At 49.6% G+C, this 69,458-nt stretch overlaps 3 protein-coding genes across 5 annotated transcripts; 2 read left to right on the top strand and 1 right to left on the bottom strand.

Annotated features, from left to right (window-relative positions):
* The first annotated feature begins 12,680 nt into the window (after window positions 1–12,680).
* Window positions 12,681–14,952, top strand: lingo3a (leucine rich repeat and Ig domain containing 3a). Its single transcript, XM_084692828.1, has 4 exons — window positions 12,681–13,273; window positions 13,348–13,729; window positions 13,856–14,173; window positions 14,389–14,952. The coding sequence occupies exons 1-4, from the start codon at window positions 12,681–12,683 to the stop codon at window positions 14,950–14,952; spliced, it is 1,857 nt and encodes a 618-aa protein (XP_084548954.1).
* Window positions 14,953–35,208: 20,256 nt separating this feature from the next.
* On the top strand, window positions 35,209–45,056 carry atp8b3 (ATPase phospholipid transporting 8B3). The gene is made up of 28 exons (XM_084692308.1): window positions 35,209–35,242; window positions 35,675–35,769; window positions 35,931–36,044; window positions 36,169–36,267; window positions 36,532–36,593; window positions 37,141–37,213; window positions 37,436–37,506; window positions 37,647–37,738; window positions 38,260–38,418; window positions 38,542–38,630; window positions 38,813–39,003; window positions 39,256–39,313; window positions 39,383–39,530; window positions 39,642–39,673; window positions 40,016–40,172; window positions 40,382–40,570; window positions 40,722–40,834; window positions 41,396–41,560; window positions 41,686–41,797; window positions 42,043–42,118; window positions 42,206–42,329; window positions 42,473–42,659; window positions 42,765–42,988; window positions 43,116–43,199; window positions 43,444–43,668; window positions 43,801–43,939; window positions 44,034–44,164; window positions 44,374–45,056. Exons 1-28 carry the CDS (start codon window positions 35,209–35,211, stop codon window positions 44,575–44,577), a joined length of 3,447 nt encoding a protein of 1,148 aa, XP_084548434.1. The 3' UTR covers window positions 44,578–45,056.
* Window positions 45,057–51,272: 6,216 nt separating this feature from the next.
* onecut3a (one cut homeobox 3a) lies at window positions 51,273–65,968 on the bottom strand. 3 transcript variants are annotated; one of them, XM_084692880.1, is made up of 5 exons: window positions 64,936–65,956; window positions 63,843–63,867; window positions 61,947–61,977; window positions 51,837–51,858; window positions 51,273–51,565 (listed from the first exon to the last, which is right to left on the bottom strand). In XM_084692880.1, exons 1-5 carry the CDS (start codon window positions 65,954–65,956, stop codon window positions 51,273–51,275), a joined length of 1,392 nt encoding a protein of 463 aa, XP_084549006.1. The 3 variants fall into 3 exon arrangements, with proteins under 3 accessions (XP_084549006.1, XP_084549007.1, XP_084549008.1); XM_084692881.1 differs by lacking the exons at window positions 51,837–51,858; window positions 61,947–61,977; window positions 63,843–63,867 and having other exon boundaries at window positions 64,936–65,968; XM_084692882.1 differs by lacking the exons at window positions 51,837–51,858; window positions 61,947–61,977; window positions 63,843–63,867 and having other exon boundaries at window positions 64,924–65,959.
* Between the last annotated feature and the right edge of the window lie 3,490 nt (window positions 65,969–69,458).

Genomic DNA, 69,458 nt, shown 5'->3' with positions numbered 1-69,458 from the left:
CCTTCCTTGCTGCCTTTCTCCCTCCCTCCCTCCCCTCTCCGCCCTCTCCTCTCTCTCCTTCCTTGCTGCCTTTCTCCCTCCCTCCCTCCCCTCTCTGCCCTCTCCTCTCTCTCCTTCCTTGCTGCCTTTCTCCCTCCCTCCCTCCCTCCCTCCCCTCTCCGCCCTCTCCTCTCTCTCCTTCCTTGCTGCCTTTCTCCCTCCCTCCCTCCCCTCTCCGCCCTCTCCTCTCTCTCCTTCCTTGCTGCCTTTCTCCCTCCCTCCCTCCCTCCCTCCCTCCCTCCCTCCCTCCCTCCCTCCCTCCCTCCCTCCCTCCCTCCCTCCCTCCCTCCCTCCCTCCCTCCCTCCCTCCCTCCCTCCCTCCCTCCCTCCCTCCCTCCCTCCCTCCCTCCCTCCCTCCCTCCCTCCCCTTCTTCTCCTATCCATCTCTTGTTTTGCTGTCGATATCCAAGTTGCTCAAGGCCTTTGAATCCCAGTGAAGACAAGAGTGGGCATTCTGTAAACGTGGGAGGGAGAGAGAGAGATGGAGAGTGAAATGGAAAGAGAGAGATAAAGAGAGAAAGAGATGGAGGGAGAGATGGAAGGAGACAGAGAGATGGAGGGAGAGACAGAGAAACCTGAACCAGGATCATAGAGACTAGTTACCCTGCAGAACATTCACACACACACACACACACATCAATCAGACAATATGATGACGTGTCCCTTGGGAGCCAGCTGCTATTGCTTCTCAATATAAATAGAGACAAAGAGAGAGAGAGATGAGATAAAGAGATAGACAAATAGCAGAGTGAGAGAGCGTTAGAAAGAGAGAGAGAAATGACGAGACAGAGAGAGAGAGAGAGAGAGAGAGAGAGAGAGAGAGAGGGATGGATGGAAAGAAGGAGGATGAGGAGGTGAAACTCGATACCAGCAGTCTCACCTGAGCATGACTCCTCTCCAACCCTCCTCTCACCCTCTTCCTTCCGCTCCAGGCTTGGTACTACCGAACTGTAGGAAGAGAACATTAGAGATGCATGAGACATGCCTGGAGGGCGGAGAGGAGAGGAACGAGAGGAAAGGCGAGGCGAAGAGGGGAGGGGGAGATGAGAGGACATGCTTGAACATATTTCAGGTACACTTGTTTGGTGTTTTGCCTGAGTTTGAGAGAAGGCCCCCTAACTGAGATGAGATGGATATGTGTGTGCGTGTGGGGGTGTATATGTGTATCCTTGAGTAGCATGCATGTGCTCGTTGGCAGACTGAGTTTTGAGAGGAACCCTGACTGAGGCTTGTGTGGGTGGGGGGGGGAGTTTTGAGAGGATCCCTGGGCTGGCAGAGGGAGATGGAAGCCAGAGCAGGGAAATGGTAGCAGTAGTAGTAGTAGACCGTCTCACAGCAGCTTACGAGAGCAGCACAGAACCTCCTCCCCCCTTCTCTCTCTCTCTCTCTCTCTCTCTCTCTCTCTCTCTCTCTCTCTCTCTCTCTCTCTCTCTCTCTCTCTCTCTCTCTCTCTCTCTCTCTCTCTCTCTCTCTCTCTCTCTCTCTCTCTCTCTCTCTCTCCCAGTCCCTTACTCCCTCTCCCACTCGCGCCCTCTCAGTCTCTCAGACATGCGTGTGCTTGCTGTCACACACACTCTCACTCAGGCATAAGCTTGCTCTCTCTCCATCACGCACACACACACACCCCCTCTCTCTTCCTCACACACACACACACACACACACTTGCTTCCGATCTCCCACACATACTCTCACACACCGACACGGAAACACACTTTCTCTTGCTTCCTCTCTCTCTTACACACACACACACTCTCTCTCTCGCTCACACACTCCTCCTCTCAGAGTGGCGGCGGGTGACTCTGAGCCTGTCAGAGCGTGCTCACACAAAAGCTGCTCTCCGCTGGCGACCGCACGCCCGCCACACAAAGACGAAGAGAGGGAGACACAGAGGGAAAGAGGGAACGCAGAGAGAAGCGGCGAGAGAGAACCATTTCCCTTCCGCGGGAAGAGGCTGGGGCAGCGGAGGCTTTTCATCCGAGCGGAGGAGAGGGGGGACGAACGGGGCGTACGGAAGGGAGAGAGAGATATAGAGAGAGAGAGACGGGGGATGGAGAGACGGCGGTCACACAGGGCTCTTACTCTTCGCTGCTCGTGCCCCATGCTGCACGCTCAGGAGGAGTCCTAGGACCTCCGGTAACACACACACACACCGTCCGGACCACCGAGCGACGAGCGAGACCTGGGGTTGCAGATGTGGAGGAGAAACCGGCTGAGCTCCTGTTCTGGGTAAGACGAGGAACTTCTGTTTGGTACACACACACACACACACACACATACGGATACATGCTCACCCCCCCCCCCCCCCCCCACACACACACCTACACTATCTACCTTACCACACAGACATACCTACACTATCTACCTTACCACACACACACACACATACGTATACATGCTCACCCCCCCCCACACACTATCTACCTTACCACACACACACACCTACACTATCTACCTTACCACACACACACACCTACACTATCTACCTTACCACACACACACACACCTACACTATCTACCTTACCACACACACACACACCTGTGACAGTACTAGGGTAGTGTTGGTGTTGTGTCGTTCCTGCTGGATTGCTCTGTTGAGTAACTACACTAGCTGCTGTGGTTGTTGTGGATGTTGTTGTTGATGAGGTCACTGTTGTTGTTGATTTCAGAACCGTTATGGTAAGCGCAAATGTCAGCCAGATACCCTCACCCATCACCCATCGCCCCTCACTCTCACCTCAACCTCACCCCTCCCCCCTCAGATGAGGAGTAAGGAGAGAAAGGGGTGAGGGAGGGAGTGGCAGAGGGAGAAAGGGAGGGAGGGCTCCTGTTGAAACATGGTCTGTCCCTCTGACATCTGAGCTGAAGGCTTTTGTATGAGTGACCCCTTCCTCCCACCCACACTACCTGGCGGAGGTGGGGAGGAGAGGATGGAGGAGGAGGGGGGAGCGGGGAAGGAGGAGAGGAGGATGCAGGGAGGGAGGGATGGATGGAGGGAGAGAGGAGGATGACTGAAGGCTGAGTGAGGCTATACGGTATACTTGTTTCCACCTCATTTCATTTGATGTGTTGGCTGCAGGCCTGACACACAGCTCTTTCCCAGAGCAGCGGAGCTCTGCTGTGAGGAGCCTGTCTCTCTGCTGCCTCACACACAGACAGGCTGTGAGCAGACAGACGGGCCATGACAAGACAGACAGACAGACAGGTCATGAGAAGACAGGCAGACAGACAGACAGACAGACAGACAGACAGAGAGACAGACAGACAGACAGACAGACAGGCCATGAGAAAACAGACAGACAGACAGACAGACCAAGAGAAGCCCAAGCTCTCATGTTACACCCTCAGTGGTCCGTTGAGCACTCCTAACACTCACAAATGATGCAGCTTGTGTGTGTGTGCGTGTGTCCCTGTGTGTGTCCTTGTGACTGTGTGCGTGTCTATATGTCCAAGTGCGTCCTTGTGTATGTCCTTGTGAGTGTGTGTCTATGTGTGTCTCTGTGAGTGTGTGTGTGGGTGAGTATGTGTGTGTGTCATGTAGCAGCTGTCCCTTCAGCCAGGCGGGATGGCTGTGTTCTTGGGTTACAGGCCTGCTCTGGTGGGCCAGCTCGTTAATTATGAAACTCAATTAACGAGCTCCTGTTAACGAGCTCCTCGTCTTGTGGCCCTGGCTGGTTATGCCTGTGTGGTGTTGTGTGATTGATGACAAGGACAAGGTATATGATTACTCAGAAGCCCCCCCTGTAACCACCCTGAACCCGACCCTGCCCTGGCCCCTCACCCCTTTCTATCCCCAGCCTCTCTCCCCCCTAGCCTCTCCCTCCTCCAGCCTCTCTCCCCCCAGCCTCTCTCCCCCCAGCCTCTCTCTTCCCCCAGCCTCTCTCCCCCTAGCCTTTCTCCCTCCCAGCCTCCCTCCCCCAACCTCTCTCTCCCCCAGTCTCTCTCCCTCCCAGCCTCTCTCTCCCCCAGCCTCTTTCCCTCCCAGCCTCCCTCCCCCCAGCCTCTCTCCCCCAGCCTCTCTCTTCCCCCAGCCTCCCTCCCAGCCTCTCTCCCCCCAGCCTCTCTCTTCCCCCAGCCTCCCTCCCAGCCTCTCTCTTTACCCTCCCAGCCTCTCTCTTTCCCCCCAGCCTCTCTCTTCCCCCAGCCTCTCTCCCCCAGCCTGTCTCTCTTAGCTTGGCTGACTCCTCCACCTCTCAGTAGGTACACACTAATGTGATTAACTTGATTGCTTTTTAAATGTTACCCCAAATATAGCTTTCCTTTTCTGTGCCTTGTATTTGGAAAGGATATGCGAGTGTGTGAGAGAGAGAGGTGTATTGTGTGGGTAAGTGACCGGATCTCCCAGGGAAAGTGGTTGGGGTTGTGTGTAAGGGGTGTGTTTGTGTGCGTGTGTGTGAAAGAGGTGTGTGTGTAAGATCGAATGTTTATGTGGCAGGATGATGGAGTCTCTTTTCTAAATGACCCTACTGAGCAGTCCATCATCAGGGTGTTAACACACACACACACGCGCGCGCGCACACACACACAGCCTCCAGGGTAAGGGCTGTGGGAAGGTCATCTACAGAGGATCTTAGCTGATGATGCAGGTGTGTGTGTGTATGTGTGTGTGTGTAGATATACAGCAATACATATACATGTTTATGTACAGATCTCAGTTTTTGACATCCACAGTGCATAGTTTCATGTGTGTGTGAGGAGCTTCAGACTGGAAATGGGATGCAGCTGAGTTTAGGCAGATCTGGTTTTGTGTCGGTGTGTGTCTGTCTCTGTGCAGAAGTGTGTGTGTGTGTGTGTGTGTGTCTGTCTCTGTGCAGAAGTGTGTGTGTGTGTGTGTGTGTGTCTGTCTCTGTGCAGAAGTGTGTGTGTGTGTGTGTCTGTCTCTGTGCAGAAGTGTGTGTGTGTCTGTCTCTGTGCAGAAGTGTGTGTGTGTGTGTGTCTGTCTCTGTGCAGAAGTGTGTGTGTGTCTGTCTCTGTGCAGAAGTGTGTGTGTGTGTCTCAACAAGAAAGAAGCAGTCTCATCTCTATGCATCCCGGGAGTTGGGGTAGATTATATTTTTAACTGGTTCAGCCTGTGTATCCTTTTAAAGAATGGCAAAGATAGACCCTCTCCTTCTGCCTCCTAAAGCCCAACTCGTTTTCTACGGACAATTTGAATTGACAACACTGTGTGTGTAATGCGTGTCATGCATGTGTGTCCCTGTGTGTAATTGTGTCATAAGCGTGTAATGTGTGTGTGTATGTGTCTAAATGTGTGTGTGTGTGTGAGACACAGAGACAGATGGATGGTGAGATCACTCTGAATGGGCTTCATCCTCCCTGTCCACTTTCTCCTTCTCCATTTTCCCCATTTCCTCCCTCCTTCTGCACTCCTCTCCTTCCTTCCCCTCTCCCTTCCCCCCCTCTCCTCCCATCCTCCTCTCCTCCTTCTCCTTCTCCTCCCTCCCTCCCTCCCTCCCTCCCTCCCTCCCTCCCTCCCTCCCTCCCTCCCTCCCTCCCTCCCTCCCTCCCTCCCTCCCTCCCTCCCTCCCTCCCTCCCTCCCTCCCTCCCTCCCTCCCTCCCTCCCCTCTCTCTCTCTCTCTCTCTCTCTCCCTCTCTCTCTCTGTCTCTCTCTCTCTCTCTCTCTATCTCTCACTCTCGCTGTCTTTCCCTCCAACTCCCTCCCCTCCTCCTCAGGGAACATCCGGTTCCTTCTCTCCAGTTGGAGGGAGCCTGTCTATTTGATCTGACTGGAGCTGCTCTCTGAGGCTCTGACAGCTATACAACTGTGTATGTGTGTAAGTGTGTGTGCGTGTGTGTATGTGTGTTTGATAGCAAAGAGACCAAGGGCTTGGAGGGAGGGGGAGGCAGGAGACTGAAGGGGTTATGAAGTAGGGGGAGAGGGAGGGGAGGAGGGGGAGAGCTAGGAAGGAGGAAGAGTGACGAGGGTGGGGCAGCAGTGAGACATTGGAGGGGTTAGGTTGTGTGTGTGTGTAAGGGAGGGAGCAGGCATCGCACTTCTATGCCAGGACCAACATGAATTATTTATGGTTCTTAGAAACACAGTGATCACCCAGTCACAGGTCAGCAGGATGGACAACAACAACCTGTCACATTCTTTTCTCTGTATCCCTCCCTCATCCCTCCTTCATCCCTCCCTCATCCCTCCCTCATCCCTCCCTCATCCCTCCTCCATTCCTCCTTCCAATCCACTCTCCATCCGCCTCTGTCCCTCCCTCCCTCCCTTCATCCATCCCTCTCTTCTCCATCCCTGTATCTGGTGTCTGTATCTGGCAGGAGATTCTGGTTCAACACAGTCCTTCAGAAAGACAGATGAATACAGCAGAATGTGATTATAATTACGCAATGGTATTAATTATGATCTAATTATCAGAGATGAGTTGAGAGATCCAGTCCCTTTGAGAGAGAGAGAGACAGAGAGAGACAGAGAGAGACAGAAAATGAGAAACACAGAGGGAGAGAGAAAGAGGACATAGCAAGAGATGTGGAGAGAGAGGGAGAGAGGGATGGGGGAGAGAGAGAGACAGAGAGACAAGAGCCCATGTTTCTCAGGATCTCTTTATTGTATTAGCTGCAGCTGTAATTAATGCTATCTCACCAAATTAGCTCCCAGACCTTAGAAACGTGCTCTCTCTGCAAGCACTCTGAAACTGTGGCTCACAGAACACAATTCACAGACACACACACACAAACACTCAAACCTACACACAAACACACACTCACATTCAAACAAACACAATCAGACACAATGCTATGATGGGGATGAGGAAGATGATGATGAAGATAGTGTGGATGAATCTATCAGACGAAGTGTGTGTGTGTGTGTGTGTGTGTGTGCGTGCGTAGTATGTGTGTACGTGTATGTATTTGTGAGCCAGATTACCAGATTTCTGAATCTCCTGTTGCCGACATCTCTGAGGCTGAAAAGAGATCAGATCGGATGTTTAACTTGGTGGTCTCCCTCTGGTCTCCTGGAGACCAGCTGGTGGTCTGTCTGTGTGTGTGTGTCTATATGTTTGTGTGAGTGTGTATGTCTGTGTGTGTGTGTGTCTTGGAAGATTAAGGGGTGGCAGGATAGAACAGTAGAGGATTATGGGACAGGACAGGGAACTAGGTCACCACACATACACACAGACCTGGACGTAGGCCACACACACACACACACCTAAGATGAAATATGTGCTGCCAGCTCAGTTTGGAATATTTCATCAACACACAGTATCATTATATCATCATAATAATCCTAGTGCCAACAGCTTGTGTGTGTATGTTTGTGTGTGTGGGGTGTGTATGTGTTTGTGTGTGGCCTCTGTCCAGGTCTTTGTGTGTGTTTATGTGTGTGTGTGTCTGTGCGTTTGAGTTTGTAGGTGGTTGTGTGTGTGTGTGAGAAAGCAATGAGTCATCGTAGAATCCCCCCCCTCCCCCTCGCCCGGTCGCCCCTGACAACTAACGTCAGCCTCCCAGTGTAAGATAGACACAGTTTTACCTTCCCAGTACACTCCCTCCCGAACCCCAGGCAACACTACACATCCAGGTTCCATCAACTACCATGTAACCACACAGCAACACCCATGGTAACAACACTGTAGTTACACTGCTTCTGTGTGACTCCATCCTACTCTGTGTCTCCATGGGGACACTCAAGTTTGACCTTTACTCGGAAATACAGCCGCCCATACACACACACACACACACACACACACTGCATCTCTCTCTCTCATACCCACACACGGTTCAGCTGAGTGTATTATTGACTTTGACTCATTGTGTGTGTGTGGGGGGTGCATGCACTCAAGAGAACATTTGAGCATTTGTATGATAATGAGTGTGGCTTTGTGTGAGACAGTGTGTGTGTCTGTGTGTGTAATATTGTGAGAGTGATATAGAGGGAGCGAGAGTCTGTGTGTGAGTCTGTGTGTTTGCATGCATAACCACGTGTGTGTGTGTGTGTGTTTAGATGCAGATCCGTGGATGTGTGAGCAGCATCTCTGCTGGCAGCCACAGCTGATTGGCTGACCTCCTCAGCCTGTCACCAGAGATCAGCTCACTGAGGGCTGGCGGCAGGTCTGAGACACACACACACACACACACTTCCCAGGGCTCTGGGACACAGTAGAGGACAAGAAAAAGTTTACACAAAGCCAGCGGAACACTGATGAGCACACACACACACAACAAAACTGTGTGAATGTGACAGAGTGAGAGTGTTTATGCATTACCCAGCCCTGTGTCCTTACACCTGCTCCCTGCCTGCCTGCCTGCCTGGCTGGCTACCTGGTTGTCAGGCTACCTGGTTGACTGGCTGGCAAGTTGACTGGCTTTTTGACTGGATACCTAGTTGTCAGGCTGGCTTTTTGACTGGCTGGCTGACTAGGCTAATCTACTCGGCGAAAGGAACCAGGTCTATGCCAACATCCTGAGAGAGCAAACACATCGCTTCCCACCTGAAGCCTCATCAGGCTGAGTGGTGCAGGAACAGGAGTGACCCCCAGAGACATAACAAGCACCAATCAGTGCAACAGTGCCGCTGTGGCGGAGGCAGATGTGACACCGTCGGGAGCGTTTGTTTTATCAGCCCACGCCTGGCTGCGCTGAGCGTGTGGATCCGGGGGAGGATGTGTTGCCATGTGTTCGTTGAACAGAGCACGGGTCAGCGCACACGCACATTTGACTTTGTGTTGAGCGGAAGTGGAGCACGCAGATGCTAACTGAAGAAGACTGGACTGAGAGGGGGCCAGAGTCTGAATGTGTGTGTGTGTGTGTGTGTGTGATGTGTTTGTGTGAGGGAAGTGCATGTATGTGTGTATGTGTGGAAGTGTGTGGGATAAAACCTTCCGCCCGGGGGCCCCGGGTGTGGAAGTGTGTCTATGTGTGTGTTTGCAAAAGAGAGATGTATGTGTATGAAGTAACAGCTGTTATTAACAATTCCAGGTACTGAAAGTACTGATGTCACCCTTTACTTGCTGCATGTCTTTAGGTCAGTATTGCGTGTACATGTGTGTGTGAGATACAGACAGTGGAGTCTGACCGCTTTAATTATTCATCCGTCTTCTAGAATGTTCCTCTCCTGTGGTCCTCAGTGACAACTCAGCATCATTGTCCTTTGTACGTCGGACAGACAATCTCTGTCTCCAGATCTATCACCTGGTAGAGACAAAGACAGAGACAGGAGGTAGCACTCTTCCAGGAACTATTAATTAACACCACCGTTACACACACACACACACACACACACACAGTGTGGTTATACGTAGGAGATGTATTAATGTCAGCAAGGTCCTCTGACAGATCTGTTCCTATTCTCTGTGGTGCTTGAACAAGTGGAAACTTCAAACCACACACACACACACACACACACACACACACACTCTCACACTCATTGAAAGGCAAGCTTTTGGTAAACAGCCAGTACATATTTTCTCTCTAATAGCTGTTACACAACCCCACAGGTGAAAGAGAGAGACAGGGGAGGAGGAGAGACGGGGGGAGGAGGAGGAGGGAGAGAGAGAGAGAGAGAGAGAAGGACAGAAGCAAAACTGAGGTAGCCAGCTTAATTATAGAAGGATGGAGACATGAGGAGATGGAGGGATGGAGAGATGCAGAGATTGGGGATGGAGGGATAAAGAGATATGGAAGCCATATCCAGACCCTGTACATCACAGCCCACTCCCCAGTATGAATATGGCTCCGTTGCTAACTTGAGCTTGCTCCTGTTGTCCCCCTCTTGTCCTCACCCCCTGCCTCTCCAAACCCCCCACATAACCTCAGGGTGTTACCGTGGTAATTGGACTGCTGTCGGAGGGAGGTCAGGGTCACCGTGACGACAGTCCACCCACTCTGCGGTCTGTGGGTACAAGGGAACGCTCTCCCTCCCACTGTCTATTTGTCTTCGTCTTTCAACTCGGTCTCTCTTTTTCCCTTCTTGATCTGCCTCTGTCTCTCTACCTTCTTCTCGCTTTCTCTCTTTCTCGCTCGCCATCGCCCTCCCCTCTCTCCCCCCTCTCTCATTTTCTCTCCTTCTCTTTCTCTCGCTCTTTTCCTTTTTTCCCCCTCCCTCATTCTTCAACTCTCTCTCTCTGTCTTCATCTCCACCTCCACCCCCCACCCCCCACCCCCCACCTCCCACTCCTCTCTCCCTTCCTCGGTCTAGGGGAGGGGGGATCTGGTTTGCGTTTCTGCCTGTCTGCCCCCCCTTGTCCTGTAATGCCATCCATCCACTCTGTGTTGGAGACATCTGACACGCGACCCTCTGTGTCCCCTCTGCAGACATATTCATATTCTATTGAGCGGCCCGTGCAGCTGTAACAGGAGAGGGGACCGAGGTCCCCTCTCATGTGGGATCATTTACAGCAGGGGCTTAAGGAATCAACGTACAGTATGGAACAGACAAGCTAGCAACAGACTGGTTAGCTACAGACTGGTTAACTACAGACTGGTTTGCTACAGACTGGTTAATTACAGACTGGTTAGCTACAGACTGGTTAGCTACAGACTGGTTTTGTATGGACAGGACTAAGCAGCATGCTCAGACAGGGGCTGTGTTCTTGACAGGCTGAACGACAGAAAATGTTGCTGTGTGGACAGCTGGAAGTAGATTCATTAATCAGCTCTGTTAGGCTGCTAGCTCCAACACCCCTCGCCCCAGACGAACAAAAACACAATTAGTACCGACGCACACAGAAACACACACACACAGACATTCCCACTGTCAACATCTGCTATGCAGGAGTTACTTTGATGCTGTCTTAATGTATGTGAGTGTGTGTGTGGACTAATTGTCACCTTTTTGTTGACCTGGCATCTGTGCTGACAGCTTGGTGCGGTTTGGACGGCACTGTAAGGGCTTGTTAGACAGCTCTGGCCAGATTTGAAAGGGAGGGGAAGGAGGGGCAATCATGCGACATTAAGACATTTCGGGTGACAGTTTGGGCCGGGGTCAGGCGGAGGAGTGTGGATGCTCCAGTTACAGAACTCAGGAACCCAGGAACCAGAGAATTCCAGAGTGTCGCTGCCTAGCAACAGCGGAGTGTTGCTGCCTAGCAACGGCGGAGTGTTGCCAGGTTCTGCCCGCTAGGAGAAACTTCTGGAAGAGATTATGGGTTGTTTAGGACAGCCGGGATTTCAACCCTGTTTAGCGCAGACTCTTCCAGACTGAAGACAATACTGGTCAATCTTTCTCATTAAATCGTCAAATGTTTATGACCTCGAGATGCTGGGTTGTGAGGTCAGGGCAGGGGACCTGCTCAGGTTGAAAGGGAAGGAAGAAGAGAGGTCTGATCTGGAACAGCCGCAAGAGAGATGGACAGCCAACAGACCTCCTATTGGCTGCCTCTCTAATGTGTTTGTGTGTGTGTGTGTGTGCGGGGGGGGGGGGGGGGGGCGCTGTATGATAATGGGCTGTGTGTGGGCTGTATAATGATGGTCTGTATGTGTGGGCAGTGTAATGACAGTGTGAGTAGGCTGTATAATTATGGTGTGTCTAACACATATTCATACTTCCCAGAACTCGCCTTTTCAGCATTCCTATTTCCTCTAGTTTACTGCTCTGCCCACTGATGTTCATGTGTGCGTGTTACATCATTGTGTGTGTGTGTGTGTTACATCAATGCATATGTGTGTGTGTGTGTGTGTTACATAATTATTTATGTGTGTTTGCATGCTGTCCATGTGTGTTTATGTGCATGCTTGACTGTGTGTAGTGTGGAGGGGCAGTGCTATGGGCTGTGTTTAGGCTGTATGATGTTGTGGTGGTGTGTGTGTGTGTGTGTGTGCTCACACCCAGGTAACACCAGCAGCACACTGATGGGAGTGACTTGCAGGATTTAATACCTCTCTCTGCCCTGCACGACCGCATTCAATTAATATGATGTTTAATATGATTCATATGATGTTAGGCAACAGGTTCCTGGAGGCTCAGAGCCTGACAGGACACAGAGAGGAGGAGGAATTAGTGAGGGGATTACTGCTTCTCACCATCATCCTCTTCACCCCCAAGCCTCAGTCTCAGCCCCAGCCTCAGCTTCCTGGTGTTTCTGTAAGGCCTCCTGGGGTTGGTTCCCACCTCCAGGTTGTTCTGTTAGGCCTCCTGGGGTTGGTTCCCACCTCCAGGTTGTTCTGTTAGGCCTCCTGGGGTTGGTTCCCACCTCCAGGTTGTTCTGTTAGGCCTCTTGGGATTGATTCCCACCTCCAGGTTGTTCTGTTAGGCCTCCTGGGATTGATTCCCACCTCCAAGGTGTTTTGTAAGGCCTTTGAGGATTGGCTCGCATCTTTAGATTGTTCTGTACGGCCCTGTGTCTGCCTAATTACGGTGTGTGATGCTCGGTCAGCTTACTTAGCCTGCGAGAACACATCAGTCAGGGAACACAGATATGCTAATGAACATTGGTATGCTAATGAACACACAGTAGATGTGCTCATTTGGGTCTCTCGCTCTTTTTTTTCCCTCTCTTTCTTTCGTTCCCGTTCTCTCTCCTCGAACCCTATTCTATCTCTCCTCTACTATCTCTCTCCCACCTCTCCCCCTCATTCGACCGCCTCTTTCCCCCCCTTCTCCCATTCCTCCCCTCCGTCCGTCCTCTCCTTCTCTCCAGGTGTGGCCGAGTAATCCAGCCCTAGAGAGGTGGTGGTGGTGGTGGTAGAGGGGGTCATGGTGTCCAGACGTGCCCAGCACTGGGGCCTGGGGCTGGGGCTGGGGTTTCCCCTCCCCAGCCTCCTCCTGCTCCTCCTGGCTTTGAACCCCACCCAGGGCCAGGGAGGCCAGGGCTGTCCCCAGAGGTGCGAGTGCCTGGCCCGCATCCGCTCCGTGTCCTGCCGGGGGAAGCGCTTCTCCGCCCTGCCCGAGGGCATCCCGTCCGACACGCGTCTCCTGGACTTGAGTGGGAACAGGCTGCGCTGGGTGGAGCACGGGGACCTCCTCCCTTACTCCCGCCTGGAGGAACTGGACCTGAGCAACAACAGCATCAGCGTCCTGGAGCCCAACGCCTTCGCCAGCCTGGCGCGGCTCCGCGTGCTCTCCCTCAGGGCCAACCAGCTCAAGCTGGTGCCCATGGGCGTCTTCTCACGCCTGGGGAACCTCACGAGTCTGGACCTCAGCGGAAATAAGATGGTGGTGCTTCTGGACTACACCTTCCAGGACCTGCGCAGTCTGAAGCAGCTTGAGGTCGGCGATAACGACCTGGTCTACATCTCCAACAAGGCCTTCCTGGGGCTGGTGGGCCTGAAGGAGTTGACCATCGAGAGGTGAGTTTGGAAAGAAAAATGTGTCTTAATCCTGGTCCTGGTCCTGGTCCTGAAATCCTTGCTTTGTCCCCCAGGTGCAATCTGACCTCCATCTCCTCCCAGTCCTTATCCTACCTGCGTGGCTTGGTGACCCTACGCTTGCGGCACCTCAGCATCTCTGCCCTGGAGGAGCAAAACTTCCGGAAGCTGGGTGCCCTGAAGGGTCTGGAGATCTCCCACTGGCCCCTCTTGGAGCACATCTCCCCCCACAGCCTCCAAGGGCTCAACCTGTCCTGGCTCTCCATCACCCACACCAACATCACCAGCGTGCCCAGCAGCGCCCTCCGCAGCCTGGCCCACCTCACCAGCCTCGACCTCTCCCACAACCCCATCACGGTCCTCGAATCCTGGGCGCTGCGCGACCTGGTCCGCCTGAAGGAGCTCCACCTGGTGGGCACCAGCCTGGTGACTGTGCAGGTGCGGTAGAAGCTGAGCTGTTATCATCATGCCTGGGGGTCTTTAAGGCTCCTATAAAGGGGCAGCAGATGCGTTGAGTAGATAGGCTGTCTTTGTAACCCTAACCCTGCTGCTGCCCCACGACAGGCCTTCGCCATGGGGGGTCTAAGGCAGATCCGGCTGCTCAACGTGTCGGGGAACGTCCTGGTGACTCTGGAGGAGGGCGCCTTCCACTCGGTCAACACCCTGGAAACGCTGCGCGTGGACGGGAACCCGCTGGCCTGCGACTGCCGCCTGCTGTGGATCCTCCAGCGCAGGAAGACGCTGAACTTCGACGGGCGCTCGCCCGTCTGCGCCGGCCCCGTGGAGGTGCAGGGACACGCCCTCACCTCCTTCTCCGACTCTGCCCTCTTCGACCACTTCACCTGCCAGAAGCCCAGGATCAGGAACAGGAAGCTGCAACAGGTGGGCGGGGCTTGTCCACAGTGGGCGGGGATCGCAGGCAGTGGGAGGGGGGTTTGTTCTTGTCCTGGTCTCTGAGTCCTTTCGGATCTATCTAGATCCCAACCATCGCTCTCTCTCTCTGTCGCCCTCTCTCTTTCGGTTTCCTTTTCTCCCTCTCTTAGTACTTCCACATGTCCCTCGATCCACATTTAGTCTCTCTCCGTCTCTCTCCGCAGGTGTCGGCGCGGGAGGGTCAGGTGGTCTCCTTCTCGTGCCACGCCGAGGGAGAGCCCACCCCCGTCATCTTCTGGATCTCTCCGCAGCGGCGCCGCATCACCACCCGCAGCGGGGGGCGCGTCACCGTGCTCGCCGAGGGCACGCTGGAGATCCGCTACGCCCAGGTGACGGACACGGGCACGTACATCTGCATCGCCAGCAACGCCGGCGGCAACGACACCTACTTCGCCACGCTGACGGTGAGCGGCCTCCCTCCGGACGCCGCCATGCTGGCCAACCGCACGTTCTACACGGGCGACCTCAACGAGACCAACCTCAACGACACGCGGGTCTTCCTCAAGTTCACCCTCGACCTCAAGACCATCCTGATCTCCACGGCGATGGGATGCATCATGTTCCTGGGTGTGGTCGTCTTCTGCTTCCTGTTGTTGTTTGTGTGGAGCAGGGGGCGGGGCCAGCACAAAAACAACTTCTCGGTGGAGTATTCCTTCCGGAAGGTGGACGGGCCGTCAGCGGGAGGAGGGCAGGGGGGGGCACGCAAGTTCAACATGAAGATGATCTAGAAAAGGACCAGGACCAGGACTGGGCCTCTTGTTGTCATTTTCCTGCTTTGATTTGTTTATTAAGATAAAAAAAACTAGATTCTCTGTTTACAAGGAAAGTCGAGGAGAGGTGGAGAGGAGGAGAGAAAAAATATTTCAGTGATCCTCATTAAGTCCGGAATTTAAAAATCCCATTGATATTTTGCACAGTCCGTTTTATATCCTGGACAGGATTAGAAGAGTCACTGTAAGATACCACACGGTAATGGAATCGGTTCCTTAAGTTCAGCATTCCTTCTTCCTATTTGTTGTTACTGCATTACTGTTATCTAGAACAACAGAGGAAAGTCATAGATGTCAGCCCCTCCCGCCCAGGCCCAGCCCCTCCCGCCCCCAGCTGAAGAGAGGACATCCAGGGTCTGAGGAGTCTGTGACCCCCCCCATCTGTGCCTCCCCCCCCCCCCTCTCCCCATGCATACACAATGACAGGGTTCTCTCTCAGTAAGCCAAGGACTCGCCATAACTCATCTGAGAAGATGCCATGCCCACTTTTGACCCCCTCAGCCGCAATGACTCCCACACTCTATAAGGTTATAATTTGATACAAATACGTGTGTATCTGTATGTGTGTTTGTCGTTATGGGAGTGTCTGTTTGTGTGTCACAGTTACATCCCCGCAGTAGCGATGCATTATGGGACAGGATCTCTCTCATAGCACCGTATAGTAGAGCACAGTACTGTATAGTGCAGCACAGTACCAAATAATATAATATTGTGCGGTGCCAGGCGCCAGGCTGAACTATTTGACCTTTCTACACACACACACAAACCAATAGGAAACACAAGCTTGCAATCAAGCTGCTGTTCTGCTCCAGGATGCCTTCCACACACAGGAACAACCCTTAAATATAGTGTGTTTTTGTACGTCAGTATGTGTGTGTGCGTGTAAAGCGGTGGTCTCATTTTGAACAGCAGTTGTACTTAGAAACAGTAGAAACCACTGCACAGATACTGTTTATCAGATGATAATCCTTGACTTGGTGGTGTTCATAACGCGACCGTGCTGTTCATAAGGCAGATAAAGATGCTCAAATCTGCCCAGAGCTACTGAGATGTTTAAGGATTTAACATGTCATTCTGATAAAGGGGTTACATTCCCTGTGAGACAAGCTGTCGTGTGTGTGTGTGTGTGTGTGTGTGTGTGTGTGTGTGTGTGTGTGTGTGTGTCAAATAGAGAGTGCTTGGGATGGAGTTAGAGATTTGTAAATTCCCGGATGTAGTATTTAGAAGAGTCAGGACTACTGTAGGTCACCTTGGTGTATATTCTGGTGAATGTACAGAGATCCAGATCCATATCTCTTCTTCCTCCACAAACCGACATTTGTAAACCCGACAGTGGTGCTCAGGCGACAGCTAGTGGTCATATTTGGAACTACAACTCCCCGGCAGTTTGTGGCGCCGGTCACATACGCAAAATTGAATCCGAGGGTCCGATATGTGAAGGCCAGTCAATCGGCTTACTGCTTCCATCTAAACATGTAACGATTCATGTGACGTGATATACTGTTAATTTACCAAGTTCTTTGTCCCGTTGTTTAGTATGCAGGAAACACCAGACGGTTTTATATTGTACTGTATGTTTTATAAAAACCAATCCAGATGAATTAAGCACACTGTTTATAAAGCATGTGACGGAAACCCCTGTGTACGTGTTTCTGTGTCTGGAAATGGTAAGTCAAGTCTTGGGAGGAGGAGGAGGAGGGGGGGGGGGGTGACAACCGCAGACAGGACTGGCGCTATACACGATGACACATTTCAATTCGACATTAAGAATAAACAAATGTCTTTCCCACATTAGAGAACCACACACGCCTACACTGCAGCTGAGTAGAGGAAGTCAGAGATGGAACCAGAAGATGTGAGAGGATGTGCTCTCTGACTTAGTGCAATTCTGAGCCAAGTTTTTTTTGTGCACAGAAACCACAGTCTTCTCTGTTCATTGTTCATAAACTGATCAGTGTAAATATTATATATACAAACAACAATAAGTGTGTGTGTTCACCCCCCCTCCCCTGCCAACCTCCTCCCAAAAAACAAACAGTATTAATAATCCATTAGTTTATTTATTCATTGATGAATTTACTCCTTATGTCAAGAAAGCATTTCTCTCAGCAGGAATAATATAACCATGATACAAAACTAATGTATTGCATAGAAAAAGATGATAAAACAGTCCTTATATAGTACAGTAGATTCCGAAGTCATAGAATGGCACATTTAAGCTAATCAGCAAGTCAGGTAACCAGCCAAACAGCCAGCCAGTCAGTCAGTCAGTCAGTCAGACACATAGAAGTGCAGCACAGGTGAGTGCGGCCCCGCCCCCTCCTTGCGGGGGGGGGCGGTCTTGTGGGTCTTCAGACGCAGCTTGTGTGGCAGGGCTGAGGAAGAAGAGGTTGAAGGAGCTCCAGGTACCTGTTGCTCCCCCTCCTCCTCTGAGCCCCCCCTGTGGCCTCCAGATCTGAGCACGGCCCCCCAGGGTGGCCTGGGGGCCCGGGGGGCCGAGGGCACCGCCCCTTGTAGGTCCAGCAGGGGTAGGTAGGATCTTATGGGGAGCAAGGTGGTGTGGGGCAGGAAGAACCCCGGGCCAGCCAGGGGGGGCAGGGGGGCCAAGGGGGGGTGCGAGGTAGGCAGATTAGGCAGGGTAACCAGGGGAGGTAGCCCATAGTGGTCCCTGATGCCCCCCCAGTAAACATCTCTCTCCGGGTGCTGCGTGTTGGCGCCGGTGGGGGACGGGGCGTGGCGCTGGGGGGTCGGGCGGAGTGGGGGTGCATAAGGGGCGTGGCACAGCTGACTCAGGTGCACCTTCAGGGCCGTCAGCTCGGCCTGCAACCGCGTGTTCTCCTCGCTCAGCGCCACCAGGCGGCTCTCCAGGACGTAGTCGCCGACGCGCCGCTTCTCCCGCGAGCGCTTCGCCGCCTCGTTGTTCTTGCGGCGTTTCTCCCAGTAGGTGGCGTCCTTCTTCTCCTCGGGGGTGAACATTCTCTTCCTCCGGACCCCCCAGCCGCCCAGAGGCCCCCTCAGTCTGGCCAGCCCCCGCCCCAAGCCCCCCCTAGCCTCTTCCTCCTCCTCCTCCTCCTCCTCCTCCTGGCCCCGGTGCAGAGACAGCGCCTCCATACCAGGTCAGAGTTGAGGAGGGTCAAAGGTTAAGTCTGGTTATTAGTGGGGAGGACGATGAAGAGAATGAGGTCTTTTTCCTCGCTCTTCTCTTGGTTCTTTCCTCTCCTCCCTCTGTCTTGTCAGCCACAGTGATGGTGTGGTCACCTGGGAGGGAGGGGGGTCCAGACAAGGAAAGTTAGTTAGTGTGAGGTGGGGGGGAGGAGGGGGAGGGGACAAAAGCACAGAGAAATTGAATGCACATTTGATACCGGAAATCTATTCAACTAGACAAATCAGAAAACACACTGGCACAATACTACCCTCAACACCTTCAACCTCCAAGCCTCCACTCCTTCCATCCATCTCCACCCCTCCTAACCACATCCTCCCACCTTTCATCCTCTGACCCTCGCTCCACTCGAGAGCACAGGCTGCGTGTGTGTTTGTGTGGGGGGGGGGGGGGGGGGGGGGAGGAAGTTGGGGTTAGGAGTGCGAGAGAGTGTGATATAGTGCCAAACTCGACGGGCCACAAGACCTGACATGAACAAACAGACAAACAGGGGCCTGCTGTACGAGGCTTGAAAAGCACCAGGGAGAAAAGTAGACTACAGTAGTAAGAAGCAGAGCACAGCAGAGAAAAGTAGAATAGAGCACAGCAGAGCGGAACAGAACAGAAACTGAGTAGAATAAAGTAGAGCAGAACAGAACAAAGTAGAATAGACTAGAGTAGAACAGAACAGAACATAATAGTAGAGTAAAGTAGAATAGAGCAGAACATGATACACTAGTGCACCCTGCACGCCCTCCTGCCCAGGGTATAGACCACAACCTTAAACCTTAAAATATCTTGGTAGCATGCAGCTCTGTTTGGTATGTGCAGGAGGGTAAAAGTGGACCAGAATTGTGACTAGTATGCTTGCATGCAACTACAGCCACACACGCACACCAGCAAAGACTATTTATATCTATAGAGAGGAGTGTGTTGGTGTGTGTGTGTCCCACCACGCATCTCAGGCCTCTATCTTCAGTCTGGCTGATACTTCAAAGCACAGCCAGCATTTACATGCTGCAGAGACAGTGTGTGTTCGTGTGTTCGTGTGTGTGTGTGTGTGTGTGTGTAGGCAGTAGTGGGTATAAGTTGTTAGTAGGAGAGTTTTTATATGAGGTGTGTGTATGTGTGTGGAGAATAGTGGGCCTTCAGGTCCACAGTGCGTGTAGTGTGTGTGTGTGTGTGTGTGTGAGGTGTGTGTCTAGGGAGTAGTGGGTCTGTAGTGTGAGTCAGAGAGTCTGCATGAGATGCTTGTCGGGGTGTGTGTCAGGCATGAGTGCGTAGAGAGTGGAGGTACTATAGTGTGAGATGGAGTGTGAGGCGGCTGCACGAGGCTACAGAAGTGTCACATCTGATTGGGCATCATGGTAACATAAGGTCCACAGCGCATGTGCGTCTGTGTGTTCTTTTTTGTGTGCGTGTTTTACATGTGTGTGTGTGTGGGCTTGCAAGCCACCTACATCCCATCTTGGTATGAAGATTGTGTCTGTACATCCATGTTTGTGTGCGCGCATGTGAGCGGGCATCCGCGTTTGTGTGTGTGTTCGTCGAAGGAACCTTCGGGTGTGAAAATCCGTCAGTCAAAGATGACGATCTAGTCCTCGAGTCTAACTCTGTCCTCATTCTTCAAACTGGTTTTGTATAAATCATTCTTTTAAAATAGGCTATTTCAAGCAGTCTTCCTGTTTTACATCAAGCCCCTGAAATTCGGAGGTGCGCGTAAATGTCAGTTCCAGATAATTCAAAGCTGAAGTTATGACATTGTTTTGCTGTTGTGGTGGAGATATTATTACAGCTGCACCTTACGTGGTAGCTGAAGTCATAGAGTTCACATGTCAAGGTAAGGATTAAGGGTTAAGGATTGTAAATGGGACTGAATCCTCAGTCCCTAAGGATAGATGTACCCTTTGTGTGTGTGTGTGTGTGTGTGTTATTTACCAAGCATGGTGCAAAGTTATCACATCTCACATAATAGGCATTGTGCAACAACCAGAGGTCAACAACAGCATCACGACTATGACATGGAGCAAATACAATGCAGCAAAAACACGCAGCGTGACTTTGAATGCTCTGCAGACATCTGAAACTTGGGAGTCATTTTTTTCTGCAGTTACGTGAACATAAATGAAGCTACTCTTTCATCCCTCTCCACCACCATCACACTAGCTATCACGGAGGTCGAGATTGAGTCATTTGACGCTTTTCAGTAGCCGACTTTTGACTGTGTCTTCTGTCTTGCCGCTGCTTTGCTGGCTGGTTCAGAGAGGTCCTATCCCATAATGCACTGCAGCGGCCCGGTGGTGCGTCTCCAGGGTGTCTCTGCACCTGACTCTGGCTGACTCTCTAGTCCACTGCTCTTCAGGAAGGATGTGCTTCACTTCCTCTTTCAGACCCTCTGTCCTCTGCTTATGGACACCTGCAGCCCCCCCCCCCACCTCTCTCTCTCTCTCTCTCTCTGTTTCTGTCTGTCTTTGTCCCTCTCTCACACGTTCTCTTTCTCGCACTCCCTCTCCCCCTCTCTCTCTTTTCTATCCCTTACTGTCTCTCTCCCACTCTGTCTCTCCCCAGGCCTGTAGAAAGTTGCACTGTAGTGGCAACTGGTAGGAAATCATGTTTGGTTGGATGGTTCAACTCTCGAAGCACCCTGGGCTGTTTACCAGGATGGCAAACTGTTGTTTGTGGTGTCTATAGAGGAAGGTTTCATTGGCCAGCCCACAAAGAAAGTTCCCTAGAGAAGGTTCCCTCAAGTTCCATCTTTGGACTAGTTTCCCCCCAGCAGAACAGCCCCACTGGGATTGCCCCCCCACCCCCCCCCCCCACCCCCCACCCCGTGGGACTAAGGCATTCACTTTTCAGTTAACGTATGATTTCCTTGACAGACAAAACCAAACAGCAGATATCTGAAAGCTTCCAGCAGGCTTTAGAACAGATATACCTCCCCCCCTCTCCCCCTTGTACCAGCTTCCAATACCAGAGCATTGATTCTACATTCACCCTCTCCCACACCCTGAAAAGTTGCTTTCATCCAGTGAAATTCTGCCCAATGACAACCAACTATGTCGACAAAAATCCCCTCACATAAGTATTTAGCTAATCTTGCCATCCATCGTGTAATGCATGATGCAAAGGGCTCTCACCGGTGTTATCACTGGACAAGGTTGCATCATTCATATATTGATCGCAATCATAACCCTGCCCTTAGAATGATCATAATACACCAAATATTTTACAACAAGCTACATTGCACAATAACCCCGCTGATGAAACATCCAACATGATTCGAGCGTGTCTGTATTTTTTACCTTGTGTCAATCGTTGATAATCTTTTGCGAGGTTGCGGAATTTCTTCTTTTCTTTTATACAAAAGGGAAGTTATTCTGGCTATAACATCAACAGATCGAGTTGACCTTGTTCTGAAATAATGAGATTAGAGCATCAGACCTCAAATCAGGAGGACAAAACAGAAGTTCAAATTCCCCTGGCACGGTTTGGATCAAAGCACTGGGTGAACGTTACATGATCATGTTCTACACAGTATGTTGCACTCATCCACCAGATTTGACTGTAAAACTGCCACTGTCATCAAATCTGTCTAAAACTATCCAGCCATCCTTTGTTGCATCTACAGTAGATCTCAAACACCGGAGAGCTGTCAGTACTACTTCACCATTTAACTCACTCTTTATATCAAACACTTACTTTAAAGAGCACTAAGTAATGTCCAAATTGACTTCATGCGTCATCTTTTATATGAAAGGGGAAGTTACACATTTTATATAAGAGACAAATAGACCTCCACTGGGTATAGACAGGAAATATACATATTTCATAAATATATATATATGTTCAATCTAATTTGTTCAATCTAAACAAACATTGTTGCACAATATACAAAGATATGTGTGAAGATATACAGTCTCCACTGCATTTACCAGATGATAAAGTCAAATCTGTGTGCTTTTTCACAGTGTTCTCCTCGGGAACAACATGCTTCTAATGTACATACAACTCCAAATAGAAATCTCCTGAACTAGAAACACACAAACATTTTAGTTCCAAATCCATTGTGTATTCTCTGGTGAACAATCTACAGGATCTCTCTGATAATGTGCCACCCTGATCTTGTGCTGTGTCTTGACTAGCTGGTACACTCGTAACATTACACAACACAACATTTCAAGTAACCGCAAAATGGGTCGCTTACATCATGATACAACAAAAGGGTTTATAGTCTGGATTAGTGTCCGTTTAACAATTATTAATTATTATTATAATTATGACCGAACATTTTAAGACAGACACTGTTTTACTTAATAATTACAAGGATCCTTTTAAGCTTAATTCCCCACGCGTTTAGTTTCGTCCCTTGTACATGTCATAAGGTGAAGACGACGTTATAAGACACGGTTGTCCTCTCAAGGGGGACCCTTCTTAATCTGATGTTTGATCGGAGTTTAAAGGATGATAAGTTTGTTCATGACGGAAATGTCCGGGTGCATTGTCGCTGAACGCTAGTCTCATGCTCTTTCAAGCCCTGGGTGGCACAAATCTAGACATCAAAACAACCAGGACAGCTAGCAAGCCCCTCGCTCCCTACGAGCAGAGCTCAGCTGTGTGTGTCGTACCAGGTGACCACGGAAGGTGGTAGAGAGGGACCGTCTCCTGTTCTTACCTGCGGTGTCCAACGGTGAGGTTCCAGGAAGTCGTCACCCCTGTCTGTGGAGCCCTGGGTCTCCCTGGTCTCTCCTTCGATGTCTCTCCCTGCTCCCTCTCTCTCTGTGGTCTACCTCTGGTCTCTCGCTGGGCCCCCTCTCTCTCTCTGGTCTGCCTCTGGTCTCTCCCTGGTCCTCTCTCTCTGGGCTTTGGCTGGGCTGTGCACATGTGGCTGTCGGGGTTGTCTCAGGGGCTGTGAGGGGGATGCTTCTGGTAGTGCAGCATGTCTGTGTGTCTGTGTGTGTCTGTGTGTGTGTGGGTGTGTGTGCGTGGCTTCACACCTCCCCTGGCGCTAGCTCCTCTCTGTTCTCTCGCCCATTAGTGATGAAGTGTGTACGCGCGTATGTGTGAAAAAGAGTAGCCTGTGTGTGTGTGAGAGAACGTATGTCTGCGTGTGTCAGCCCTCCCTCCAGTGTGGTAGCAGAGGTGGTTTTGCAGTGCTAAGGACACACGCACACACACTCAGACTATCTAGTAGCTGGCTAGACGGTGGTATGTTCAGCCTAAACAGGCTTCTAGCCCCTGCATGACATGAGAAACTGATGTAATGTTATGTACCCTATCACACACACACACCCACACATCGCTGGGTATCAAATCACACACACACACATATCGCTGTGTATCAAATCACACACACACATCGCTGTGTATCAAATCACACACACCCACATCCCCATGTACCATATCACACACGCACACATCATTGTGTGCCATAACACACACATACACACGCACGCCCTTTTATTCCAGAACACACACACACATTTCTGTTCCAAGAAGCCCACGGCTCCTTGAATACATGGAGCACGATTCTAAAAAGTCTCTTCTTCTGGTCATAGAAGCCTCTTGTTTGGTTCTTCTGTGGTTTTATTCAGGTTGGCATGTTGGTGCTCATTCTTTAATGAATCATAGAATGACATAGCATTTGGGCCTTAATGCAATATGTTACTCCACAAATGACACATGGTGTGTAGGGGGTGTATGTGTGTGCGTGTGTATGGATGATGGATGTGTGTAAGTGTGGTTAGGGGTGTGTGCGTGTGTGTGAGAGTGCGTGCGTACGTGCGTGTGCATGTGTAGGTGGGTGTCAACAAAGTGGAAACACACTGATGTCGATTCCTGACGTTTGTTGGAGGTTCGTGTTATTAAATGAAGGGTCAAGGCTCACTTTAGAGATAAATCGTTTATTGTCATTTATATTGTAATATTGTAGTATTTTGGTTGATGAAGCCTTCCGCATTAGAGGTCATGTGCTGGTATTTAGCGTATCCCGACCCTGCTGCTGAAGGCATGGTGTGACTTCTGCCCTCTCCTGGCGGCTTTGGGAACCTTGCAGACATGAGCTGAGTTAATTTACACTAAGCTTATTAAGTGAACATTTACATCGTATTCATTCAGCGGACACTTTTTGTCCAAAGCGACATACAAATAGTTCATATTTAAAGTGTAGCAGAAAGTCAAGGATCAGAAGTGTATAGTTCTAACAATATTTCGGTAGTCAGGGAGCCAAGGAACGGACTGTGTTTGAAGGAATTGTCACACACACATCAGGTCAGAATCCCAATGTGCAGTAGCGTTATGCCTCCCTGAAACATTCAACAGTGTTCCACCTGTGCCTTGTTTGGTTAATCACACACACCTGCAGTGTCCATTAGTAGGACTGTGTCTTCAGCCAGGGTTTCACGCCCCTCAGTATAGCATACTTGGAACTCGTTGCAAGGTTTATAATCTTGGCCTACAGTTTAGGCCAAGCGTCAAACCGTGAGTAGACATATTGCCTGTTTTCACTGACTTTGCCGTTGGATAATAATGCCCGGTCAGCCTGTCGACAAACCATGGTGTATCACAGCTCTGATCATCATCTATCAACCACTTGTGCAGGGGACACACTATACCATTTTTAAAATCTTATAAGATTTTCAAACTGTGAGAGGCCACAAACATGAGGACAAAAAATCCTAGATGTAGCCATTTTGCTCCTACAGTGTGTGGTCACTCTTAACACACCTCACACCAAGGGAACATCTGATCAAATCTGCGGAACCACCAAGATAATCGGGACATATGTTACCTAGGATTGTCGGAAGGGCCGAAATCGGCCCCATTATCCTGTGGTGTGTCCCCAGCATTACCCCTCGGAGCGGGTCTCGTTGCCACGGGAACAGTAAATAAAAAGAATACTTCCAGAAAACTGCAGTGCAACAATACTGTGTCAATTCCAGTTGATAGCTAATGAAGGCATGGTGGACCAATATAATAGTAGGCTACTAAAGTGCATATATTCTAAAAAGGTATGGCCTACTTGGTGACGTAATGTCTTTTTTTAATCAGGAAGCATCAAGATAATCAATTGAATTAGTGTATCTGATGCACAGTTTGATTTCTTGGATCGTACTTGATTTATTCACAGTGAGAATTCTTTGCCTTCTCTCATTTGTCTTTGCATGACCACTGGGTCAAAGATTAAGAATAAGCAATGTTCTCATCGTGGCAGTGGTGGGAACTAAACATCTAGTGTTGATCACGCAACACTTGCGCACACGCACACACATATTCTCACACACACCTACACACACACACACACCTACACACACACACCTACACACACACACACACACACATTCTCACAGTCATGGGCCTACATACACACACACCTACACACACACACACACACACACACACACACACACACACACACACACAAACACTTAGTGGTTTCACACCTTTGAACACTGCTCCTTTTCACTCATAACTATAACAGTCTCATAGCCTACCTCATTCTGTGGTTGTGTTTAAAGGCACAAGTGTTATTCAAGCCCAAATCTGTGAAATAAAAGTCTATGTGTTTGTAGGGGTTCCTTGTACTTTATTTTCTGTGGTTAAACGTCCACATTTTCCCTCAAATGATGTCACACCAGTGTGCAGTGTTAATCACCTTACAGAAAGCAAGGGAATATTCCTGTTAACCGCGGAGGGGGAATACCGTGTGTTGCGCAGCCAGTTTTGTACTTTCAAACCGTTGTAGCTATGTAGGCCAGGGTTGCATGGTAAAACCGCGATGTATGCTTAAAAATTTCATAGGGATTTTATATCACAAACATTTCACATCTAAATGTGTATTCATTTATCAGACGGTAAAAATGATCCAAAGCGACATCTTAATAGTGCATGTAGAAAGTAGCTTGACAACAGATCACAAGTGCGTGCAGTTGTATCAGTAACCTGGTCAAGGAATGGTCTCTTAGTAAGTACATCTCATTAAGCACGGTGAACGATATTATCTCAACAATAAACAATGTAGCAACAATAAACAATAACATATAAAAACAATGCGGTAGCAAAATCAACATCATATAAACACTTTCGTGGATGCAGTCTTTTACCGGTCTCTAATTTTAAACAACGCGCGGAGAAGAGAAATTAACAGGTAGCTCTGTAAGTCACAGACCTATTTAAATGCCGTTTCGGCGCCTTTCGGCCAAGCAAAATAAAAGTTTGTCGAAAATTAACTGGATGGGAGCGTGTTGAGATGACGTCAGAAGGACCGGCAGGAGAGGTCATTCCTTCACTGGGCAGCTGCAGCATGATTCATAACGGCCTCAGAATTGTTGCATGAAGTCCCTTTTATTTATTATTTCACGTCTAAAATGTGCCTGTTTGAGTAAGGTAGCTCTAAGGATTGGGAAAGCACAAGAGCGTTAATATACAACATAATTGTGCTGGCCGTATAAGCTACGTAAAAAACAACGGACTGTAACTGTATAAGTAAGTTTTATTAAAAAAAGATTCCTGCTAAAACTATATTCTCTGACGGTTTAATTAGACTGATAAAATATTATAAAAAAATGTGGAATTGTTTTTTAAAACCCGAGTTATAAAACAAACATACAATTATGCCGAAAAAAACATTATTTTCGATGATCTAAAAAGAATCCTTGAACAAATAAATCAGTAATTGGAATGCTGTCAATCTTTATTCATGCTTTCAAAAATAATCATATTAGGCTATATAATATTCATAAGTCAATACTAAAAAATCAACAAACAGCTCAACAACTTTGCACTTGTACTTGAAATGTGTCTCTCTAAAAAGTGTAATAAAACTTTATTTTTTGTGAAATGTTTCTTACTCATGACCTGTTCTAGGCTTTATGAAGTGGCATAACCCTAATCAATAGGAAATAGAGGAATCATGTATAATCATTTGAGCAGAAAGTTTCTGGATGATTAAAGAACTTTGAAACATTATATATCGACTGAAAAATTCCAAATACCTCGTTCCCTGAGTGGAAATCAGCCTTACTGTATTTTAATTTGTATTCTCATATGTAAATTCTCATGTAAAAATTCTCAGAAAACAGCAAAGGATAATAAAAAAGATCTGACTTTTACACAAGCATAACCAAATAAGACAGTCCACTTGATTGTGTTTAAAAGCCTATTTTCCACATTTTCTTATTATAAATCACAAACACTATGAATGTGTAAGGAAAACAAGTAAGGAATTTGTATGCCGGCACAGCTTGTATTTAGAACAAAAAAGAACCCTGAAGTAGAAATCACATTGGCGATCCTACATGTTCAGCAGGAGTGAGCTGAGAACTGTTTAGGGCTTGTTAGGATGGCAATGGCTCTGAGGGTAACCCAGCACAGCTGGGAGGCAGTCGATGTGACCTCTGAACCCACGGGAGGTCTCCAGACCCTGGGGGGGCTCCTTTCTGGCCCTCCCCTGCCTCCACAGGCAGGTAGAGGGGCACATGTGGATAGAGGGTGGAAGGTGGCAGGCATGGGGACCCCCAGGTCAGCAGAAGACCGTTGGATGCCCCAGTGTAGGGGCCCAGGCTGGGCACGGAGGTGGGAAGGAGGGGGTAAGGGGGCTGGTGGAGGGGGTGAGGGGCTTGGAGGAGAAGGCGGGAGAAGGCTGGGGTGGAGACAGGGGCAGAGACTGGGCTGCTGGGCGGGGGGTCGGTGCTGGAGACCTGGGGGTGAATATTGCTCTCTCCCTGCTCTGAAGATCTGCTCCCTGGAGATCCACTGCTGGCACTGCTAGACAGGAGAGATGGGATGGATAACCTGGGGGTTCCCAGCGAGCCCTGCCCCGAGCCTGGGCTGGCCTGGCTGGACCTCCCCTGGGCAAGCCTGGAGGCCGGGGGCTGCGGGGCCAGCAGAGGGCTTGGCTGGGCAGAGGGGCTTCGGTGAGCCCACCGCGCTGGGGTGAAGAAGGTGGATGTGGGGTAGTGGAGGGTGGGCGGTGTCGGGGGGGCCATGAGGACGGGGCCCGTTCTTTCTCCGGACTGGACCTCACTGACCAGACTTAAGTGATACTGGAGGGTGTGGATCTCCAAGCGCAGCTGCGCGTTCTCCTCGCTCAGCGCCATTAGCTCTCCCTCCAGAATCAGGTTGTTGAGATGCCGCTTATTCCGCGAGCGCTTGGCCGCCTCGTTGTTCTTGCGCCTCTTGTCCCAGTACGTCTCGTCCTTCTTCTCCGTCGGTGTCAGCTCCCTCTTGCGCCGGCGGACGGGGAGCAGTTGAGACCGGCCGGCGCGAAGCCGTAACAGCCGCGACAACTGACGTCGAAATCGATAGTCGGGCGTTTCCTCCTCCCCGCCACTGCTGTCCACCGATGAGGAAAATCGGTGGGCATCCAATCGAAGACGCTCTTCACCGCTGACAGGGAAATACATACTGCTGAGCAGTCTAATCCAGTCAAAAACAGAAAACATTTGTAAAAACTTGAGAAAATGACAGAAACTCAAATCTCAGGAGATGGACACATTATGTCAGACATCACATACAGTGTTTGTTTAAATGTTGGAAAACATTTAATGAATTTCGAGCAAACGTTTTAATTAAATTAAATTGGACTTAAGAAAGCTATTGTAGGCTACTTTTTAAGCATTTGCGTTATCAATGCGTTATTAATTTACTTTGACCTTCACTGTGTGGCCCGACGTACCGTATTTAGGTCGCTGTCACGCGGGGCGGTGCTGAAAAGAAATCTCTACGGACCTCTAATACTGACCTAATAACGTTGCAGACCTCAGAGTAAAAAGTAGATAACCAACCAATAAAAGCTTTAACTTGTTGTGGTGTGTGTGTGTGTGTGAAATAGAGCAAAGAAAGAGAGCTTGAGACAACGGAGAGGGAAAGAGACAGCGGTGGGAGAGAGAGAGAGAGAGAGAGAGAGAGCTCTGGTGGTTATGAGACAAAGATGATTCATGGGTCGCTCGCACCACATTGCGAGGCCTGCGTGTGCTTGTGTAGGTGTGCCTCTTTGTGTGTGTCTATTTGTGTGTGCGGTTGTGTGTGGTTGTGTGTGAGAGTCTGCCTGTACATGTGTCCGTGTGTGTGTGTGTGCCCCCAGTCTGAGAACACCTGCAGGACCCTCACTAGTGTGGTGGGCACTGTGGCTGGGGGATAACCCTCTCTTACTCTTTGTCTCTCAATTCGACAAAACACTGTCTCTCTCTCTCTCTCTCTCTCTCTCTCTCTCTCTCTCTCTCTCTCTCGCTCTCTCCTACTCTCTCTCTCGCTCTCTCGCTCTCTCTCTCTCTCTCTCTCTCTCTCTCTCTCTCTCTCTCTCTCTCTCTCTCTCTCTCTCTCTCTCTCTCTCGCTCTCTCCCTACCACTCTCTTTCTTTCTCTGAGTTGTCTTCTGTGGAATTCAGGAGAATCTGGCTTGATGACTCATGTTTCCTCCACAGGTTTACCCACTAAACACACGCAAACACAAACACACACCTATAGGTTTATTGTTATAATAAGCTGCATAAGATAATATTGTTATACTATAAGCATAAGAAGTATGCTGTATTGTATGTTAAAAAAAAAAGTCAAATGAGATGTAACACATATTTGGAGTGTGTGAGTGTGTGTCCTCTGACATCCTCTTTATAACGTGATGCGATACAGAGAAATGATCTAGCAGTTGAGATGCTGACAGATAAAGTGTAAGATGTTTTTAGCTGAACAAACGTCACCAACACCCACACCACTGTACAGCTTGGCCTCTGCTCTTTCATCAACACTTAAAGAACCCTGGCCCAATAGAACCTGGGCTCCTTAGAACCCTAGCCCCATAAAACCCTGGCCCCATAGAACCTTGGCCCCATAGAACCCTGGCTCCATAGAATCCTGGCTCCATAGAACCCTGTCCTCATAGAACCCTGGCTCCATAGAACCCTGGCCCCATAGAACCCCAGCCCCATGGAACCCTGGCTCCATAGAACCCTGGCTCCATAGAGCCCTGGCCTCATAGAACCCTGGCCTCTTGGAACCCTATCCCCATAGAACCCTGGCCCCATAGAACCCTGGCTCCAAAGAACCCTGGCTCCATAGAACCCTGGCCTTATAGAACCCTGGCCCCATAGAACTCTGGCTCCATAGAACCCTGGCCTTATAGAACCCTGGCTCCATAGAACCCTGGCTCCATGGAGCCCTGGCCTCATACCCTGGCCTCATAGAACCCTTGCTCCAAAGAACCCTGGTTTCAGGACAACATCATGACGCTCTGGACAGGCTCTCCTGGAAGACGTCCACACAGGAAGGGACCTGAAAACAAAGCGACCTCTCCCCAGGGGGAGAGAGTAAACACGGCTACAGCAGCAGCAGCACCAGCACCAGGGCCTGCAGTAGCTCTCTTCCACCACCAGGTGGATATCTACTCACATTGGAGCCACTCCTGCCTGTTAAGACACAACAGCGATCATCGATTTATTTAGCAGACACTTGTATCCAATGCAAAAAACATGTGGGCAAGTTGAATCTGCGACCTCTCAATCCCCCGTCAGTGCTCCAGCCACTGAGCCGTTCCCCTGACGACCCTGATGATGCCGTGCGTGTCGAAAAGAGAGACGGTGTTTTTTACTGTGACAGGCCGACTTGTCAGCAGCTCTGTTCTTCAGAAAGGTGTTTGTGTCGACGTGACACATTTCTAAATAGGTTAGACTTTTATTATCGGAGTGAGTTCACAGGACCTCTTCACTGTGGCTGTTACTACCTGCTCGGCAAGTGTACCTGTGGCTAATTGTTCCACTTAAAATCAAGGGCAGTGGTTTTAAACTGAAAACACAGCCCACATCGGAGTGGGGTTGTGTACGTGTGTGTGGCACGCGCACAACTACGGTAACCTCCGTTTTATTGATTGTTCTAAGAATCATAAAGGCTTATTGCTATCTGCGGATACCTTGGATGCCTTGGTGAATGCGCAATCACTTACGAACAAAACATTAATTTTAAATGATTTCTTATCTGGACTTTTTATTTGTCACTGAAACTTGGCTTAATGTTGTCCTTTAACTGAACTCTTCCCCAGTGACTGTGCCTCGTATAGTTCTCCCAGAGCTATGGGAAAGGGTGGGGGTTTGGCGGGTGTTTAAAACAATAATTTTAAATGACGATTATTGCCGGTTGGCAATTAAAGTATACTCAAGCTTAGACAAGAGTATAGAAAAGCTGAGAGGAATTGGAAAATACATAATTGGAAAATACACATTGCAAGTGTCCTATGAGACATTGAGAGATTGCCTAGGATTCTATCAAGGTTTTGTTACAGCCTCTAAAGCAAAGCCTTTTTCTGATATTATTGCTAAAAATGCAAATAGCCCCAAAACCTTGTTTAGTGCAATAAACCCTGCATTAACCCATGTTGTTGTCATCTCTGATGTTACCCTTGAAGTTATGGAAAAAACGAGTTTCTTTAGCAACAAGGTTGACTTTATTAGATCTCATCTCACTTACTGATCGTGACCCTTCTGATTTAGTCCCTTGTCCTGCTTCTCTCACTTGCTTTAAGCCTGTGTCCCTCTCTACATTGATGGACATCACACATGCTTGTCACACATGGAGTCTACTTTCTCCCCTACAGACGTAGTTCCCTTACGCCTTTTGAAAGAGGCGTTAGATACTGTTGGTCCCAGTCTTTTGTCTATATGCTCTCTTATTAATGGAACTGTTCCATCCAGTTTTAAACACGCTGTGGTTCAGCCTCTTATTAAAGAACCTAATCTAGACCCTACAGATCTTAACCATTTTAGGCCCCTTTCTAAATGATCTTTTATGTCCAAAATACTGGAGAAGGTGGTTCTTTCTCAGCTCTCTCCTTTTCTAAGAATGTGGTGTTGGATAACTTTCAGTCAGGTTTCAGAGCCCACCATAGCACAGAAACAGCACTGCTTAAGGTACTGAATGATTTGTTGTTGTTCGGTGATTCTGGCAATTGGGCTGTTTTCATATTACTTGGCCTCAGTGCTGCTTCTGTGGATCATGTTATCCTCCTGGATCGTCTCCAGCAATGGGTTGGTATCCAGGGTGTGGCTCTACAGTGGTTCTACTCTTATTTGAAAGATTGAACCTTTTCTGTTAAATTGGAAATATGTCCTCTTCGTCAGCGATTACATGTGGAGTACCTCAAGGTTCAATCCTGGGTCCAATTCTATTTTCTTTGTATATGCTCCCTCTGGGCTCCATTCTCCGTAAACATAATATAGCATATCACTGTTATGCCGATGATACACAGTTATACTTACCGTTAAAACCAGGTGATACCAACTCTCTGGTGTCCCTTTTTGATTGCCTTAAAGATATCAAGTGCTGGATGGCTAAAAACGTACTCCAACTTAATGAGAGTAAGACGGAAGCGATTCTATTTGGTACCCCCGGATCAATTGATGATTTATTAAAAAAATGGGCCCCTTGTCCACCAATGTGCACTCCCATGCCAAAATGTAGGTGTTATCTTTGATTCGGCACTAAAATTTGACAACAAATTAATTATGTTGTCAAAGGTAGTTTCTTTCATGTAAGGACTATTGACACAAACATCTTTCCTCTCTTTCAAGGACCTGGAAATTGTTATTCATGCACTTACATCGTCTCAAATTAATTACTGGAATTCTCTATATTATTAGCCTGACGTTTGTCATACTCATAATTCTAGTCAGAATATGAGTCTGAAAACTCTCTGTTGGGCTGTGACTACGGGGCGTGTTTCAACTGAACTCGTAAAACAAATGCCTCTTCGCTCAAATGGATAGAACTACAACCAATCAGAGCAACGTAATATGTTGTTTGTTGAAAACGAATTCAACCCAAGGGCTCTTTCGTGCTGTTGTTGATTACGTTACTGTTGATCATCTGTCCATCATCGTATAAAGCCCGCCCAGGCAATTTCATTGGTCCGTCCCGATCCTGGTTTTATGTAGTTGTTCCCAATACGAGACCCTCCAGACCCAACTTCCCGACCAAATTTTTTTGTGGGCGCAGAGAAGTTGGGCTGGCAGCCAGGCTACTGTATTATGGCATTTGTCAATCATCATTATCACGGCTGCAGCTTGTCCAGAATGCGGCTCGTAGAATGTTGACTAGTTCCAGGAAGAGGGACCATGTCTCCCTGATATTAGCCTCTCTTCACTGGTTACCAGTCAAATATAAAATAGATTTGAATGTGTTGTAACTTGTTTTTAAAGCTTGACATGGATTGGCTCCGTTGTATATCTCAGATCTTCTTATGCTGTATCACACTTCCAGGCCACTTATATCATCAAACCAGTTCCTTTTAGCAATTCCACAGACTCGGATGAAAACAAAAGGTGATCGTGCCTTTTCAGCTGTAGCCCCTGCTCTGTGGAATAAACTGCCCATTTTTATCAAGTCATCCCCCATCACTGAGACATTTAAGTCTTGTCTGAAAACGTATTTTTATTCTTAGGGCTTTCGAGTCAGTTTAGGGTCACTCGTGCTTACTGTAATTGTGTTGTTTGTCTGTTGTTCCTACTTATTGTTTTGTTGCCCCATTTGATGATTTCGTACAGCACTTTGGTTGGCATTGGCTGTTTTTAAATGTGCTCTATAAATAAACTGACTTTACTTGACTTGACACACACACACACACACACACACACACCACCCATAACCATGTGTGTTTTCTGGGTGTTTACTTTCTTTTTCTTTCTTGGTATACTCTCTGATTTCTTGATCTTGCTTTGTCAATATTGGGGATGGAGGAAGAGAGAAAGAGAGAGAGAGGAATGAGGGAAAGAGGGAGGGAGGGAAGGGGTATAAGGGTTGAAAGATTTGCTGCACAAGAAGAAAGGCTAAGTAATAAGAGAAGGAGTGGAGGAATGGAGGAGAAAGAGAGAACGTGGATAAAAAGAAGCAGCCTGGGAATGAGGCCAGGTGGGCTTCAGAGGACCAGGCTGTGTGTGGGGAGGGAGGGAGGGAGGGAGGGGGAGGGAGGGAGGGTGGGAGGGGGAGGGAGGGGGAGTGAGGGAGGGAGGGAGGGAGGGGGGAGGGAGGGGGGGGGTGGGAGGGGGGGTGGGAGGGAGGGAGGGAGGGAGGGTGGGAGGGAGGGAGGGGGGAGGGAGGGGGGGGGGGTGGGAGGGGGGGTGGGAGGGAGGGAGGGTGGGAGGGAGGGAGGGGGGAGGGAGGGAGGGGTCTTGGAGATGGGGGTGGTAGGAGAGGGGAGGAAGGTGAGGAGGGAGAGGAAAGGGGAGTGAAGAGTTGTTTGTCTTCTTGTTACTGAACTCTGATGACCATGATTCAACCCCCTCCTCGTTTCTCTGTCTCTCGCCCCGTCTCGCTCGCTCTCTTTCTCTCAAATCAATTCAATGTGCTTTATCAGTACAAATGTCTAACAACGTTGTCACAGCAGTTCACAGTGAAGGGACAACGTTTCATTTGTGATCATAAATCATAAAAAAACAAATGTAAATTCAAGGTTTTGGTGAAAACTTACATAATGTGTGTGTATGAGTGTTGTCACAAAAGAGGGAGGGGGAGGTGGGGAGAGGGAAGGAGGGAGGTGGGGAAAGGGAGGGAGAGGGAGGGGGAGGGAGAGGGAAAGGGAGAGGGAGGGAGAGGGAGGGAGGGAGGGAGGGAGAGGGAGAGGGAGAGGGAGAGGGAGAGGGAGAGGGAGAGGGAGAGGGAGAGGGAGAGGGAGAGGGAGAGGGAGAGGGAGAGGGAGAGGGAGAGGGAGAGGGGGAGGGAGGGAGGGAGGTGGCCAACAGGTAAACAGGTGGAGCTTAGGAGGGTACGGAGGGACACTCATAACACTGTTAGTGTTGCAACACAGCCCATGTCACTGGACACTCTACATGCATGTCACTATGGGGACAGGTGTCATGTTACACGTATGTTGAGAGCGCTCATCGGGGTCCCTGCTGTGTGTCTGGTTCACAGGTATGAGAAAATCTCTTCGGGTGTGTCTGTGCTTGTGTGTGCGCATCCGTGTGACTGTGTGTGTGTTCACCACAACGTGGTCATGGCAGCCGTAGGCAATGAATGACTCGGGCTGCGATGAGTGTAGACAGCCTTGCTACTGTTTTTCTTCCAGAACCACCTCTCTCACCGACTCTCAACATGACCAAGAGGGAAACATCCCGCTCGGACACAGGTCAGTCTGTCATCATCACTCGTTGACTTCTGTCGGCCATCTTGAATCTGTGTAAGCAGGCTGCTTTTGTCATGCCTACGGTTGTATGTAAGAGGACGACATCTGGAAGCCTTGAACGCCCTTTCAAGACTTTTTCGAAATCTCTCTCTTCCTCTTTCTCTGCCCCTCCCCCACACCGGGCCTTATTCGGTGCTAATGGGGTGGGATGAGTCCCATTAGGCAGGTGTCCGTGTGTCTGCGGGGAGTGTGTCTGTCGCGTTTGTGCTTGTGATCGTGTCTGTCAACAGCGTGTGTGTGTGTGGGTGTGTGGGGGTGGGGAGAGAGGACCTGCAAGGTTAATAAGTCCCATAGCAGAGTCTGACACACACGCACGCACGCATGCAAGGTTCCTGGGAGTGAGGTGTGATGTGTGGTATTATGTTTCCTGTCCAGGGCTCACCTGGGAGGTGAGGGCTAACAGCAGGCGTGTCCACCTGCCCCTGCAGAGACGATCACTTCTGGGTCTGTGTAGCTGGGGACGTCAAGCCGTGAGTCTGGAGCACAAACAGACACACGCACACACACTCACACACACACACTCACACTTGGCTAATGCAAGGTCTCTCTGCCTCCCTCCCTCCCTCCTTCCCTCCATCTCTCTCGGTTTCTCCCTCTCCAACCTTCCGTCATGGCTGGCTGTGGTTGTCAGGACAACAGGGTGCGCAGTCACAAATATTCCCCTCTGACTTTCCTTCCCCTGACCCTGTATGAACAGTTCCAGAGGGCTGCCAACATCTTCTTCCTGCTCATAATGATCATGCAGGTCTGTGTGTCTCTCCGTTTTCAGCTTCAAGAGGCACGTAAATAGATATACTGTCTAGGTAAACATACTGTAAAGAAGACATGTATGCAAAATCAACACGTGCGCGTATATGTTGCGTTGACAGTCTGTCCCAGCCATCTCGTCTCTGCCCTGGTACATCACCATCATTCCCCTGACCATAGTTCTGACGGTGAGAGGTGTCAAAGACCTAGCCAATGACCTGGTGAGACCCCTCTTACACACACACGCTCTGAGTTGTACATCTCTATTGACTTCTCAACTACCACTATGGGGCTCTTTCATTCCACATCTCTCTCTGTCTCTCTCTCTGTCTCTCTCTCTGTCTCTATGTCTCTCTCTCTCTCTCTCTCTCTCTGTCTCTCTCTGTCTCTCTCTCTCTCTCTCTCTCTCTCTCTCTCTCTCTCTCTCTCTCTCTCTCTCTCTCTCTCTCTCTCTCTCTCTCTCTGTCTCTTTCACTTCCCCTCAGATGCGTAGACGTAGCGACTCCCTCGTCAACCATCGCCCGTGTGACATCCTACTTTCTCAGAGGTACACCCCCCCACCCCACACACACACTTCCTCACACGCGCACACATTTACACACACGCATTCACACACTCACACGCCACATGACCTGTTATTATCAAACCCTGTTAATGCATCTCTCGTAACATGAGTTTGGTGCAGTCGCTGCGTTCACACGCGCAAAAAGCAGAAGCGGAGGTCAACGCCAGTGCCTGTCAGACATGTGACCACCCCGGCATGTGACCACACCCATGTGACCACACTCAGACACTGACCTCTACTTCCTGCGTGCTCAATCACCCTCGCCCCCGCCATCTCTCCCCCCCACCCCTCCCCTTCGACCCTCCATCTCCCCCCCTCCCCACCCCTCCCCTTCGACCCTCCATCTCCCCCCCTCCCCACCTCTCCCTTTCGCCCCTCCATCTCCCCCCCCACCCCTCCCCTTCGCCCCTCCATCTCCCACCCCTCCCGTTCGCCCCTCCATCTCCCCCCCCACCCCTCCCCTTCGCCCCTCCATCTCCCACCCCTCCCCTTCGCCCCTCCATCTCCCCCCCACCCCCCCGCCCCTCAGTTTCAGTAGGATGCAGTGGAAGGACGTGTGCGTGGGAGACGTGCTGCGTATCCACAAAGACCAGATCTTCCCGGTGAGTCTCCACTCCTCCCTTTCTTACCCGTGTGTTAGCGCTTGGGCTGAGAGGGTCTTGTGCACCCCACTCCCCCCGAGATGATATCCTCCTCTCCTCCCCTCTCCTCTCTTTTACACGTGACACATTATCAATGCCCTGCAGGACTTAAGCAAACCCCCAATCCTCCCCCTGTCCTCCCCACCCACCTCCACCCCCGACCACCCCCCCCCACCCCTCCAGGCTGACCTCCTCCTCCTGTGTAGCTCAGAGCCCCACAGTCTGTGCTACGTCGAAACGGCCGACATAGATGGGTGAGCCGTCTGCCGTCTTCATCTCTGCTCAGCGATGACGAGCTAGCTTCTAAAGTTTGCCGGCAGCCAGTATAGAGGCAGCTTGGTGCTAGTTGGCGTCGGTTGCTAGTTGGGGGCGCTGAAGTGTTTGTGTGTGACAGGGAGAGCAACCTGAAGTATCGCCAGGCTCTGGCCGTCACCCACTCTGATCTGACCTCTGACCCCACAGACCACGCCCTCGCTGCCTTCGACGGTAGGTCACCTCCTCTCCTCCTCCTCCCCCTCCTCTCCTCCTCACCTCCTCCCCCTCCTCTCCTCCTCTCCTCCTCTCCTCCTCTCCTCCTCCCCCTCCTCTCCTCCTCTCCTCCTCTCCTCCTCCCCCTCCTCTCCTCCTCTCCTCCTCCCCCTCCTCTCCTCCCCCCCTTCCTCTCCTCCTCTCCTCCTCTCCTCCTCTCCTCCTCCCCCTCCTCTCATCCTGTACACAGTCTCTCTATCGTGCAGTACTGATGCAAATCCCTGTTCAATTGATCCTATCTCATCATATCAAATGAATCGTCAAATGGTCCATTCAAATACAGAATTCAAATGTCCTAGAGAGAGGATAATGCAAATAAATATATGCAAAACTAGTTTTGTCCCTCAAAAAAATACAACAAAAAATACAACTGTTAACGTCTTCTCCACATCCCAACCGACCCCTAGAACTCAGCCTGTGAACTCAGAGCACTTCCTGCGTTTCCAGGTGTGTGTGACAGGTTACGGGTGTGTTTCCAGGTGTGCTGTGGTGCGAGGAGCCCAACGACCGCCTGTACTCGTTCAGGGGAGAGCTGACCTGGAGAGGAGAGCGCCACCCTCTGGACAGTCAGCACATCCTGCTGAGAGGCACCAAGCTACGCAACACGGACCGCGCCTATGGCATGGCCATCTACACAGGCAGGAACACACACACACACACATGCATACATCCTTCTCCCTCCAGGCTCTGACAGTAAAGTCCTCTCTCTCTCTCTCTCTCTCTCTCTGCTCCTCCCTCCCCTACTCCCTCTCCGTCCCCAGGCTCTGACTCTAAGATCCTGAGGAACAGTGGGCGTCTGAGGGTGAAGAAAACCCAGGTGGAGAAGCTGCTCAACAAGGTGGTGATCGGGGTGAGGAGGGGTGAGGAGAGGAGAGGAGGAGGGAGGAGGGGTGAGGAGGGGGTGGAGTCAATTCTCCCCTTTTTGTGTCCGCACCATCTCTCCGGCTGCCTGCCTGCTTAAATACTCTGTGTGTGTGCGTGTGCCTTTGTGTGTGTGTGCGTGTGCCTTTGTGTGTGCGTGCGCCCCCCCAGATCGTGCTGGTCATGATCCTGAGTGCCGTGCTGCTGGCGGTGGGGTGCGGGGTCTTTGAGGGCCGCGTGGCGTCCCGCCTGGAGACCCTCCTGGCTCTGCAGGTGACCTCTCCCGTCTACACCGCCTTCCTCACCTTCTGGAGCTACATCATCCTGCTCAGCCCTGCCATGCCCATCTCCCTGTACATCACGTCAGTGACGCGCGCACACGCACGCACGCGCACGCACACGCACGCACGCACACGCGTAACATGCAAGCACACAACATGCATCCACAGGGCCAGCCCAAGCCTTTATGGGGCCTTAAGCTAAATGGATTTGGTATACTGTATTTTAAAGTGCTCTTGGGGGCCCTCTGGTACCCACAGGGGCCCTGAGCAGCTGCTTAGTTTGCTTATGCCTTGGGCCGGCCCTGTGCATCCATGTGCCTCTCTCTCTATCAGGTTCGAGGTGATCCACGTGATCCACAGTCTCTTTATAGGCTGGGACATTGAGATGTGCGTGGAAAAGACCAGCATAGAGCCCCAGGACCAGCCCCAGCCCCAGCCTCAAACACCCCCCCAGCCCCAGACCCAATCATACGTCCGGGCTGAGGCCCGGAACACGTCCCTGAATGAGGAGCTGGGTCAGGTGGGCCACCTGCTGAGCGACAAGACCGGCACCCTGACCCAGAACCACCTGGTGTTCCGCCAGTGCTGCATCGCTGGAACCGTCTACGGTGTGTGTGTGTGTGTGTGTGTGTGTGCGTGTGCGTGTGAGAGATAGAATGAGAGTAAGAGAGAGTGAAAGTCTTTCATCCGTGACCCTGTCTGTTGTCATGTATGTGCAGGTGATGCCTCTGTGACTGCAGACCAGACAGAGGTGAGCATCCAAGATGCACACACTCACACACGCACACACACACACACACTGATGCCGGACACACACCTGAGAGATAAGAGTGTATGGATGATGCCCCTATGTCCCTCTCTCTCTCTCTCTCTCTCTCTCTCTCTCTCTCTCTCTCTCTCTCTCTCTCTCTCTCTCTGTCTCTCTCTCTCCTCTCTCTCTCTCTCTCTCTCTCTCTCTTTCTCTACCTCTCTCCCCTTTCTCTTTCTCCACCTGCCCTCTCCTGCCCTCCCCTGCCCCCTCCCTGCCCCCTTCCTCCCCCTGCCCTCTCCTGCCCTACCCTGCCCCCTCCCTCTTTCCCCCTGCCCTCCCCAGAGGATGGACCTGAGCTGGAACGTGTTCTCCCGGGGGGGTCTGGCTCTGTGGGCCCCCAGGCTCCTGGAGAGGCTGAGGGGGGGCGCGTGCCCCGACAGCAGGGAGTTCCTCACAGCCCTGGCTCTCTGTCACACCGTCATGACCGAGTGGAAGGAGGGTGAGGAGGAGGGAAGGGGGGGGAGGGCGACGAGGGGTAAGGAGGGGGAGGGAGGGAGAAGGAGGGAAGGGTTTAGGGAGGGGTGAAGGAGGGTTAGATGTGTGAGGAAGGAAGGGTGAGGTACAATAGGTGGGATTGAGTTAAGGATGGGGATGGTGTGCTTGACCCAGCATGTTTGTGAACGTACACTGCGTGTGTGAGTGCTCCAGGGACCCCAGTGTACCAAGCAGCCTCCCCAGATGAAGAGGCCCTCGTGGGGGCAGCCAGAGAGCTGGGCTGGGTGTTCCTTTCCAGGACCAGGAACTCCCTGATGGTCAGCCAGCTGGGGGTCCAACGCACCTACGAGCTGCTGGCTCTACTGGACTTCACCAGCAGGAGGAGACGCATGTCAGTGCTGGGTGAGACACGCTTCCTGTCTGTCTTTCTGTCTGTCTGCCTGTCTGTCTGTCTGTCTGTTGTGGGGTGGAAGGGTGAGACAGGTTGTTGTATGTCTTGCTAAAGAGAGTCAGCCTGTTTCTGTTGGGCGTGCGTGTGTGTGTGTGTGTGCAGTGCGGGAGCCGGAGGGGGGATTGAAGCTCTACTGTAAAGGTGCTGACATCGTCATTCTGGAGAGGCTGCAGACAGACTGTCCACACCTGGAGAGCACAGAGACAGCACTGGAGGTGAGGTCATACAGAGCACTGGAGGTGAGGTCATACAGAGCACTGGAGGTGAGGTCATACAGAGCACTGGAGGTGAGGTCATACAGAGCACTGGAGGTGAGGTCATACAGAACACTGGAGGTGAGGTCATACAGAGCACTGGAGGTGAGGTCATACAGAGCACTGGAGGTGAGGTCATACAGAGCACTGGAAGTGAGGTCATACAGAGCACTGGAGGTGAGGTCATACAGAACACTGGAGGTGAGGTCATACAGAGCACTGGAGGTGAGGTCATACAGAGCACTGGAGGTGAGGTCATACAGAGCCCTGGAGGTGAGGTCATACAGAGCACTGGAGGTGAGGTCATACAGAGCCCTGGAGGTGAGGTCATACAGAGCACTGGAAGTGAGGTCATACAGAGCACTGGAGGTGAGGTCATACAGAACACTGGAGGTGAGGTCATACAGAGCACTGGAGGTGAGGTCATACAGAGCACTGGAGGTGAGGTCATACAGAGCCCTGGATGTGAGGAGGTTGAGAACGTTGTGTGTGTGTTGTGTGTGTGTGTGTGTGCCTGTCCAGCTGTTTGCCCAGTCCTCTCTGAGGACTCTGTGTGTGGCAGTCCGCTCCGTTCCTGAGAAATTATGGGATGTCTGGAGGAAAGACCTGGCCCAGGCTACCATGGCAACCGCTGACCGTGAGGAGACTCTGGAGAAGCTGTATGAAGACATAGAACAGGACCTGAAGGTGACATCACCAATCATAACAGAGTACTTCCTATAGTTCCCCTCGGTTGAATGTGTCAAATGTGGATGATGGGAACACTTCCTGTCATTCTGGAGGTCAGAGGTCAGTGTTTCCTGTGTGTGCAGCTCCTGGGGGTCACGGCCATCGAGGACCGACTGCAGGAGGGAGTTCCAGAGACCATCGCCATGCTCCGACAGGCCGGGCTCAAAGTATGGGTTCTCACTGGGGACAAAAAAGGTAAGAAAAGTGCTGGGATCCATATGGGAAGGATTAGACACAACCATTGATTATCCATGAGCCTTTGCGTGACAGATGTGTGACTTCCAGTGTAACTTCCCAGTTAGGTGTCAGCCTCTCTATTCCCTAGAGGAGCAGGTCCCGTCTCACTAGACGTCCCCCTCCTCATCTTCAAAGGGAATGTCTGCATCAGTCTATCTTTGTTTCTCTCTACCCTCCCTCCCTCCCTCTCTCTCCCTCTCCAGAAACAGCAGTGAATGTCGGGTACTCCTGTAAACTGTTGGACTCAGACACAAGACTGTTGGAGGGAGAAGAACTAAGGTCAGACGGGAGTCCTCACACACACACACACACACACACACACTCACGCCAAACACACACGCAGTGCCCCATGTGTTGTCTCTCCAGAGAGCTGCTGCAGAGTCCAGACCCGGGGGCCAGTGTCTCTAAGCATGTCGACCCAGAGGTGTGGAGCGTGGCGTGGGACGCGACATCAGACAGGACCGCCCTGGTGATCACCGGACCCGAGCTGGTACACACACCTCACTCTTACAACACAGTCCACATACATGTCTTTATGTATAGAGATGGAATTTGTGTTTTTTTTTTACGACAATAAAGAGATCCATCGATTGAGTTTTTGTTGTTGATGACGTTGTTGTTGTTTTGGTGTAGGTGGAGATTGTGGCGAGGCCGGAGTGGGGCGCCCGGTTTGTGGCCATGGCCGAGAGGTGTCAGTCGGTGCTGTGTTGCCGGGTAACACCGGGCCAGAAGGCTGACGTGGTGCAGCTGGTGCGCAAACACACCCCCTCCATCACCATGGCGATAGGAGACGGCGCCAACGACGTCAACATGATCAAGAGTGAGAGGGGTGGAGGGATACGCGGGGCGGGGGGGGGGGGGGTGTGAACAGTGTGGACGGGGGAGAGAGGATTTGGACCTCACTCCCCTCCTCCCCCCCCTGCAGCTGCTCATATAGGTGTGGGTCTGGTGGGGGTGGAAGGAGGCCAGGCGGTCCAGAACGCAGACTTCTCCCTCGCCCAGTTCCGTTTCCTCCAGAGGCTCCTATTGGTCCACGGCCGCTGGTCGTACCTCCGTATTGCCCTCTTCCTGCAGTACTTCCTGTTCAAGACGTGCTCCTTCGCCCTGGTTCATGTCTGGTTCGCCTTCTTCAACGGCTTCAGCGCCCAGGTCAGGCGGCCATGTCGATAAGGTCACTGCGGAGCCCCCCGTGATGTCACGGCTTTGTGATGTCACGGCTTTGTGTGTGGGTCATCCTTTTGATGATTTTGTGTGTGTGTGTGTGTGCCTCTCGCAGTCCCTGTATGAGAACTGGTTCATAGCCCTGTACACCGTCTTCTACACCTCCATGCCCGTGCAGTGTCTCGCCATCTTTGAACGGGTAAGAGACGCCTTCATCTGCGACCGCAGCTTCAAAGGTTGTACACGACTCAGGTTGACGTGCCGTCCCGAGGTTCAAATCCAGTGCACCCGGGAGCGCAATGGACGTGTGACATCAGCCCACAACTGAACCGTGTGAATCGCCTAATATGGGCGGGGGGGGGGTTCTATGCGGGAATTTTGTGTGTGTGTGTGTGTGTGTGGGTGTGTGTGTGGTGTGTGTGTGGTGTGTGTGTGTGTTCCAGGACGTGAGCGCGGAGGTCAGCCTGGCGTGTCCTGACCTGTACCGGGCGGGCCCCAGCCAGCAACTCTTTAACCCCGTCACGGCGGGCGCCACCCTCCTCCACGCCGTCTACTCCTCCCTCGTCCTGTTCTTCCTCCCCAGCGGCGTCTTCCACGACTCCGCCCTCGACTACCAGACCCTGGCCGTCACCGTCTCCATGGCGGCCGTGTTCTGCGCCACCTTCGAGGTGAGGGCCGCGGTTCACGGTCTGGGGGAGTCCCGGAGCATACCTACTTCTATAGCATGGTGAACTGGCTTCGCTCTGAACCTGAATGCCCCCATGCTAAAAACGTCCTGTGTGTGTTTGTGTGTGTGTCAGATGCTGCTCCTCACCAGACACTGGACCAAGTGGAACGCAGCGGCAGTGTGTGTAAGCTTCCTACTGTTCTTCCTGTGCACACGCGTCACACACCAGCCCCCGCTGTTCCTGAGGTCTCCGCGGGATTATTACTTCCTCGGTAGGCTACCACACACACACTCACACACACACAGGAATGCCCACGCACGCGTGGGATGTTTTGACGTCTGTGTGTGTTCTTGTGTGTGTGCCAGGTGTGTCTGACCAGGCTTTCGCCAGTCCAGCGGTGTGGCTCACGGCTCTACTCACAGCCTGTACCGCAGTGCTGCCCTCCTTCTCTCTGCACTGCCTCAACACAATCCTCACCCAGCGGAGCAAGCACAGGGTGAGCAAGTGTGTGTGTGTGTGTGTGCGTGTGTGTGTGAGAATCCATTTTTCTATGCTCACTCCAAAATCTGCACATGTACCCAGAATGATGAGAAAGTATTTGACTATTCCTTCATCGTGACCTGGCTATGACCTCTCCATGACCTCTTGAAGACCTCTCCATGACCTGTCTATGACCTCTCCATGACCTCTCTACGACCCCCACAGGTCCACAGCGCCCGCTCCCGCCCCGTAGAGCTGAGGGCAGCGTTTACGAGAGGCTCCGCCCACCGACGCTCGTCCTACGCCATGTCTCAGGGACGCGGGATCGGGCGCCTCATCACCTCCGGAGCCGGCCTACGCCCCACAGCGCCCCCACAGGATGGGAGGGCTACGGCACACAGTCACATCCAGATGGAGAAATCTAAGTAATTTTTTTTGCACTCACTGGTTGTAACTATGAAATATGGAAGTGGTTCCCATCCTACAGGTCATGTTTTACATTTTTATAGAGAACATTTAAGGAATAGTAATGTTTCAATGTGTCAATGTTTGAATAGAAAACCAAAATAATATGAAACGCTTTTTAAAATTACATTTGGATTAAACTGAGGACGTATGGTTACTCACCCAATACCAATGTCATGTTGCGTCCCTGGAGGATTGGTAATGTAGGTTATTATTTTATAGGCAATGTTTGTATAAGTAATGTTTTCCCACTGTTGAACTGTACTGATGTTTCGGAAGTGTACCCCAACATAGACCTGTCCTTAGACTTAGGGTGCGTTATATTTATACTCCCAAGTAAAATGACACCAGTCAAACAGACCCACCACTACCATTTTTCTATACAAATCAAGTCCTCCCAGAGAGGTGGAGCACAGACTTATTGGCCTAGCATGGATATTAATGTGCCTACCTTTTTTGATAAACAATAATAAATACTGTTTCATAAATGAATAAGTCCAGTTTTTTTTTGTACAATTTCACATTCTCTAAAAACGATAAATACACACAGGCTGTCTTACAATTGTTTTATTTCTTAATTTATTTCAAAACACGCAATTTTTACCCATATTTTCCTTTTTAAGTTTCTATTTTCTGTAACAGTTATTACTCATATGTTTCTCCTGCTCCCGAGGGACCAGCTTCATATCTGCCCTGGGGAGAGGAGGGGGAGGAGGGGGGAGAGGACCGGGGGGAGGGAGGGAGGGAGGGAGAGGAGGGGGAGAGGACTGGAGGGAGGGAGGGAGGGAGAGGAGGGGGAGGAGGGGGAGGAGGGGGGAGAGGACCGGAGGGAGGGGATGGGGGAGGAGGGGGGAGAGGACCGGAGGGAGGGAGGGAGGTTAGAGGATGGGGGAGGACTGGGAGGTGGGATGGGAAGGAGAAGGGAGGGGGGGCGTGGGACAGGGGGGTGGGGGAGAAGACCAGAGGGAGGAGGGGGGATGGGGGAGGGTTGAGGATGGGGGAGGCTCTCTCATCACACACTGTGTGTCCCCCTTGACAACCCAACGGACAGACAGGTGTGTGTGTGTGGGGGGGGGGGATGTCAGCGGGTGTATGTGTGTGTGTGAGCACCTGTCTCTCCGTGTCTGGGTCCACTATGAGCCCTCAGCAGCAGTGGCAGTTTGGGGCGGTAAGTGGGTCTTGGGGGGCGGGGACACACAGTGTGGTCCAATCCTAACCATCATCCCTGCTGAGGCTGCCCCCAGCCTCTCTTTGTGGATGGGGGTGGAGGGGAGGGGGTGGGGGGTTGTTGGAACAGCAGGGGGGAGGGGGGGTGGGTATAGAGGGGTACACTCTGACCAGGCAGCAGATTAAGATTGGGGGGTCAGGTGCTTGCATAGTTTTCTGTGCAAAAGCCGCCAGCCAGAGTCCCTTGTTCCTCGTGACTGGCTGCATCATCAGTGGGCCAGCCGGGCACTGTGGTCGAAGAAGGGGGTTGGATGGAAAATGTAGTCTCTTCTCACACTTCCTGCACACCGCACTGCATTGTGGGGGGGCTGAGTCCTCTTGATTCGGGCACTACACAGTGTGCAGTGCAGGACTGTGTGGGCAAGAGAGGGGGGAGGGGAGGTGGGCTGGTGGGGTGTGTGTGTGTGTGTGTGTGGTGAATCAGAAGGTGTTACTGACATGGCCTGTGTGCAGATGAGATGTTGGGGACCTGGGACGTCACGGTAACCAGGCTGGCACCACATGGGGGGGGGGGGCATGGGGGGCAGGGCAGGCAGGGGGGGGGGGGCAGGGTAGGGCAGGGCAGGGGGCAGACGCTACAGCAGGACTGGACCAGAGAGCCTTTCATTCTCCCCCCGTTTCTCCTTCTCTTCCTCCTCTTCCTCCTCTCCTCCTCTCCACCCCTCCATCTCTCGCCCTTCTCCTTGTTTTGAAACTTGATTGTCTTCTACCATCCCAAAGACACTTGGTTCTGATTGAGTAACAGGAAACCGAAGAGGGAGAGCTCAGTGTGACTGGAGGGGGGGGGGGGGGGGGGGTTGACCTGTCTGTCTGCCAGCCTGTCTGTCTGTCTGTCTGTCTGTATCGCTCACGTATGCTAATTGACAGTGGCTGCATTCAGTCGCTGCGTAGAGACAGAGAGGGCAACTCACGTTTCCACGGAGACACAAGGCCGCTCACATACACACGCGGAGCACGGGAGGGGGGGGGGCCGTGACGGGGGGGGGGGGGCAGCGGCTCAGCGACCGTCCCTCTGATTATCTCCGTCCTCGGAAAAGCAGGACAGTCGCGTGACCCTTGACCCCCCCCCCCGCCCCCCCGTGTCCCCTTGAACTGAGGAATGGGATTGGATGCGTCTGATTGGAGGAAAGCACTGCTGCTCCCTGCTGTCAGCGTTTATATACAAGAAATTAAAGTCGGGGAGGGCGCTGTAACCACACATGCACACAACCAGTGAACCCAACAGTGACAAAAAATCTACAAAGACATACCTCCCCCCCAACGTCAACCCCCCTCCCCCTCCCCCCAGTCTGCCCTCCTCCTCCTCTCCCACAAAAAAAACTGTTGGTTTCTATACAGTTATACAATATCCATGCAGTAAAGAAAAAGCTTGCTACTCCCTCTCGCCACCAGGGGGCAGTCGTCTTGTTTACATTGTTGTCAGAGCATGTGGAGCGGAGCGACCCACTCAGGACACTTCTACGGTAAGAGGAAATGCTTTCGGGAGAAAAAGGAGAACTCAAAGGCAGAGTGGAGAGTGATCCTGCTCACCTCTCCTCATTTAGGTCAAAACGTGATTTTGTTTGACTTTTCTTTTGTTTTTTTGTTGTTGTCTTTGAGCACACACGCCACCCTGAGAGCTGAACTCGACACGCTCAGCTCCCGTCCCTCGCTCTGCCCGACCGTTCTCCTGTTTCTCCTCCTCTCCACATCTCCACAGAAACATTCACAACGTCTTTCCTTTATGAAAACACTTACTTAAACGCCGCAGCAAAACTGGACAGACCGGAAAAATGAACAAACAAACAAAAAACAAATTTATAACAGTATAAAGCTTCAAGTCACAAGTTCCAAAACTAACTATCATATCATAGTATCATAATCATGGTGTCATTAGCATTGGTATTTTCAGTTAAATTACATAAACTTTACATGAAAGGTTTGAGGTATTTCAGAATTAATTGTCAACACATGCCTGCCAAGTCTGAGAACTGGCCAAGGGAGGTTTGATTATAGAAAGGGGGGATGGAAAGTGTGCTGTGTGTGTGTGTGTGTGTGTGTATCAATGTTTCAATGACTGCGTGATTGCTCTGTGCTGCGCCTGTGCTTGCACAGAGATAAAGAGAGTGACATCTAGTGGTCGGGGATTGGAACTACAAGCCCCCATCACCCTCTCCTCCTCCTTCGTTTCGCCTCCTCTCACTGTCCCATAAAAATATCTCTGTTGGAGAGGCGGAGGCGTGGAGAGGAGGAGAGGAGAGACGACAGCTCTGAACCAACAGCGACTAGACACAAATGTGAGATAAATAGTGTTAAGTTGTTGGTAGGTTTCCTGCATGGTAAAGTGCTTGGGACTCAGCTGGACAGTCAGTGTGAGGTGAATGTGCTGACACAGCCCCCCCCCCCCTCAGGCTACTTTAGCCCCCCCCCCCACTAGCCCTCTGTTATCATCACAGCCATGCCTGTGTGTGTGTGTGTGTGTGGTGATCAGAGCAGTCCCACCCGTGGTTGAAGGAAAAAGGCACTCAACTCTGTCTGCATAGCAGCCTCCTCACGCTGCAAGGCGCTATGCAGTCTGACTGCTCTGTGTGTGTGTGTGTGTGACGTGTCAGTGTGTCAGTGTGTGTGTGTACCAGAGAGGGGGGGTCTAGTTTGGTGTGTATCCCCTGGCCGTGTTGGGACTGGCAGGCGGGGGAATCTTTGGTATGGGTGGTGGTTTCACAAACCACTTAGGTTGAGGTAGTCCCTCGAAATCTTCGTACAAACACAGGTCGTTCACCACAACGTCCCTGGGGGGGGGATGAGTCCAGCTATCCTCGCTGAGCTGCGTATCACAAATCATCCTCTTCTTCGTCCTCTTCCTCCTCCAGGTGGGCGTAGGTCGCAGCAGGGGGGTAACCAAGCAACCTTTTTGTCGAACCGTCGACGACGAGGGGCTAAACTAGAGACGTCGTCCGACTACGTTGTAGGAAATGCTACAGTTGCAACTACAGAACACACACGGAGGGAGAGAGAGGCGTCGATTTCCCCCCCCCACCCTCCCCCTCCCTCCCCCCTCTCTCCCCCGCCCTCCCCCTGACACGCATGGCCGGCAGAGGCCGTTTGGAGGTTGTGAGTCGCTCGTGTCCCAGCAGAAAGACCTCCTGGTCTCTCCTGGTCTTGGGGAGAACGTCCTCCTCGTTGTGTCACAGAGTGTCCCGTCCGTCATTGGCGTCAGTTCACCCCCCCCTCCCCCCCCCCCCCAGCCATGTTTTTATCTTTTAAAAAGTCATTTTTTTCCTTTTTTTCTTTTTTATGGTTTATCAACAAGGTGCCATACTTCTGCACAACATTACATGGTAGCTAGCAGTAGAACCATAGTGTCTTTGTACCAGTTACCCGCATTAATATTAGAGAGAGAGGGGGAGAGAAAGAGAGAGGGAAAAAGAGAGAGAGAGAGAGAGGGTGCTAATGGAAAGGGGAGGTAGAGAGACATAGAGAGAGTGAAAGAGAGAGAGAGAGGGTGCTAATGGAAAGGGGAGGTAGAGAGACATAGAGAGAGTGAAAGAGAGAGAGAGAGGGTGCTAATGGAAAGGGGAGGTAGAGAGACATAGAGAGAGTGAAAGAGAGAGATTTTCTTCTGGTTTCAGAATGTGTCCAGTGTGGTTGGGGGAGTTTCTTGGTCTTTTTTGTAACTTTTGTCTATTTGAGGATTGTTGTCATTGTTACGCCTTAAAATGTGGTTCATATTTCAAACGCTTGTCTAAAAAAGTAGATTCTAATTCACTTCAAAGTTGATTGTTGGTTGCTATGGCACATGTTGCCCAAGTGTGGAACGCAGTGCCTTTGTCTCTGATTAGCTTTAAGGCAGTTAGCATTGGCACGAGTTCTTGTAGCATTTCTGACTGTGTGTGTGCGTGTGTGTGTGTGTGTTTGTGTGGTCCCCTGTCAGCACCACAAGACGATAACAAAACAGGAATTGGTGTCCAGGGTCTGAATATCGCCATGGTAACATGCTCTGGTTGTGGTTGGAGAGAGCTTGTGATTCTCCAGCGCAGGGGGGTGATGGTCTCTCCCTCCGTCCCCCCTCTTCCCCCCCCCCAGACCAGTGGGGGTGAACGGGGGCACAGGACGAGGCATGAACATTGACGACAGGTCAATGTTGCACTGTGGTCGAACCCTCCTCTCCTCCTCCTCCTCCTCCTCCTCCATCCCTCACTCTCTTCCTCTTTTCATCCCTCGACGTGACACTCCTCTCCTCCTCTTCCTCTTCATCCCTGTCTTTCCTCTCAATCCGGGCTGCTCCTGTCACTGGGTTGCTTGCGGCTGCAGTTCCCAGCCGTGCCCACCGGGGGGCAGTGTGGCTCCGCAGCAGCAGAGAGGGGCCACGGGGAGGCCGTCTTGTCTGCTCTTCCTGCTTCCTCCTCGTTTTGGCCGGCCGCCCAGCGCCGTGCCGGGGCTCGGTATTGATCTCACAAACGCTCCCTTCTGAACAAAGAGCGTGTCCAGACACATCCCCCCCCCAGCCCTCGGTCTCTCCATCCTCACATCTCTCCTTCTCTTCCCCCTCCGTCTCTCCATCCCCTTCATTCCCCCCCCCCCATGCGGCGGTCAAACTAGCAGGCGGACCGTCTTTTCTCTGAGAGAGGACCGTCCGCCATCGCCCGTGGAGGTGAGGAGGTGTGGAGGTGACTCTCCCAATCTCTCTCTCTCCAGACATCCCCCTCATTCTGTCTCTCTCTCTCTTTCTCTCGCTTTCTCCATCTGCATTGATTCATATTTCAATTCATTAGGTTGACGCATGGCCTGGGAGGCACGCTGGAATGGCAGGCCTTCAGGGAGCACCTACACTGAGGTGTTGAGGAGGAGGGAGAGGAGGGAGGAGGAGGAGGAACTATTTTCTGTCCCTTCTGCTCCAAGAGATATTCTCGTTCTTTTGTCCATGTTGTTTTTTTTGGACAAGGACAGAGGGACAAGGAGAGGGAGAGAGGGAGAGGGAGAGAGGGAGAGAGGGAGAGAGGGAGAGAGGGAGAGAGAGAGAGGGAGAGAGGGAGAGAGAGAGAGAGAGAGAGAGAGAGAGAGAGAGAGAGAGAGAGAGGGAGAGGCAGAGCATACACAAAAGGAGGGCAGGACTAGCAGGAGAGGCCAGGAGTGGGTCTGAGGAGGGTTAACGCTGGCCTGCTCCACCTCTAAACCCACCAGCGCTACCCCGGGCTTTGCACCAAACACACCCCAGATACAGTGGTCAGTAAACAGCCCAGAGTGATTGTCCTGGCGTGCAGATGCATCTGGATCCTGACACTGTCCTGTTCCATAACAGTCAGGCTGGCGGTCTCAGGGGCGAATAGCATTAAACAGGAGGAAGAGGACGAGGAGAAGGTGGAGAAAGATGATTCGAGGCAAGGCTTGGACAACTACAGGTACCCCCCCCCCCCGCCCTGTCCCTCCCTCCCTGGCCTCAGTCTCCCCCCTCCTCAAGCTTTGGAGAAGGTGGTGGCGGAGGTGCCGGGCTGGCCGGGGCTGGTCCCGTGCTCGTCGTGCCAGCGGTCCACGCAGCGGCGCCGGGCGTTCATGAAGAAGTTGGAGACGGTGTTGAGCTCCAGGCCCAGCTGCTGGGAGATGGTGATCTGCATCTCCTTGGACGGCCGCTTGTTCTCCTTGAAGATGGCGATGAGCGTCCGCCGCTGGAGGTCGGTGAAGACCAGCCGCTGCTTCTTGGGCGCCAGGTTGCGGTCTTTGTGCTGCTCCTGCTCCTTGCGCTTGCAGGCTGGGGCGGGGGGAGGGGGGTGGTAGAGGGGGGGCGGGGTCGGGGGGGCAGAGAGGGGAAAAGAGATACACGGCAAGGTAAATACACAAATGTGATGTGTGTGTGTGTGTGTGCGGGGGCCGGGAGAGGTGGATGCGTCAAAAGATGAGACGGAGACAATGAGATGTGTGAGAGAGCGCGTGTGTGTATGGTTATGTGTGTGGGATATGAGTGTGTGTGTAGGTGTGTGTGTATGTGTGGTGATGTGTGTGTGAGTGTGTGTTGGGGTCACCAGTGGGGGTATTCCTTCCAGCCTGCAGAAAGCAGACAGCAGCAGCCTGGGGTGTGTGTGTGTGTGTGTGTGCGAGAGAGAGAGAGAGAGAGAGAGAGAGAGAGAGAGAGAGAGAGAGAGAGAGAGCTGCACACTGGCTGTTTGATCCAATATTAATGCTGTTTGAGAAACTGAGGGAGAAGGAGGGACGGTTACACAAAGTGAATGTTTGTGTGTGTGTGTGTGTGTGTGTGTGTGTGTGTGTGTGTGTGTGTGTGCATGTGAGTAAAAGACAAAAGAATGGATGTGAAAGACAGAGATACAGAAAAGAAAAAAAAAGACGAAAGAGGGGGAGATGGAGAGAAGGGAAGAGAGAATGAGAGAAATAGGACGAGAAAGAAAGAGAAAGAGAGACAGAGAGAGAGAGAGAGAGAGAGAGAGAGAGAGAGAGAGAGAGAGAGAGAGAGAGAGAGAGAGAGAGAGAGAGAGAGAGAGAGAGAGAGAGAGAGAGAGAGAGAGAGAGAGAGAGAGAGAGAGAGAGAGAGAGAGAGAGAGAGAGAGAGAGAGAGAGAGAGAGAGAGAGAGGGAGAGAGAGAGATTTCTAAAAGTCTTCTAAAAGAGACAGAAAGAGATCTCTACAGGGATGGAGGTCAGGAACCCCTCCAGCAGGATTGCAGTCTGCTACTTCAAACACAACCCACTAGAGTCCTAACCACACACACACACACACACACTAACACACAAATACACACAGACACACAAGGGGTATTTATAGCTATCTTCCTCCATCATTGTTGCCGTGGCCACAGACTTCTAAAAGTTCACACACCCACATTAAAATGCAACACACACACTCACACACACACACACAGTGTACTTTGCAGCATGGACAATCTGACTGCTGGATTCACAAGGAAGTCGAATCATCATCATCATGATGACCATCACCACCACCATCCTCTTCCTCATCCCCATCATCGCTTCCTCTCACACTTCACCGTAAGACTGCCCATGGTCTCCTTACACTGCAAACCTTCTTGTTATTTTCCTCCTTCATTAATTCAGGGTTTGCCCTGTTGAGACCCAAGCCTCTTCCACAAAGATGACCTTTGAACTCCAGCCAGAGATTACAGAGCCAGAATAGACCAAAAACATTCTCTCCAACAGTAATCAGATAAACGCAATACGGATAAACAGTGGACAGTATATCATGGGAAACAACTATTTGATTCCCTGACATTTGGTTGATTCGCATTAAAGATTTCGCTCAATGAATACGTGTGTTCGTGCTCTGTGTGTCTCTAACAGCATGATTGCAAGAACCCATCGGGTTCATATCTCTTTTCAACACTACAGTACAACTGAATGCGCATTCAATCGCATCATCTGCGGCCAACGTTACTGTTTCCAAAAAGCTCAAATTTAGGGCTGTACGGAATGCGTTTGGCCAATCAGTCCACAGGTGTTTCAAAAAAGAATTTCCCCGGGGATACCGTTTTTTTGTTACAAAATCAAGAGCAATGAGCGACGATTTCTTGATGTCATGTTAACGAGTACCCTCTGCAAACAACTTTGGAAAAATATCCTACGGGAGGCCTTTTTACCGGTGAGGATGTTGAATATACCCGTGCACATTCCGCTCGCTTACACGTGCTGGAGAGTGTGTGTCTGTTTGCGTGTGTGTTTGCTTGTGTGTGTGCGTTCACTTTTGAAAGCCTTGATTTACCTCATCAATATAATAATCTTAAATGCCCAACAGAAATACAGTAAAGAGGGTTTTAATTTGCATTTAAAAACCTCCAGTCAATAACCACCCACAGCTAACTGCGACCGACTATCGCTTCATTGTGCAGGCTGCACTCCGGTTCCCAGGTAAGCGCCGAGAAAGACCCGGTGTTTTACCGTCAGCTCTACGGTAGGTGTCACTCTCGCTGTGGCCTCAGTGCTCGGCGCCACCGCGCGCTACCTTGCTACAGGCGCTGGATTTAGTAATCGATATGGATCGATCGGTGAGGAAGGGGGCCCTGATTACTGAACCAAGCGCGGCGTAGAAAAGAAGAAATCGATTACTCCAGCTTTTAGAGTCACTGTAGGCAAGCACAGCGCGAAGAGACTAAGAGAACCACTCTCACACAAAGAGCATGCCGCACCATGCCCCATAATAGAAATGTATTTTGGGGGTTCGCCTATATCTTTTGCTCCCGTCAGAGGCGTCTGCCTCTGCCGCGCCCCGCTGAGCTCACACCGCCGGGTGTTCAAAGCTCTGCTCTTTGTGTTTCAGTCATGTTACAATGTTAACAGGCTTTTCAATGAGACAGTGGGTCGTACCGGTCTTAGCTAGGCCGCTGCACTCTCCTACATTGAACTCCTTTCATTCTCCATTTTTAGCACGTTTGTTTCGTGTTTGGCATCGACGGAGAACGGAAATTAAACTGGGCTACTGTAATCACAACAGTTACTTTCAATCAATTTATTAGGATTGCTGTGTAGTGATAGTCTAACTGTAACAATGATCGCTGGACGTGCAGAAATATTTGTAAGATAGGAATGCTGATACGATAGGTTATCAGTAAAATGAAGCTATGCGTTTATTAAGTCCAAATGTGAACTATAACTTTGATAATTTTCTCATTACATTAATATTCGTAGCATTACAACACGCCCAGAGAGGCGACGAGAAGGCTTCGGGTGTTCAATACGGGTCGATAGGTTCGTGAATAATTCGTGTGTGAAATTCAGTTCGTCCAATTAAGTATGCCTCGGAGGGTGTGTGTGTGTGTGTGTGTGTGTGTGTGTGTGTGTGTGTGTGTGTGTGTGTGTGTGTGTGTGTGTGTGTGTGTGGGTGTGTGGGTGTGTGTGTGTGTGTGTGTGTGTAGGAGAGAGAGTGTGCGTGCATCTGGGAAGTGTTGTAAGGTTGTCATCCTGAGTGAGAAAGGGAGCGGGGGGGTCATGTGAAGAGGGAAAGGTATGAGGTAGGTATAGGCCTAGCTACACACATATAATGCGGATTACCAAACCAACAAGAGGCAGAACCATACAGAATACAACGTTGACCTAATTGATTTCAGCACGTCATGTAGCCTGTTTCATTAATCATTGATTTGGGTCAAGGTGATTGGCATAAGGAAGTTTATTCAAATCCGTTTTTATCAGGTTATTCTTAAAGTTAAGGAGTAAAAACACATTTGTAGGTTATCTGGTAAGCTATCTGGATTGGTGATGGATCACCAGAAGTTCTGATATTAAAAAAATACATCCATATAGCACTGGGCCTACAAATAAATAAAAATATTAAGAACATTTAATGAATAACTAGATTTTAAAGACTAAAGGGAGCAGCATAAACTCAGGGCCGTAACCCATGACGAACGTGTTTGCCAATTTTCAGGAGAATGGTGTAGCGCTTCAGACAATTTAACACTATGCAATGTATTTATTATCATAACATCGTGACGGATTTGATGACTTATTTATTTACTTTAGGCCTCATCATTTCAAAATGATATTTTCGCCTCGGGCTGCATGTTGAACATACAGCTAGATCGTATGTGAATAGTGTTGGCCCTAACGACTGATTTAATTAATCTGGCAATAAACAGCTTAGTTGGCTGCGGTTCAGGTCCGTTTTAAAGCATTACAGCCACCTTACAGTTCCCTGGCGACCGCCCCCCCGCCGAACCACCTCGGGCGCCTTCCTTCAGCACCTTTCAGACAGAGCCAGTTGGCAAGGAGCTGTATTTCTGCCCCCCTCCCCCCCACATACACGCACACCACCCCCATCTCCCGCAGGCCGCTGGACCATACCCCCATTCCCCAATAGAATATAGCCTCTGATGGTGGCGGCGGTGTTTCCGCGTTTCCCTTCTTTTGAAAGCCGCTGTAGATTTGATATGCTTGTTAGTTTGTTTCAGCCTGCATCGTGTTCCACAAAGATTGATAGCGTGAGCATCGACCAACCGTACTTTAAACGTCAAGTTTGACTCCGTTTAGACCGTTTAGTGCCAAGATTGCTCCCAAACACCCCTCCTCTCTCTCTCTCTCTCTCTCTCTCACTCTCTTTAAGCTCTCTAAGCTCAATATCGCTTAATGAAATGTGAGAGAATTAGTGTTAATATACTGATAACCTTATACTTCTCTGGTTGTTTGCTGCGATCGAGCTCCAAGGCATTCCACACTTCTCCAACAAGTCTCCTTTTCTCCAGGCAGCCGCTGTCAACCTGGCAGAGATCCGCTGGGCGTGTTTTCTTTCGCACGTCTCACAACCGCACACATGCACGTTCTATCACGCTTGTAGAATTAAAAGCTCGTTTTGTGAACGCGAGTTAAACCTGATCAATCACCGTTGACTGGAACGTGAACGCCTTTCATGCACGACTTACGCCTACAGATGCCTATCCAGCCCAATGATTTGTTTAAAGTCTTAGTGGATATCTATTCTCAAGTTGCCTATCGGATAGCCTATAATATATATTGTTTTCGTGTTTTTTATGCATGCATGGGATAGTAGAAGATATTGGTGTGGCTATCTTCGAATAGTCCCAGGCCTACAGTATAGGCTACTGCGAGTTTACTAACTAATCCGGATTGATCGTTTACCTGTTTCATAAATTATCTTTTTAAATTAAACAACATTTTTATTCAAGCTAGTGTAGGCCTATGTTTGGAATAGTCTGAATTAGATTATCAAATATCGTCACATCACACTTTGGATGAAATAATCAAACCAGTTTATAAATAAGTATGAATAATAAATATGTGAGCGTGTGAAAGCATTCTGTGCGGCAGTCAGGTGTGTGTGTGTGTGTGTGTGTGTGTGTGTGTGTGTGTGTGTGTGTGTGTGTGTGTGTGTGTGTGTGTGTGTGTGTGTGGGAGGGAGGGAGGGGGCGAGGGGTAGGCTATATGGAGGGGGTCGATAATCAACCGCACCGTGCAGCCAACCGGTCTGCCCAGGATCGATTGCTCGCATGGGTCGGATCCAGAAAGAGGTGTGGTGCGACTCTCCCCCACCGAGGACCGGCCGCTGAGGGCGAGCTACAGTCACTATGTCAACAGTGCAGACCGAGTCTGGGCCTGGGCACAGAACCACACATTATAATGTGCGTGATATTGTAGGAACCACTTTCAAACAAGTTGATGGTTTAGCCTTTTGTTGTGGGATGAACAAGGCTTGGTTCAACAAGGTTTATAGATTGGCCTTTACAGCCTATTACATATTTTGGAGGGTATAAAGCCTTTTCAGATACTACATTCCTAAGAGTTATGTTTATTATTAGGCGAAATTCTAGCCTAGGCTATTTATTAATTAATTCATTGTTTTTGTTTAATTTATTCTGGGCTATAGGATCCTACACGCAACAAGTCATCCGCTGGACATTAACAAAAGTAAATAGAGAAATAACAAATAGCCTAAGTATGGTCTTCAAGATATTTGCCAGACCTATATGCCGTGAGCCTCTCACACTTGGAAAATGCATTTTGAAAGCCAGCTAACAGTCCCATTAGCCGATTTGATCAATACTTCAAAATACGAGATGAAGGCCGTGTCATGTCTCTTTAGAGCTCTTAACTAATATGACTGACCCTTGGAGATGGTGGCCACCGCAGGCTTGCGGAAGACCCCGGCCAGTGTAAACATGATTTAAACATGGCCGACCCCTACTCGCATACCAACACTGATGGAATCAGGGCTTGGAAGACTCCGAGGCACAATGATGTCTTTGTAACGCAGTATAAACAGGTCTAATTCTCTGCCAGGTCGGTCAAACCATGATATTATTTAGCTTTTTTACGAAGGGTTCTATTTTCTCCATGGTGATTTATGGGGTGCGTGAACATTTTATCAGCGGGACAGGCCGCTAATCGTCTCAAAGGTCGATTTTGATGGATTTGTCAACTGAAAAAGAGCATGCAAATGAAAACTTCGATAGGGTTAAATATTGTTTTGTCCTAAAAAGGCTTTGTGCAAAAAAAATCCATTTTATAACGCCAAAATAAAGTGTCCTATGCTGTACCACGAGGATATTGTTTATAAAAATAAAATTGCCTATGAAACAAAATACAATAATTAGACTACATCTTAAATTATTTGTATTGTTATTTTTTGTTTAATTAGTATTTGATTATTATTATTGTACTATAACACAATTCACATTTATAAGCGGACTATGCCTGATTTTGTAGATTTCTTGTTGTGTGATAGACTTTGCGTTACAGGCTTTGCGCGTGTAGCGTAAAGTTTTTGGCTTGATTGGGTGTGTAGATTGTGTGTGTGACAGAGTTGTGTCTAGGTGTGTGAAACCTACAAGTGTATCATTAACAGTTAGTCAACATCATAAACTGAGTGGCTTTGATAGTGTAAAAAGTTAGTTAGTTCATCCATATCAGCATGCATTGTCTGTGAGTGTGTGTGTGTGTGTGTGTGTGTGTGTGTGTGTGTGCGCGTGTGTGTGTGCGTGCTGTTGCTTGAGATAAAGGGAGAGAAGACCACACCCCGACGTCACTGACAATTACTGTACGTAGCCTATATGTAGCATAATTTTGGGCCTATACACTCACACAAACACACACGATGTAAATATACACACAAAACGCATAACTAGAAATATTACATGTCTAACTGTTACTATTTGCAATTTGCAATATACCTTAGAATTATGCAGTGTAAGGTAATATAGGCAAACTCGGGTAGCTATAATAAATTCATTACTTCTAGAAATGTCAGTTCAGCGCGTGGGCCTAGACCTATTATAAAACGAGCGGAGCTAAATTAAACATCAATTCAAATTCTTCTGTTAGTTTAGGCCTACGCCGTTTAGCATACGATAGGCCCATATCATCGATTAATTCATCAATTGATTTCACGGTCGTTTTGTTCCTTTGTTGATTTGTGTGGGTTTGCCCAACCGGAGTTTCGGGTTGCATCTGCAGGCACGGTGCTCGTGTGTGTAACATGCGGTAGTGCCGTAAGTGGTCCCGGTAAAACCCTGTCGCGTGGTGTGTTGAGAGGAAGCATTCAAAAAGTGTCACTCAAATGATCATGCTTCCCATGAATGCAGACAGGTATAGCCCAAATACATATATAGGCCTATATACTGTACAGACATATATTGTCAAATGCGGGCAAATATGTTATCTATTTCTATTATTTATAGAAAATAGATGATAACCAACCAATTTGCCATATTTCGAAACCATGTTCGATGTCAATAGGTTTTTCAGTACAACACAAATACAGTATGTCCAGTTAGGCATGGCCTTTATTCTGTTCGTTTCCCCATATGTCTTCGGTTAGAAACAAGCATTGTTTGATTCTTGTTTCGTTTGACAGTTGATCAAAGACAACTAGTGCTTTCTGTTGGGTTTTGACTGTAATCTAGGCATAGGCTGCCTGGTGGATATCTCTCTAAAATATAGGCCTGGGTATTCCCTCTTTAAATAATCAATAATCTTTCATTTGATCTGATAAGGCACTATTCCTATTTCGGTTTTAGTGACCTTTTTTTCTAAATTGTAAGCACGAGTTCTGCCTTGTTCGTAAGCACGCGCCTCGGACAGGGCATTAAACGGCCCATTATCGGGCCTCCAGTAAGCGATAGCCTGTCATTGTGTCAGATAAGCGGCTACGGGTAGCAAGGAGAGTCAATCGGCACTTCAACACCGGTGGACCGGTTATTTATATACCATGGTCCTGGTTAAAGCACTCAGGCTGGGGCAAGCGCAATCATCAATAGCTCGTCAGATGACGCAGATGACACGTTTGAATAATCTAGTCATGTCAACCTTCCGCCATTCTCACCTCGTCCTAGTCTTTGACTCTATACGAGGAGTAAACATGTTTCTGTTCGAAACGCCTCGTTTTCCTTTTAATGGCATTCATGCAGTGATTTATTCAAAATAGGAAGTGATGAACCCAAAGCTGAGATTGTTTCACAACAAGCGGAGGCACGACTCATGACCACTCTCGACAAAAGGGGTACCCTTTGTTTAAAGCAAAGAGAGTGATAAACTTGTCATGGCGACACGTTTGTTTTCCCAGAAAGATAAACGTTCGTGTAGCCAATTTAATTTAAAGAAAAAAGCGTTGTTCTGTTTACAGTAGGCTGCCTTCAAACTGTTTTGTTTCGCCCGGAGTGAAAAGCATCAACATGTGATGGACGAGACTTCTCGTCCCGCCGGGATCAGAGAGGTGCAACACCGTCCTGTGGAACGCGCGCGGGTGTCATCATCCTCGGTAACGCTTTACAGCATTAGTGATGCACGAAGAGTAGGCTATGTCGGTTCGGCTCAAGCAACATTTCCGCTTTCCGCTAACATTAAGTTGGGATAACGCTATATTTTCAGTTTGGTTTGTATCTTCTCCTTCGAAATTGGTGACGCAATGCCATTTAACCCTTTGATGCTAGCCTCGTGCACACGTTCAGTCTCCTAGCAATTTGATTTAAAGGTCATTCTCTCCTATCGATCCGGTTTGGCGAGGGGGCGACGCTAGAGAGGCGGAATGGATCATCTAGAATAGAATAGACGGCGTTCCAGACTGTACACAAGCACGCAAAGACCTCTGCTGCATTTATAATTGCGACGGGTGTGTATGTGTTTGTGCGTGTGTGTGTTGGCCCTACACGTTGTGATCGGAAAGGGTTGATGAGAGAGAAACAAAAGCGGGCTTGGACCTTGCAGCATTACGCTCTTGTAGGCTAACATTTTTTAGACGAAGGGTCACGGTTTTACATGTTTGTTTCTGCTTTTGAGAGTGGGGGCTGTACAGCAGACTCGAGCGGCCGTTAAGCAATGCTGTTGTATGTACGCTATGTTATGAAGGGTGATCCGTTGATGATGATGAGGAGGGGTGGTGGGGGGGGGGGGGGGGGGGGGGGGGGGTAGCGGTAGTACGGCTGCGTGGTGCAGCTCCAGCGATGGAAAGGAGAGACCGGGGAATGGAAATCGATACCGATTCAGAGCTCGCCAGATCGGCCTTAACAATGTATGGCGCAGACGCACTCTATATCCCGATCACATACATGCACGCACGAGGAAAAATACGGGAGGTTGAACACGGAGGTTGTGGGGGCTGCCCGTACTCCATACAACTACGCCTATATGAGATACACATTCCCAGATTTCAAATCCTTAAAACGAGGAGAAGTAATCCCGCTACGTTGTGTAATCAAAACGGTGGATTAGATTCAAAGAAACAGGATATAGGTCTAACCTACTTTCATGACAGTGGAGCGAGGAGAATGAAGGAGAGTAAATGAGAGAGAGACATAGAGAGAGAGAGAGCGAGAGAGCGAGAGAGAGAGAAATAGCGCGAGAGAGAGAGCGAGAGGGCGCACATGTGTTTTTGTGTGTTAGTGAGTCTTACAGTAGCTACAAACACTGCTGTGTTTAAGAAAAAGCGCGGGCGAGACCACAGCTGCGAGGCTCTCCCCAGTTTTCTGTCGTCTATCAATTATTTAAGGATGCATCGATCACCTCCCGGCCAGTATCAAGCAGGTTTATCATTAAAAATTGTGTTTTCGGCGATCTTATAATAATTCAAAATATAATACCACCACGTGCCTGTAACTATCAGGAGGAATTTTCTTGAATTTAACAATTCATATTTAACTTTTGCAACCAATACTTCATATTTTATTGTGAGCGAATTATTCAGTATAGCCTATTATTCAGTTTCCCCAAATATTAATTTATTATATAGACTATGGCTGTAGATGCTCAAATGGGCTAGGATTGACATTATCCTTAAATGTTTAGATTATTATTAGGCCTACATGTTTATAGGTCACTAGGGATTTTCCAAAAGAGCCGGACCAGATACTTCCAATGCACCTGCACCTGCACTTGTACTTGTTACTAATAAACCTGCAACTTCATGTTGTTTTTTGTGCAGCGTGGTGAGCTCGTGTTTGCGGTGGTGTTGCCTTCTCCTCTCGCCACTGTGGTCTCTCGGTATAGCACTGCGCGGCACGGGGCCTGTTCACCGCGGGCGTATTGTATAACGTAGAGCCTCGAGGGCATACAGACAGTGAGTTTACCGTCCAGTATACAGAGGTGACATCATTAGAACACGGAGAGGAAGTAAGGTGAGAAAATAGTGGTCTCTCTTCTGATTGTCCTTTCCGTTTTCCCAGCTCCTCCCCCCTCCCTTCCTCTCTCCCCCGCCCTCCCCCATACACTGCCCGGGAACCCTATGGGGGAGTGCTGAGGCGGAATAATTGATAGATGCACTGGCTATCCTTATCGATCACTTCAATATTGACCCGACCAAATACATTGAGATGGAGTGTGGAATTCAACACACATGCAAAGACGAATTGTTTTCATCGTTAATGCAATCCGTGTCTCCTCTCTCGTGTCTCTCTATCGCTTGTAGCCTATTTCAGTTGTTGTTCAAGATGTCAACTTGGGTTTGTTTACTCTAGTGGTTAGATTAAACATTGCTAAACTCTTACCAGATCTAATGATCTCTTCAAAGTTGTACAGTCTACTTTGAAGCGTTCATTGGTACTCAGTACAATCTCTTAATTTCAGGAAAAACAAGAGCAGAAGTCAAAGGTTTTAATCAGTGAGACTATAATAGTTCCATACAACATAGTTTCGTTGTGACCTTTTTTTCCCCCCAAGTCCTCTTCATCTGCTCGTTCCAATGATGTCGTTCTAGGCCTACACCGAAATCCGAGAACGAGCGCGTACGGACAGGGTGGTAAATTAATGGTCCTTTTGTTAACGCAATATTATATAAAGACGCTGCAATTCCTCAACATCATGTTATTTGTTTTAAACATAAGCTAGCATGGAGACGGTCATGTGCCTTATCAGACGCCGAGGTTTTCGCATTAGCTAAGCAGTCCAGCGGCATTGATCTGTGAGACTGTGATGAATTTGGAATAGTAATTTGAATTTATTGATTGATGTGGGCGACCGAGTATTGCCAGCCTCCCTTTCAAAATCCCAACCCCCCACACTCCCACTTCCAGCCCCATGCACACCCCAGATAATGGAGAATTTAAATGCTGTAAGTAAAATGTAGCCCCGGTCATCTACATAGACGTCATTTGTCATTTGGCCCAACTGCATTGTGACTGGAGAGCAAGAGAGGTGGCTCACGCGCACGGTGGCTCACATTACCGCAGTGTTATCAACAAGCGGCGGAAACGCCGCTCTTTCACAAATAAAGACCAGCGGAGGATTCAGGCCTATACATTAATAATTATAAACATGATCACAGCCACGCCCACCACGGTTGCACCTGCCAAGGCGTACGATAAGACATCATATAGGCCTATACATGTAGCCTATTTAATAAACTGATAGATAACTACTTCGAGTGTTATCATGAAGAAAATAATTTCGGACACGTTTATAGAGTGCATGCCAAACACACACACACACACACACACACACACACACACACACACACACACACAGGGAGAACTATGTCCTTATTCCAAGTGCCTCCTGTTCACTTAAGGAGCTTTCTTTATCAGGTGTGGGAGATATAAAACCTCGCAGCCCAATTACCTTTCACTTAAGGAGACAATTGTGGAGTGTTTAAATCTTTATTTACCAGAACACCACTAAAAGCGCGGAAGAACAATTTACATGCCATTAAGTGCTTTTCAATAGCGCATTGACTGGAACTAAAATATGCCACTATATCTGCTTAATTGAACCGTCCGCTGAAATACGACGGCACGAGGACTGATTGACGTTAGGAACCGGAGGTCCGAGTGCAGTCCTTTATACACAGCGTCAATGAAAGCTCCCTCTCACGTTATGCTCTCTGGGTTTCAATTCCATGGCGTTCTATCGCCTTTTTACTCAAGTAAACGAGATTAACTGGTTCAGTTTTATTTTTTACAGCTTTGAGGCCTTGAGTTTGAGTAAGAAAAAGGAGGCCGATTGTCGCAGTATTGGCTGGTGGGAAACCAGAGTTTAAAGCAATGACCTCTGTGTCACAATTAATACGTGTGAATGAAATACAAATATAGATTTGTAAAATACAGATGCAGGTCATGATAGATTGACATTGACCGCTGACGCATCCTTTGACCTGAAGATCTGGACTTACATTTTTAGCACTATAAGCGATGTAATAAAAATCAGTTCGATAGCGTATTTTCATGTTGTATTACCAGTTAACTATAGCCAAGATATTTAGATTGAACCAATACTGCTTTGTATTTTTCAATATACATTTTAGGAACATCATGGTTAAATTTCGCATTGTTTTGTTGTTATAGCATGATAGGGTTTACATTTGTATTTAATTTTTTTATAAGTCTATTTGCCATTAATGCCAACGATTGTTTCCAAATCTTAGTAATCTATTGGATATTAAAGGATATTAGAATATATATAGTCCACCACTTCACGATTACAACAAATCCCCATTGCGTCTTAAAGCCATGTGAAAAAGTGAAATAGTTTAGCAAATACAAGCTGAACGGTATAGCCATTATTGCCCAAATACTAGAGACAGACGCAGCTGTTTCTGGGGACGTCTTTCTGATCCATATTGATCATTTATCAGCGGGCTACTTTGAAAAGGGACGCCGGGACTCGAGCGATCGATCCGAGAGAGGTCACGCTCCTCTGACTCACTGGCTGGGCCCTCGCGCATCAGACGAGCCTTGTTTGCGCTTCACGAACATGTGATGCAAGGCCCCAAGAGTACCAGATTCCTATGACAACCACACATCTGCAGTATAGGTATATAGGCCTGAAGTTATCACGTTATTTTCATCTAAACTAAGGGGACTACAGATTTCTCAGCGAAAACCAAAAATTCTGGTGGTTACGCAGTATAACTGCTTTCTATCCTTACTGCCTTTTACAGCTTTTATTTGAATATCAACTATAATTTCCTTTTAAGACATTGATAGTAGAGCACAGGCAACACACCCAACCAAGTAACAACTATTAAGCATGATAACTTTACGCAGATATGCTGTTGACTCCTAAAGGTTGTGTAAGGAGTTGTTGACTGTCTCGCCACATTGACTCCACATTGATTCCCCCCAACGCGCGCACAAACACACACACACACACACACACACACACACACACACAGAAACACACAAGTCTGCTAGCTGTAGCCTGGACACACCGCGCCTCTCACCTGCTAGTCTCAGCGCTGACATCCGCTGAAACTCGGGCTCCTGGAGCCACTTCCACATCCGCCGGAAGGTCTCCCTACCGGACTTGAGTTTACTCCATGGTTTCGGGTTCCGGAGCAGGTCCGAGAGCGTGCCCTGAGACCGGCAGAGGATCCGCTGGGCGAAGATGGCCTGGGGGATGCTGTAGCGCTTGAGCTCGGCCGTTATCCGTTGTGCTACCTCTTTGGTGTTGATCTCCTCCACCTGCCCCGACCCACCTCCCTGCCCGCCCCCCGCCGTCTGCCGCTCCCGGTCAGAGAGCATCGACCCGTTACCCTGAGCGTGCGGATGACTATGGTGATGCATGCCGTTCAGAGTGGACATAATCCCGGCCCCGTGGCCTCCGAGACCGCGCGCCAGGTGCTCCTCGCTCCGGGACAGCATGGCAGCGTGGGATTCGAACCCTCCCGAGGACAGCATCTTGTCATTGGACAGGTGCGCACCGTGCCCATAGGCACCAAGACTCTGCTGGGAGTTGTGCAAAGATCCTAGGCTGTTGGACAGAGGAGACAGCGGTTGACCCATCCCTGACATGTCCTTGGGGTAGTGGCCGTATAGGTTGCCCATGGACGCGAGGCTCCTGTCGTCCCGCATCAGAGCAAAGCTGCCGCTGACGTTACCGGCCGCAAGCCGCTGGTGTGCCGGGTGGTGGTGAGCGTGAGGATGAGGATGGTGGTGAAATTTGTCGGAGACTGTGGATATGGGCGGCAGGTGCTGCAGCGGTGTGAGCGTGGTGTACGTACTGCTCAAGCTCATCCCGGAGTCGCAGGACATGGTCATGGCTGGGTGCAGGGGACCGGACAGCGCGTGGTCCGTGCGGTAGTCCCCTGCCCCTTCTAATATCGAGGCCATACTGGACACCATCGCTGACCGTCCGTGCGACACCAAGTTACGGTGCGACGAGGGCTGCCGCGCGTGTTGAGAGTTCATCAAGTCACTCTGATGAGAGTGAGATACGCCGTGCAGATTTCCAATGTTTTCCATTGTAAGTTCCATCGTTGAAAGAATCTTTCTGTCCACCTATCTCTCGCCCCTCTATCACACACACGCACACACTCTCACTCCCGCGCTCTTGCTCTCCCTCGTTTTCCCTCTGTCTCCTTTCCAATAAATTCTGAACGATTTCAAAGCCCCATTGATTGTAGCTGCTCTCCGGTCAATCCAGCATGGTTTAAAGAGATCCGTTGCTTGCTAGAGAGCCGTGTGAGAAACCGCTGCTCGCGCCTGTTATTGTGCCTGTGTCTGCTCGTATTCCATTCGCCGTGGAGCACCTTGTACAATCGAAAGCCAGAGCCGAGCTCACAGCGTGTATGAAGACGTGCCCGCGCGTATGTAAAGATGTGACTGTGCCTGAGCATTTGCGCGCGCAACGGTCTCCTTGAGCGGCTATAGTCTGGGTGGGTGGGGTGTGGAGGGGGGCAGCTGGGGTCTGTCTGACGTCACGAGCCGTCAATCAGGCCGAGGTTTGTTCATGTTGTAAACTCACCCTCAAATTCCTCAAAAAGATTACATAAGACATTTAACCTGATAAGATATAGGTTACGTGCTATCTTAAACAAAACTGCAATCCCATGCTGTGTAACATTTACCTTGAGATATTGGGGTCCAGTGGATAAGAAGCTGGTTCTCTGGTTTCGCAGATAAAGCCGTCATTGTGGGCGCCAGAACATGTGATTTCTGAAAGGTTAAATATTAATTGCATCCTTTCCACCGTGACACAAACATTCAGCGGCCTAACGATCTTCAACAAACCCAAGCAAGTAAACACCCGTTGGCGTTTTCAAACAGCGAAAGGACCAGCGAATAAGACAATATGTGCTGAAATACCATGTTGAGTTCAGCAGCCTAATTGTTTGTATTCATTAGCTTGAACATAGGTGTAAAAAGTATCCTATTATGCTAATCTTGGACAGGTTGTTTTCCTATTTGCAAACTTTAAACTAAAATAGCCTCATATTATGGTCAAAATATCTAATTGCCTACATAGCCTAATTGTAACCACGCGTAATGGGAACAACCTACCATATGAAAACGTGTTCATCGTGTTTAGTTGAAGACTTGCTATAAGCCTTCACCTACAACAAGTCAAAGCAGAGAGCCAGATCTAGACTCACTGGTAGGCTACAGGCCTAGGCTTCTTTATTATACAAATGTCCGACTCCATAAATAAAAAGACATAGCCTTCAAGGCCATTCGAAATCGTACTTTATTTTACGCAAGCAAATGCTGGCCAAATTGTTCACAAACTTGAATCGTTTAATACGTTTTGACTTCACATCAGCCCAAGAAACCGCTGTTCGTTGCCATGCTAACGTCCATCGGGTCAACAACCCTGATCCGTCCGCGTGCATAGATGTATGCACCATGCCTTGTTTATCGACTGCTTGCTGCAGCTGTGAACCAGCCTGCAACCGCCATGGAGCTCACAGACATCATAGACCCTAGAAATTATGGTGGATTTTATTCTTGTTAGAGTGGAGTATTACGGGATGTACCATGGGCCTACATGTAGTGTTGCATACAAGCCTGAACCTGACTCTCTACATTGAAAGTCAGTGAAAGCGAGCATATTTATGTAGTCGACAAGCCAATCAGTGAAGCCAATTTTTAAAGATCGTAAACGTTCATCTAAGCTGATGTAATGGTTTTATTTATGCCTGCTATTATTATCAATAAAACATTTAAACTCATTTGTCTGATCTTATGTGAGTGTGGGGAATAATTCCAAAGCTACTGGCACACCCGCTGCAGGGGCATGAATGTCACCACTTCTCTGCAGAAGGACCAACAATCCAGTTCTTTAGGCAACAATTATTGTTGTATATTTATTTTCATAATTTGTATTATTTTTATTATTTTTGGCACACTGTAGGCCTGTAGCCTAGCAGTCTTTACAAAGTCAACGTCTTTTGTAAAGACACTTATTTTGGTGTACAAATTATTGCAGTTGCCATCTCACCTTTACTCGAGACTGTTCTTAGAGTGTAGTCTGGACCAGAATGAACCAGCCCCCGCCAATTCCTTCCCAAAGACCGACCCTCGTGCCTTGTTCTTATGACCAGTAGAAGAGGATGGTGCCAACCGGGAGACAACGTTGTCGGTTTGGGTTAATATCCCGGTATTGATCTGTCCAACCAGTGCTATTGAACGTGAATTACTGGGAACAGCCTACCCGTCATATCCGCACGGCTATCCGGACAGAGACGCGTATTGGTCAGCCTACTGATGAATGTTAACTTTCATGTAACCAATCTCCTCACTGCTTATTCACCCAGCTGTACAACCCCAAACCTCATTGTAAGCACTTAACATGCCACAGAACATATACACCAGCCCTAACTTGGCAGTCTTTTTTCCTGGTTTCTCTCTCTCTCTTTTACACACACACACACACACACACACACACAAACACACACACATACACACACACACACACCACCCACACCTTTTCAAAAGCGCATAAGTAACTCGAAGGTGATTAGGCAGTATACAACCAGGCTGATCATACGAGAGGCGAAGGCCTTCTCTTCCAAGCACCTGCAGCGACCAAGGTGGAAATCGTTCACAACAGGGATTTGGGTGCAAATTGAGTCTTTTTTTTCTCTCAAAATCCATGTATTGGCCTTAGAGCTGGGTTTTAATTTGTATTTTAATGTACTACTTTTGAATGATCAAATAAACATATCCTATGGCAAATAGGCCCTACAATATAAAATATTAAAGGTGTCGATATTTGCGGTGTGACTAGGGTGATGCCGCCGAGACTGGGTGATTTATTTCACATTAATAACGGCAGTGAGTCGGTGACTTCGCGACACACTTGGCATCGACTAACACACACATCGCACATGCACACACATCGACGCTAACAACTAAGCGCCAAATAGCCTAGCCTATACACCGACGCTGTAGGCCTACTACCATCGCTGCCAAACAGTCGGGTATGAATGGTAGACTAGTTTACAGTCCTGTCAGTTCTTGCTTTTCACGTAAACAAACCAAACATGAACAACTGACACACTAACCATTCCTTCCTGTTACATAAACTTGATTTAAATAATCTGAGACCTATTTGTATTGACCTTCGAGTCGTTGCACTAGCTCAATCAAAGATGATCTTATCTTCAGTCTAACATCTCAATCACAGCTGATATTTAGATCTAGGAGGGACAGAGAGTTTCCGGTTGAGCTGGCCGTTGATAAAGGCCTCTACTTCCGTAGTACCCAAGCAACATTAAACATTCAGAGACATCTTTTGTTTTATTTGTCAATCAAATCAATTATGTTTGTTAATGGTTATTTGCCCGTAAGACTTGTTTGACTTTTAGATAAGCTAGCCTGTTGTTATTTCGGCTTTTCAATTATTATTAGCCTACAATTAGGTATATTAATTATGAAAAGCCTATAAATAACACTAAAAAATTATTACTACTTCTTCTTCTAATGATAATGACAGTAACAATGATGGCAAAATTATATAACTCAC

Source organism: Hypomesus nipponensis, chromosome 26 (genome assembly GCF_054491055.1).
Source record: "Hypomesus nipponensis isolate SF chromosome 26, ASM5449105v1, whole genome shotgun sequence".
NCBI lineage: Eukaryota > Metazoa > Chordata > Actinopteri > Osmeriformes > Osmeridae > Hypomesus > Hypomesus nipponensis.
This window is presented reverse-complemented; position numbering and strand designations above follow the sequence as displayed.

Excerpts from the sequence above, each read along its gene's own strand:
- lingo3a (XM_084692828.1), top strand. The coding sequence starts at position 12,681 with ATGGTGTCCAGACGTGCCCAGCACTGGGGCCTGGGGCTGGGGCTGGGG. Across the intron at positions 13,274-13,347 it reads AAGGAGTTGACCATCGAGAG|GTGCAATCTGACCTCCATCT; the intron begins GTGAGTTTGGAA and ends TTTGTCCCCCAG. Across the intron at positions 14,174-14,388 it reads GGAACAGGAAGCTGCAACAG|GTGTCGGCGCGGGAGGGTCA; the intron begins GTGGGCGGGGCT and ends CTCTCTCCGCAG.
- atp8b3 (XM_084692308.1), top strand. The coding sequence starts at position 35,209 with ATGACCAAGAGGGAAACATCCCGCTCGGACACAG. Across the intron at positions 39,314-39,382 it reads GCTGGGACATTGAGATGTGC|ACCCAATCATACGTCCGGGC; the intron begins GTGGAAAAGACC and ends CCCCAGCCCCAG. Across the intron at positions 44,165-44,373 it reads CCCAGCGGAGCAAGCACAGG|GTCCACAGCGCCCGCTCCCG; the intron begins GTGAGCAAGTGT and ends CGACCCCCACAG.
- onecut3a (XM_084692880.1), bottom strand. The coding sequence starts at position 65,956 with ATGGAAAACATTGGAAATCTGCACGGCGTATCTCACTCTCATCAGAGT. Across the intron at positions 51,859-61,946 it reads GAGGAAGGGAGGGGGGAGGA|GCTGGAAGGAATACCCCCAC; the intron begins GCTGGGAAAACG and ends TGCTTTCTGCAG. Across the intron at positions 51,566-51,836 it reads TGGAAGGAATACCCCCACTG|CCTGCAAGCGCAAGGAGCAG; the intron begins GTGACCCCAACA and ends CCCCCGCCCCAG.